Raw genomic sequence first — 72089 nt, 5'->3', positions numbered from 1 at the left:
CTTCTGGACCAAAATGGCTTTCCCATTCTTGAATTTTGAACTGTACCAGCAAGTTATACAGAAAAACATCAGTGTATTTCTCTGTCAGTGAAGCTCAAGAGAAAGTGGATCATGCAGAAAGCCAATAACCCCAAACACCTGTCATTCAACCAAAGAATGATTAAAAACACTAGAAAGTTAATGTTTCAGCCCAGACCTTAACCCTATAGAAATATGGTGGAAGGACCCAAAGCAGGCAGTTATTGTGAGGAAGCTCACCGACAGGGCTAAAAATTCTGATGTGTCGGATTGATCAACAGTTATTGAAAATGTTTTGTGGCAGTTACTGCTACTGAAGGTGGGTACACCTCTTTTGCCACCCACAAATATGTAGCTTTGAATCGTTTTCCTCAATAGATAAATGAACGTGGTTTTTGACTTATTTGTTAAATTGGGTTCTCTTTACCTCATTTGACAAATCGCATTTTAGGTTATATTTAAGCAGAAATGGAACATTCAAAAGGTTTCACAAACTTTTGAGCTCCACAGTAGGTAAGATCCTACACTTATGAGAGAATCAGCTTCTTTTATAAGAATTGGATTATATTTTATCGGCAGACTAGACAGTAGGTACTACTTTATTCCTAAGTAAATGGAGGGTTTTTTTTCCTGCTTCAGCTTCTTTTGTCTGCTTACAACATCATTGAAGGAAAGAAGTCTAGAAAATAATGAGCAAATGTGGAGAAATTTGCTGCTTCTTTAATGTTATGATCAAAGCTATGAGGGGGGAGGCAGAGTAACCATCCTTTCTTCAATTGTTTCAAAGAGCTTATGATTGGGAAGCAAATACACAGATCTCAGTTGAGAGATTAAGGGGTGAAATCAGTGTGTTGGTGGAAAGAAGAGATTATTGTACTTATTTATTTGCAATATTTGTATATGTCCCCAGGCATCAGTTTCTGGACAATGTAGCAAGTGTGTTAGATTTATTTCCCCTGGAAAATGTGATTATCTGGAACTTCTGATTACAGAACTAGAGTTATCCCAGTTTCTTAACAGAAGTTGTAAAATTACAGTACTTCAGGCTGACACATATACTGTATAATACCCATTAACATTCATTTGGCCTGTGTATCAGTGAGGATAATGACTCACATAGCAATAGTGGTCAAGCTACAATCAAATGCATCTCTTCTGGATGTTGCCAATTATTGACAAAAGACACTTCCAAAATCATAACCTTCAGAGTCTTGGTCTTCACATTATTGATACCATTATGTTGTGAATCGATAAAGGAAGCATACTTACTTTAGCGATAATTCTCAGTACTATTTGTTACACAGCTGCAATGGGGGATATCCTTTTTTTGCATTGTATAGCTGGTTATCAGTTGTTTCAATAACAGCTCATTATTGAGAAGAAAATGCACAGCTTCCAATCCAGCTTGGATATCTGTTGTGTCAGTGAAATCAATATGGTCATGGGAGGGAGGGGGTAATTTTATTTCATTTGCGTGAGTGTTGGATTGTTTGGTTTGCTCCACAATTGCACTAGCTTGTGCTGTACAGTATGTTTATCTTTACCTATGTAGGTTTTTTCACTCAGTAATTTTTGAACACCCAGTTTAAAAAGGGTGGTGTATTCTCCGTGCCACCATCTGATCCAAATATAGCTTTTGTCAGTGCTTGGCATACAGTACATCAGGATGGGTTTCGTATATACACGAAGAGGCAACCAGAGACATTGGTTGAGTTACTGCCAATGTCTGTTATGCCTTTTACCTAAAGCTGGGGTGTTGAATCTCTTGTGTCAGATTTGCTCTCAGTCTTTTGCACTGCTAAGCAATATCCCGAATCACTGCAGCCTTAAGAATATTTCTTTATTTTTTATCCCTTTTCCATCCGCCTTCAACAATGAGGGAATAGCTTAGCAAAGTGTTTACAGGCATTTCTTCTCTGCTGCACAAAAAACATGAAGATAGTTATTTTTCATGAATGAAGGAGAATATACGTGTCCCAGGACAACGTTTCAGGATCCAATCTGGCCTTGGAAGACAAAATCTCTGGTCCTGGTGACCGGCCGAAATTGTATCCTGCATAGTTATTTTTCTTCAGTTGCTGTGCAGAACAACAGGACATAAAAAAGATATCCACACATTTAAGTATCTTTGAAAGAAAGAGACTGGATTTCGGGATGTTAAGTGGAACATATTTTTGCTACTATTGTAGTTGGCTTCTTCACCAGTATTTTTGGTGCATTGAAGCTTCACATGCACAGCAGACAGGATGAATAATTTTCTCCTGATATCCAAATATCTGAGTCTTCTTTGAGAATGGAAACTCTGACATATGTCCTTTGCATACATTTGACCACTTTTTATTTTGATACACATTTTAATCTATTATACACCGACAGACAGGGCTTTTTTTCTCATAGAACGCCCAGAATGGAGTTCCGGCACCTTTTTTGGATGGAACCTTGTAGGGTAGGCAAGGCGGGTTGTATGACGTGTGTGAGTTCCGGCACCTTTTTTTTTTTTTTAAGAAAAAAAGCATTGCCGACAGAGATGCACAAACACACAGAGTAAAATAAGCCACTTCTTTATGGGAGTACTCCCATCCCTCAATCCTGGGTTTCTTTGTGCTGATTGTGTTATCCCCATTCCTTATGTTCTTGTGCTGAATTTTCTAATGCAGCTAAAGATTCAGAGCCCTGGTGTTAAGTCCGGAGAATAATGGCGAAGGAGGCAACTCAAGTTACTGAACAGATCTTTATTCTCACTCTGTGACAACTACCAACCAACAAGAGCAGAGGCACGCAGGCCTCCTTTTATACCCCCAGATCCCTGGGCAATCTCAACCAATAGCAGGCAGTCTTTTCCCGCCTCGCGCATGCGCGCAAGGCCGGCGCCACTCAGTCTGGTCCCGGGCAGCTTTTGCAATGCCCGGGACTCTTGCATCGTCCCGAGCCTGCTTCTGCAGGCTCTGGACACAACACCTGGGATGTCAGCCCTCTGAGACAGGCCAGGCCTTGGAGTAAAGTAGAATAACAGAATCCTGAAAATGTGTCTCAAGTTTCTTTCTGACCCAACATCAATGAGGGGTTCATTTGAATTTTTTTTCCTCACACTTCTCTCATTCTCATGACTGCCTAATTTTTTTCTGATAATGACTCTTAACAGTACACTCAGTCCTTCTCTGTTTTCAAAGTCAATTCTACACTCCATCATATAGAATGTTATGATAAAAAAACTGAAATAAACTTTAACAAATGAATATCAATTTTCCTTTGGTTCAGGTTTTATTAGTAGGGAGGCATTTTTGAAATAGATAGTGCTCTGCGGTCCTAAACATGGTGGATCAAACAGATCTTACAGATGGTTTGACTCCCTCCAATGTTCTGTGGAAAATCTTGCTTGCCTTTGAACACCACAAGTTTGCTGCAATGGCTGATATCACGAACTAAGTGAAAATATAGGCGGTCCTTGATTTATGATGGTGTAACTATTGTAAATATGAGCCAGTTGCCAAGCACCTGAATTGCGATTGTGTGACCACGGGGGTGGTATAATAGTTGTAACTTTGAGGATGTGTCATAAGCTCCTTTTGGCTACTATTTAATTAATGTATTTGATTTTAAAGTGTTGAAACCTTTCCCTGAGTTCTTGTTTGCTCTCTTGAAAATGTCAGGAGAAAGGGAAGTGATAAACATCATTTTAAATAAATAAATGAGAATGTAATGGACTTTGGACTCCATTCAGCAAAACCCAAAGGGATGGTTTTCCCCCCCCTTTTGCTGATAAGGTATTTTTGATTTTAAATATTTAGCTTAACTGGCAATGCATCACACTCCAGCCAAATAATTGTATTTCATAATATTGTCAATACGATATCGATTCACACCTTAACTATTATTGAGTGTCTTCGGATTTTAAATTAGTGGGCTTCTGGAGGAGGGAGTTGGCAACCCCCCTATGTCCAATCCAATCACTTCCATGATCCTGGGGTTTTTGGAACTGGATTTGGGCATAAAACCCAAGGCCCTGATTACTGGAATAAGCAAGACAGCTCCCTCGTGGTTCACCATGTTTTGAATTGTGAGGTAGTGTCAACAGCTAAAGCAGCATGGAAAGTGTTTGGACCTCCAAATGTTGCTGAACTACAACTTCCAGCTGCCTCAGCCCTAATGCCAAATAATGATATAATGGGATAATAGTTCATGTCCACTTTTGAACTAAGCAGAGAAGAAGGTTCAGAAAATGCCAAGGATGATACTGGATTCATCTAAAACTTTTATCCAGTAATAACCTTTCCTCATTCCTGGGATTTTATTCAGAGGGGAAAGAGTCCAATTTTCCTTATTTCCCATTTTAAAATATTCACATACAGTATTTTCCTATTCATCTTGTTTCTTAGTTTTGAGAAAATAGTAGCTATATGTTCATACAATATGGATGGAAAATGAATGTATTTGCTAACTAACCTTTATTAATTTTAACATTGTTTGGTGTGGGGTTGTTGTTACTGCTTTGATAGTTTAGCATGTTTGATGAACCTGGGCCATTTGCTTAGCATCCATTTTGCTCTGTTCCTCAGGATGGTGAAGCAGTATTGCATCATATATTCTGGTGGCACAGTGGTTAGAATACTGTATTGCAGGCTAATTCTGCCGACTGCCAGCAGTTCGATTCTCACTGGCTCAAGGTTGACTCAGTCTTCCATTCTTCCGAGATTGGTATAATGAGGACCCAGATTGTTGGGGGCAATATGATGACTCTGTAAAATGCTTAGAGAGGGCTGTAAAAGCACTGTGAAGCAGTATAAAAGTCTAAGTGCTATTGCTATAAACTGCATCCACTTGGAGGCATGTGTGTAACATCACAGTACATAGAAAAAGAGGAAAGTTGCATCATATCCCACAGTGCTGCTTTCATCAGTTAGACTTCGGACATTTGCAAGCAAACAACCAAGCTCAAAGCACACCAAGGACTTCAGAATTTTCTACTTAAGTCCACAAACCATGAATCACATCTGAAGTATGTGATTGCAGCCATCCTTGTATATAGTTATAGTATTCTGTTGTGGAAGGACAAAATCCAAATATTTCAAACAATAGTAACATGATATTTGAAATTTAGTTAAGCCTAAACAACCTGAGCTGAATAACCACTAGGTAACTGCCATCACTTTCTGCCACTTGTCTGGACTTTAGCAGCCCATATGGTAATCCTTATTTAGATTAGATTAGATTAGATAACCTTTATTGTCATTTTTTCCTGTGGGCACAACGGCACACATTAAAAATGAAATTTAGTTGCTTGCTCTCAAAGTGTACACATACATAACACACATTTAAAACATATTATATACAACATATGTATAGACCTACACCCTTACATATTAATCACATATAAATATTAATCACATTTAGCACAGTTTCCTGCTTCCATGCTCCTCAGTCTCCTAAGCATTAGTGCAATGCTTCAAATTAGACTTGGTCCCATCCACCCAGCTCCTGGGCTGTTTTCCCTTTGCATTTTGGAGCAAGTTGAAAATGATGTCATCTGAATTCCTCTTGGCCTCCACAGCCCATGGGAGGTTGCGGTCCAAACTGTGTATACAGTTGATGTGCAATATTCCAACATCTGCCAAACATCATCCACTATGTGAAAAGTGTCCTTCAATTGGCATGCACAATGCCATATCTTTTTTCCCATTATTCTTTCCCTTTCTATTGGCAATTTGAGTTTTTATTCCTTATAACTGTAGGTTAGCTATTTAATACTTCAACCACTAAGTGGAGCAAAGATTTAGGGCTTTTGAAAAAAAATCTCTTGACTGTCATCTAGTGATGGTCTGGATGTATGCAATGATGGTGCAGTTGCTGGTTAAGAATTTTTGAGAAAGAAAGGTCAGCTGTGGGGGATTGGGGAACTACCCTAAGAATATAATGTGAAGAGAAACAAGGGATTCTTCAAGAACCCCTTGTGGCAATTGTGAAGGGAATTCTGCACTAGGCAGGCTTTATAACAGGGGTCTTCAAACTTGGCAACTTTAAGACTTGTGGACTTCAACTCCCAGAATTCCTCAGCCAGCCTTGGCTGGCTGAGGAATTCTGGGAATTAAAGTCCACAAGTCTTAAAGTTGCCAAGTTTGAAGGCCCCTGCTTTAGAAATTCAAGAGCTGAGTTCTTTGAATTGCATTTTCAGTTATATGCCTTAAACCAGAAATTATTTTGGTCACTTTGTGACTACTATTTGACCTTTCAACCATTAGATGGTAATTTTTAATTGACTACTCGCTCAACCACCGATTAAGTTAAACAGTTGAGCACATGAAGAAATATTAAGTAGATTATATTAACATAATCATGATAGAATGCCCAAAATCTTCACTGCCCTTTTTTAAAGTCAAGATAGCGCTGTTCTGAGCCTCTTTCTTATGCTTTATATTTTCCTAGAGCAGAGTATTTGTTTCATCTCTCCCACTTCCTTTTCAAGACCAGATACAAATTCCATACACCTTCCCTAACCTGCTGTTGTCCAAATTAGTTGGATTTCCCTCCCATAATCTGGGCAGAGAATTGGACTACATCTCCAAGGTCCTTCCAATACCACGATTCTATGGTTTTTACTCAATGTGGCAATTGCTATGGAGTCCTGGATGTGAATTAGTAAGCTACATTTAAGTCTCATGTTCCTGCTAGGCAATAAGTTTCTATAGTTAAATTATTCTTCTCTTTTTAAAGAAATCTCTAGAAAAAAAAATAGCACTAGCAATAGCACTTAGAGCAGTGATGGCGAACCTTTTAGAGACCGAGTGCCCAAACTGCAACCCAAAACCCACTTATGCATCGTCGAGTGCCGGGTGGGTGTGGCCCATTGGCTTGGTGTGGCCCATTGGGTGGGCATAGCCTATTGGGTGGGCATGGCTGCGGTGGTAACGGCAGACTGGGTGGGACTAAAAAGTTCAATCAATCAATTCCAACTTTGCAAGATCTTTTTTTTCCCACAAGAAGTTGAAATTGACTGATTGATTGAACCTTTTTTTTTTGCACATGGAGGCGGAGGCCTAAAGCGAAAAGGTTTTATAAAACCCAGCTGAAGGCCTAGCACTGGGGCGACGGTGCGCGTTGCCACAGAGAGGGCTCTGAGTGCCGCCTCTGGCACCCGTGCCATAGGTTCGCCACCACTGACTTAGAGCTATATACTGCTTCAAAGTGTTTTACAACTCTCTCTAAGCGGTTTACAGAGTCAGCATATGGCCCCCCAACAATCTGGGTCCTCATTTTACCAACCTCAGAAGGATGCAAGGCTGAGTCCATCTTGAGCCAGTGAGAATTGAACTGCTGGCAGTCGGCAGAATTAACTTGCAATACTGCATTCTAACCATTGCACCACCATGGCTCTCTGTAGCTGTATATTTTCCTATGTTCAAGATGTAAGCCTAGATTCTGAATCAGAGTCATCTGAAAGAATAAAGACTTCCAAATAGGTGAGGTGTTGTCATGTTCCAAAACCAAGGAAGACATGTTAGGACTTTTTTGAGTCTTACCTTTATTGTTTCTCACCTATAAACCGAATTAAACTTGTACCATAAACATGTACAGCTAGGAAGGAGCCACTTTCACCCTTTTTCTCCCACACAATCTAACCTGTGTTGTCTTTTGCTATTCTGGAATGCACTCCTTCCCTCCTAATCCCAATAACATTCTATCACAGGTGCCTTGTTGCTTTTACTTTCTTGTAAGATTGCAGGTAAATAACTCATTTTTCATAGCTGAAGTGGAGGCATCAAGGTTGAATGAGGCAGGAGGGGAAACTAAAAATTCATTGCACTGGTTGCCTCTGTTTGGTTTTATTGTGGCTTTTAGAATTTAATTAATTAAAGATTTTATTACCTGTCTTGTTTTATGGGCCATAACTACACTGCACAGTCTGTAGTTTAGCAAAATCACGCAAAAACATTTTAAAGTGTGTGTGTGTGGCTTGTTGCAGGCTAGCAGTTAGTTCACTTGTCAGTGCTGAGACTGAAAATGCATAGGATTTTGTAGGTACTGCCAAATACTATATACTGTATTTACTAGATTCCACATTGCTTTGCCACATCAGTTCCACATTACATCCACACCTATACTAAGGCATGGGGTCTCAAGCTATGAATCCGGAGCCCCTAAGGGTTTTCATCTTGCCTCCAAAAACCTTGCCCCATCAGTTATTTATTTATTTATTTATTTATTAAACTTATGTAGGAAAAGTGTCACAGATTGTTTTAGAACATCTGAGGCTTGTACAGACAAAGTGAAAGGGTTTGAAACTCATTTGGCACTTTGATTCTCATTTCGCCTGTGTAAGCGCAGAGTGGGAGAATGGCTGTGCTGCAAAGGACAGGTAGTCCTCGACTTACCACAGTTCGTTTAGTGACCATTCAAAGTTACAACGGCACTGAAAAAAAGCGACGTATGACCGTTTTTCACAGTTACAATTTTTGCAGCATCCCCGTGATCGCGTGATCAAAATTCAAGTGCTTGGCAACTGGTTCATATTTATGAGGGTGGCAATGTCCCTGGGGTCATGGGACCTTCTGACCAGCAAAGTCAATGGGGAAGCCAGATTCACTTAACAACCGGGTTACTAATGTAACAACTGATTCATTTAACAACCGGTTTACTAACTTATCAATTGCAGTGATTTACTTAACAGCTGTGGCAAGAAAAGACATACAATTGGGCAAACCTCACTTAACAAATGTCTCGCTTAACAACAGAAATTTTGGGCTCAATTGTGGTTGTAAGTTGAGGACTACCTGTATAAAAAAAATCCTGGGATATATCCATTTTATTGTATACATTAAAATGGTATATTTACTTCTTGCCCAACCCTAACATCAATAAAATTAGTTTCATAGGGGCAGGGTCACAAATTCATTTATCATTTTAAGGGGTTAGTGTAAAGCAGGATTTCCCAAACTGGGAGATGTACCTCCTTTGAGGAGATGGAAACAGAGTGCAGAGTTGGGCGTGCAGAACCTTTTAGTACTACATTCCTTACACTAAATCCACTTTTCCCAAAGAGTCATTGTATTGTTTTCATTCTTCATTTGTGTTCATTCCGGTGCTTAGATTTTTAGGGGAGGTGTACACATTATGATTACATGGAGTAAAAAAAAAGGTTTAGGAACCCCTGCTGTAAAGGAATGTGGAGCTGACAGGGAAGGAGTGCACGAAGCATTCAGGGGGAGCTTTGCTCCCCCAAAAGGCTACAGATTCCGGGGGGGGGGGAGAGAATAAGCATGAGAAAGAAACTCAAAATCACCCCACCTCGATTTCGTCAAGTAGAAGATGAGGCAAAGAGGAATTCTTTATTCTGTCTTACTACATTCAAAGGCATTCCTGAAATGCCTGCTGTGCCGGTTTCTAGACCTGGCCTGCCTCAAAGGAATGGACAACAAGCAATCTGGTCTATAATTTCTAGTCACTTGATTCCTTTTTTTAAAAAAATGTAATAGTATCTGCTGTGCTTCTTCCTGGTAGATACAGAACAGTTTAGGAGCACGTGGTTGCCCAGGTTTCTTAGGTATGCATTTAGTAGCATCTATAATAACCTGAACCATTATACACACACACACACACACACACACACATGCACGTACACACGCACGCATGCATGCATACATGAAGCTAAGGGCTCTTCTACTGAATAAATGGAACAGGTATATGAAACCCTGGTTTTAAGTATCCAAAATCATGACTATTTTTGGAATGCTATACATTTGTGCTCATCAACTTTAGACATGCTGCTTACCTCCCTCTCCCCAATATATGTTTATTTAAAGTACAGGGGTTGATAATTTTCTTCGATCAATCCTTTGTTTTTTAGATTAAAAGCATAGGAATGTCTGTCGGCAGAAAACGACTAAAACAGAATGTACCGTTCAGGCTGTCTCTATTTTAAGTCATAGCACTCACCACTATAGATTTGCCTCCAACATAATACAGGTAGCCCTTGACTTACAACCACAACTGACCCCAAAATTTATGTTGATAAGTGAGACGTTTATTAAGTGAGTTTTGCTTCATTTTACAACTTTCCTTGTCCCAGTTGTTACGTGAATTGCTACAGCTGTTAAGTTAGTCACATGATTATTAAGTGAATCTGGCTTCCCCCGTTGACTTTGCTTGTCAGAAGGTCGTAAAAGGTGATTACATGACCCTCCAGGACACTGTATCCGTCATAGATATGAACCAGTTGCCCCAAGCATCCAAATTTTGTTTATGTGAGCGTGGAGATGCTGCAACGGTCGTAAGTGTGAAAAACTATTAAGTCACTTTTTTCAGTGCTGATATAACTTCCAATGGTCACTAAATGAACGGACTACCTGTATGTGATAAAATCTGACAGATCTGCTATATCTTAGATAAAATATAAAAAAAACACTGCTGGTCCAGTTGAGGCCAATTTAATCCTGGTTCAGTCATAAGTTGTGGATGAGATGAAGCCAGCATGATGATGATAGGGCAGATAATAAGATGTGACCAAGACATATTTATGCTGTGTTTTGTGCAAGTGGAGAAAGGGTGTTGTATGGGTTTTACCTTTCAGAAAGTAGTATTAGGTGGCTTAGGTCAAGTCCAAGCCTAAAAATTCAGAGGAAACTATCTGTGTTTTAATTAGCACAGGGTCCTGAATTTTTCAAAAGCACAGCATGTACAGCATTTCAAATTTTCCCTCTGGCAATCCAAGATATGAACACACAAACCAGACATAGTTCAGGTTGTCTCTGATGGGTTCTGATTATAGCTGTGTTCCTCTATTTCTTTGAAATAATGTGCTACTTAACCTAAAAACCCTGCCTTGACTTCAATTTTACACAAAGCTGGCAGTCTTTGCTTCAGAACCATTGCATAAGCTTGAAAATGCAGAATCAAACCATCAGACACAGCACTCTTTTCTTGCTGCTTAATATGCACTAGGCATACTATATGAAGAACAAAGACACTTTAATAGTCAGATATCTGGGTATTGTCGATTCTGATTAAGCAGTGTTATAGAAAACATACCAATAACATTGTGCACTTGAATATAAAAAAGGAATTTTTGTGTATTTTTAAAGCACACTTTCTTACAATGGCCTGTAACAATTATCTTAAAGATAATACAATAGGCTTTGAATGGAACATTTACAAATTATGTTAACAATGCCATTAAGTTTTAAAGGTATTATAATGCATAATTAATAAGACAGCTGCCTATAGAAACTTATGCCTTGATAAAGCGTTGTTCTTTGAAATATCACAGTGCTGTGTTGAGTGCCATCACAGAAAATGAAAATAAAAGTTCTCAAGTTGCTGCAATTTTTTAAACCTCAAAAGGGTTACTTTTGCTTTCACATCAAGCAAGTATCCCGAGATCCACATGCCATCACTGTGTGTAATCCTAAAATCAAGGTAGTCACTTTGAAATCCAGAACTTAAAAATATTCATCCTAATGTCAGTTCTAATTAAACTTGCTCTTGTCATAGACGTAGAGGAATAAAATAATATTGAGTATTATACAGAATGGTTTATTTTTACTTATTTGTTTCCTCATTTTTAAGTCACCCTGAGAACTTTCCTGCTGAGAATTATAGTGTATATATAGCAAATCTACTAGTTTTCCTTACAGATTTCATATCCTTTGGCCGTTTGCATAGTTTGTTTCAAACCCTGCCAAATATATGGCTGATAAATTATTGATAAAGTGCCCAAGATATAGATTCTAGGCTTCAGAAAACCTAAGAGAAATGGGCTAGTGCAGATAAACACACAAATAAAGAAGAAAAAAATAGAGTGCTGGACATATTCTATTATTCTGCAATAGTGAAAACAAAGTATGACAAGTACATTAGGGGACACCCATGGAAACCAGGGATAGTTGTTTGAATTTCTTCTGTGAATTCAACGCACACAAGCAATGTGTTCCCCTGGTTACAGCAAGCTAAAGTAAACACATCATCAAAGGTAAGCCCAGTTCTAATTCTTTCTTCACGTAGATCTGTTCTCCAGTTGGGTTCAGTTTTCTCTGGACACTGAAGCAAGTTTGAGTAGATAAAATTTCCAGCTTTGCTGTAAGGATTTAAACCAGGACTCTGCCCTTGCCTTTGATAAAATATGATAGTCATTCCTTCTCTTCATGAAACTTAGAAAAGACAGACTATGTATATGTGCAAATGTCTCCTAGAATGGGAGTTGTAAGAATGGCTTATAGAAAAGCCTAAATATAGCATGTAACAGTAACTCTAATATCAATGTGCAGCATAGATAACTCATCAAAAGGCTTCCAAAAATTATTTAAATTTATAATATTGCTGGTGGAATTTTTAAAAAGAGCAGTTGCCAAACCTGAGGAGGATAAGTGGATCAACTGGTTCAACCTTCATGAAGCAACCATGAGGTCAAGAAAAATGCTGTAATTTAGTATGCCGTATAATATATAGTTCTGAAAAGGAATATTGAAAAGCTGAAAAAGTGCAAAAAGGAAGAACAATCAATATATTGGGGAGGAACTGAACCACTCCTGGGGAAAAGGCTGTACACTTATGTTTGCATGTTTCTGACTGTGGCATAATTAACCCTCTTTTTTTTTTTAATAGCACATATTCATCTCCTTTCCAGTTCACGAGAAAGTCAGCTTAAAGTAATTCTTAGTGGTTTTTAGATTTAAACATTTTCCCTCTTCATCCTCCAAATAGTTTGTGTTGGGCCTTGCGACAGAACAAATGGTGGACTGACGATAGCTCTGCAGAAAGTGGGTCCAAGTGGGTCCAGCGATCGCAGCAGAATGAAAAGCCAGCAAGAAGATTGGCTGTTTGTAATTCCTCTCCAGAAAAGGAAAGGACCTGAGATTGCCCACAAGTGCTCCAGTCAGCAACTCCTCAAAAGGAGGCTTCAAGACAATGGTCTCCTGTAGGTTTAGAGTGCTGGGAGAGGAGGGACTAGCCATTGTGTTCAAACTGCAGTGTCTTCTGGTAACCCTTAATGGACTTTTGCTGGCACCAGGACTGAAATGACAATGCTTTGTGGATTTGTTTAATGATAAAAGATGGGCTTTGGGAAGAAAAGATCATTTGTTGTATTTTAACAGAAGCTATACTTGTAATGAAAGTGGGAAGTCACTTCTTTATATCTTTTTCTTTTTCTTTACTATATTTTTACTTTTCTATTTCTCTTATTTTTTAAAAAAAATTCTTGTGCACTTATTTCTTTTTATTTTTTTAGCTCGTATTAGTTTTTATACTAATACTCAAGGCTTATATCTTAAACAAAAGTCTAACAATTTCTTGAGTGATGTGACAGACTGAATAAGAGTGAGAGAGTGAGAAATAGACAGAATGAGACAATGAAGGAGTGAAAGAGACAGATAAAATCCCTTGCCTTTTACTTGGCATATGCTATTATAGGTATGGGAGTGGAGTTCAGATTCAAGCAGGAGCAAACACCTCCAATGTAGTGGGCATGTTCCCTTCTCCTATATCCTTTTCCTGTCCTCTGTAGCGATCCATTTAGCCACACATTTAGTGCCCTATTAAAAGGCAGCTAAACTCATATCCAGAGGAATTAGGAGTCAGGTACGGAGCCTGCAATCTATCAAGTGTGCAGTATGAAACGAAACCTTCCCTCACAAATTTTTGCCTACTCTTGAACATTTCCATCCCACCACATACTGAATAAAGGGGGAGGATTGATGGTGACTTTTTTTCTGCCAGTAGTGACCCTCAGGGTGAGAGAAAACAAAAACAATAAAATTCCCCAACTGTTTAATTTTTTTAAATAGATTTTTTATTCTGCCATTTAGTATTTTGTAAGTAACTCAAGGGGGTGAATATATCCAATTGTGAACTGTATTAAAAAAATCTTTTATTAATCCTTAATTTCCCTGTCTTTAGTTTTAATAGCAAATTCCTTCCTCTTACTATTTTCTCTCAACCAAAACAAGCTGATTAGATGGGTTGGGCTGAAAGAGGGTGACTGGCCCAAAATTACCCAGATAACTTTCGGGCCTAAAGTGGGACTAGAACTTCCAGTCTCCTGGTTTATAGTTTTGGGCCTTGACCACTGTACCAAACTGATTTCTCAGTTTATTTACATATTCAGCTAGATTCTTAGGAAACATAGGTTTCTAATTTTATTTTTGGTGATTTAATCTTCAAGAAATAGAACCTTGAAAGTGCCTTGACTTTTTTTGTTTTTGTTTTTTACAGCAATCATCTGAAACAGTCTTTCTTTCTTTCTTTCTTTCTTTCTTTCTTTCTTTCTTTCTTTCTTTCTTTCCTGAAAAATAAATTAATACAGCTTAATGAACATACTATCAAACATAAACAGATGTTACAAGCACCTGAACAGAACCCAGTTTTTATCATGTACAATACAATACACTGTAGTTATTTATTTTTTGAATGTGTGAGGAGACTAGCGTTGCCTATGGCTAAACATTTTGTAATCATTGATATCTGAATATATTTATAAGCCTTTAGAATTTGTATATGTATGCATGTGAATAAGGTGTGGCTAATTTCACCTCTCTCTCAAGCCTTTGCTGCCATCTGCTGGTGAATTCAGGTTTGGGGAAGGAAAGAGAAGGGACAAATAAATGAAAATAATAATGGATGATGATAATAAAAAACAGCATCTGAAATGTAAAAGCTTAAGATTTATTGGCTAACATAAGGAACAATTACATATATAATCACATGATGGTTTGTTGATCCTAAGGTTGCTAGTTTCAAGCAGTAGCTCAACATCTATAGCTATATGCTACAAGAAGAAATTGATGTGATACTAAAGGAAGAGATCAACACAATCATGAAAGCAGTACAACGATTGAAGCTGCATTATTAAAACATAATCCAGAATGTTGCATATTATTTTGTTAGTAGTACATAATTTTGTCAGTGTGCCAAGTTCTAATTTCTTAATTGATTTGATGCTTTCCTAATGATCATAGCTAGTCTTAGCCACTGGTGTCCGACAGTATTAGTTTTTATTGGATTTAGTGTTGCCTAGGCCCTTTAAAGTGATTGTGAACCAGCTTGAATAGTTGCTGACCTGCAGGAAAGAGAACAGAAAAAAAATAGGAGGAGGGAAGAAAATAGAACAGAAAGGAATCTGGTCATAGGAGGAAGAAAAAGAGCAGACAGGAATTAGGTTTAAATGTATTAAAATATATGGTCATAGCAAAGAACATATGGGTGGAAAGAAAAAAGAAAACTTGCAGGAGAGTTTAATCTAGAGAGAAAAGGAAAATGGCCTGCTGGGAATTCACTTTGCTTTCCATGAAATTGATGTTCTTGTAAAAGAAGGAAATAAATGGTTGACATGAGATTTGAGGACTTGGGACTGCCTTCTACTTAGTTTATTGGGCAAGATGTTCATTTTGTAATCTTAACAGTTTATCTTTCTTTGATGGAGGCTTTATGCTTGATAATGCTTCTACTTTGACAGCTGTGTTGAGACCAAGTGTCTATTCTTTCCTTTGGTGACCACAATCTAAAGTTTGGCCCAAGTTCGAAATACAGTATTCCTGTGGGTCCCAAATGTTACAAATTTTCTCCATTTAACCTGTTAACATAACATTCGTTTGTATCATTTGTTAATTTTTGTGAGCAATTAAAAATGACTTAGGTTTAACCTTTAGATCCTTGCCCCATGGATTTTTCACCCCTTTTCTTTAGCCTCTCAATATACATTTTAAAATAGTGTGGCAATTTCAAATACATGAATATGGTACAAGTAAAGATCACTGCCTTCAGCAAATCTTCCTCTAACTAGTGTTTCTCAAAATTGTCAATCTTGGGATATATGAGAACTGAAGTTTACACATCTTAAAGTTATCAAAATATTGTTAGGATCAACTCCCATAATGTGAATAATTTAAAAAATCTTGTTTCTCTATCTAAAATGGACTGAGTTCCCCTTTACCATTGCCACCCTAGTTTTGTAAAACAGCAAATGATAGTCTGTTCCAGATACCAAACTGGGTCAAACTGCTAATTTCCTTTTGTGTTATCGCAAAGGCATGCTCCCCAATTGCTTCAGCATTCTTCCTTCCCGCACCTCATTATTCCTTGTTGTAAATATAGCACTAAAAATGCATTGCCATTAATTTATTACTGGTATTAGAATGCAACTTGATCCTCAGTGAGAGGCACTCTGGGTCTGTAAAATATAGATCTTTCTCACCTGTATTAAATATGTGGAGCCGAGAGCATGGAAGGATGCTATAGATCAGGGGTCCCCAACCTGCGGTCTATTGACCGGCACCGGGCCGCAACATGCCAGAAACTGGTCTGCGCAAACAAGCAAAGCCCCATCCGCCGGATGCAGGCAGTACATGAAACCACGCCCCCTCCGGTCCACAGAAAAACCTCTCTCCGTGGAACCGGTCCCTGGGGACCTCTGCTATAGGTAGATTTCCAGGTTCCTTTGCTTCACCTTTCCAGGACTGTTTCATAGCAACCTGGCTGACCTCATTGTCTGGGAACCTAAGCAAGTGAGTTTAACTTGGAAAATGGCTTTATTTTTTTTTTCTTGAAAGAAGAAAAAAATTGCTTGAATCTCTTCTCATCATCACCACCCCCCATCCCATTTTATTTTAGCCTCTTTTCCCCAGACATACATAGTATCAATAGAATGACCAGGAAGGGTTCCTAATTTTACTCAGATGACCTTATGCCAGGCCATGGTTTAAATCTTTTTATCCTGCTGCTCTGAGTATGTCAAAGCATCTCCTCCTTTCTACCTACTTTTTATATTTTCTCCCATACCCAGTCCATGAAAAATTTACCCTGGGGAAGATGCCCTTAGCCAAAATCCCTTGATGTTACTGAAACAAATGCTGGAAAGAAACTGGTTTGATGTTTGTTTCTCAGTTCTTTTGAATGGGTATTTTGAGTTCTGTGTTATTTGACCTTCACATATGTAAAAACTTGTTTAAAAAATGTTGGAATCAAATTCAGTCAGCCAAAAGCAGTCTCTTTCCCTCCCCCCTCCCTCTCTCACACACACATTTGGGAAATACGAGTTTCCGGATCATGGTTAAGATGTTGTTCTCTAAGCAGGGAATTACACTATCAGCAATTTTTAGAACTTCAAGAAATCAATTAACATACAACTAATTATATGGCTTGCACATTGGTAAAATGAGATTTTATATTTCATATAATTACAAGCCATTCTGATTGCCGACAGACACAAAATGTCTGTCTCTAGTTACTAAGTTTGAGTTTCTCTTTCTACCATATTGAGGAATTGTTTCATTTTTTGGAATCTTGTAAAACATTTGTCATCAATGGGTGTAACAAAACAACAGATGACTTTCTTCTCCAGTGAGATAGTGTAGGAGAGCCAAGCTAGTCTATGGTATCAAAAAATCAGAATGAGTCTGGAGCACCTTTTCCGGCTTACATATTTTTTATTAAAAGGCCAAATTAATTGTATCTGGCAAAGTTATACGCAACTCACAAAAACGTATGCTTTTAAATAAACATTGCTAATCGGAAAAGGTACGACCAACACCCTTCTGAGATTTTTCTCCCCTGAGAGAAATTGTTTTCTTTTCTCAGCAGATATTAACAATGCTAATAAATGTGTTTGGTAACAAGTGAAATGGAAATCTTTATTATTTACTTATTTTATTCATTTCCTGGATTTACAAGGCTACCCAACTCAAACAATGTGCCTCCGGGCAGTGTACCACTGAAAACTAAAACAGAAAACATATACTGTACAATATATAATATAATACTGTATATAGAATATAAAATGGCAACAATAATAAAAACAACCAAAAGGGGACTCTGCTCAACTCAACCCACATGCCTGGGGGGAAAGCCATGTCTTTGCAAGTCAAGTTTCCATCTCCCCATGCAGCAACAACTTCCTGGCACAATGTTGCACAAATGTGGCTCTTGAGAGCACATTGGAGCTTTCAGAAATCTTAAGACTGGTTTTCTTTTAAATATTCAAGGACAACCTGAAAGGAAGGAAAATACCAGCGATTTCTCTTCAAAATAGCAAAATTCAGTAAATCAGCTCAAGCCTCCAAAGGGGGGGGGGAAAACATATTTACAATGTTTTCCAGGAACTCACCGTGACAAATTCTCTCTGTATTCCATCTGAAAAACCCATTGTGGACAATGGATTCTCTTAACAACTGCCACAAAAAAGGTCATAAAATTGGGCATGCTTATGTGGTAACCTGCTTAACAATCAGCATGATTTATTACCATAATTCCAGGCTCGATTACAGTCATAAGTTGAGGACTACTTGTAATGCAATCTAGTCTGGTGATTGGACAACAGGAGAAACTGAATCGGATGTTTTTCATTCCATCCATACTTTTTAAGTATAATATAAAAATAGTTTGACCAAAATATTACAAGTGCATCATGATCTATTTCAGTGCTTCTCAACCTTTTCTTTACCACAGACCCCCCTTTTAAATACTTTTTGTGGCCAAGGACCATGGCCACAGACCCCCAAGACTTAAGATTTAAATCATAACATTTTTTCAAGTCTTTGCAGCCCCCCTGTGATGACATCGTGCCCCCCCCCCGGGGTCTGCAGACCACAGGTTGAGAACCACTGATCTATTTGATCAGCATATTTAAAGTATGGCATGATAATCCATGATGAAGAAATAATCAGAATTCATTTTGGGGCAATATCTTTATTAGGACCAAGAAATAATATACAAGCTTTCTAAAATGTTTAGGTGATGCAGCAGAAAAAGCAGTGGATGAGAGAAGAAACTAAAGCATTCCCAAATTAGGCCAGAAATTGTCAAATATTTGAGGATGGAGATTGGTATGAAAACATGCTTTGCAAATGAAAAACTAAATCTATTTTTTTTTAAACTGTTCAGATTGGACAAATTCTGCTTCTATGGCCTGGGAAAAAAAGTGAAGTGGAGGGATAAAACAGGGATATTTTCAGGCAGGATAAATATTTTCACATTCCTGATACAGTATAAATGAAAATGCCAGGTGTTTGTTTTTCCTCTCTCAACAGTTTATTTAGTGAGAGAAGCTCCCTCTGTTTACCAATGGATACAAAGCATGTTCCACATTTCAGTAGTTTTGCACCAGACCTTTTATGACCATCAAAAGGCAAACTGGTATATTACCCATTATAGGAGGAGAACCGGGTTAGTCTATGATGACAAAAAAATCTGCTAGTGCGTAGAGAAACAAATTTATACTCAGCTCATAAGCTTACCTGGGCTGTGAAGCTCATTATTGTCAGATAATGCATTTATCTATGCATTTGAGGAAGTAAGCTGCTGCTCACAAAAACGTATCCCTTTTATTATTAGTTGGAAAAGGCACTGGCAGATTCCTTCTGATATTTTTCTACATTACATAAAATTCTGGTACTTAATACACTCCTTACAGGTTTGAGAGGTATTCATACTTTTTCCAAATTCCAAATACAAACTCTCTTGGGATTGGAAGTGTATACAGCAGAGATGTCCAACTTTGGCAGCTTTAAGACTGTGGACTTCAATTCCCAGAATTCTGGGAGTTGAAATCTGCAAGTCTTAAAGTTGTCGAGGTTGCACGTTCTTGTTATATACTATATAGAGTAACACGAGTGATGAGTGAGTGAAATAACAAGCAAAAATTTTTCCCCATTTAGTGCCTTTTAACATTGCAGTTTCTTAAGTACTTTGTTGCTTTTGACTTGGTTAGTAGGGACGGCTTATATGAAATTCTCCTCAAGATTGGATGTCCACCTCAGCTCCTCAACATCATCAGGATTCCGAAAGATCTCCTGAATGGAGAACTAGTGCAGGGAAAGCGCCCCAGAGGGAGACCTGAGCTGCGATATAAGGATATCTGCAAGAGGGACCTAAAGGCCTTGGGAATGGACATTAACAGCTGGGAATCCTTAACCTCTGATCGTTCAGCCTGGAGGCTAAAGACGCAGCATGGCCTTCTCCAATTCGAAGAGACACTTGTGTGGCAGGCTGAGGCAAAGAGGCAATCCCGGAACCAGCGAAATCTAGGGGCTGGACAGGGGACAGATTGTATCTGCCCCCAGGGACTGCCATTCTCGAATTGGCCTTTTTAGCCACACCTGATGCTGCCTTAGGACCTCTTTCCAGAGCACGATACCATAGTCTCTCGAGACTGAAGGATGCCAATGGATTCTTAAGTACTTTGTTGAATACAAAATTCATTTGAGAACGGATTTAAAACCACGTGTGCTAACACTGAGACCTCAACATATAATTTTGTTATGCAAACTAGAAGAATAATCAAAACTACTGGATTCCAACACAAGATATATTTCTCATATGTTCTTTATACAGACAGACTTTCTGAAACATTTGGTTACAGTCACACCAACAGATACTCACAGGGTAGTATAAAATGTGTGCTGTCAGCAGTCTCAAAATATCACTATTTGCTATTAAAGGACAACTGCAGCTTTTAAAATACCTTTGGTTCCAAGCAGCTGACCTTCTAACCAGGTCGGTGGAACTGAACTGAATGCAAAATCAACTTCTCCTGTGTCTCTTGTGTCATAACTTACCTCCTTCCACATTCAGTCCAAAGAGCTGCTGTTGTTCATTTTCAGTGACCTTAGCTCATAGTGAACAAATATTAAGATTTGAATTATTAGCCATAGATTTGAAAGCATGCTACTGGAGAATGGGTGAAAAAGAGAAATATTTTGAGCATTATGGGTCGGAACTGGATTTAATCAGGTGTATTGAAATCAGACACATTTTTCTTAATCATGACCACAGATCTGCTTTAAATGTTGTTAAATTTAGATGCAGCCATTACTACGTATGATTATTTGTGACATGGCTAAAAACAAAACTTTTATCTTCAGAAATAATCTACTAAATCATGATGGATAACTACAGGGATTTCTGATTTCTGCTAAAACTCTAGGAAAGAGTCTGCAAGACACTTTATCAAATACAGCTCCGTCACTCTTCAGATGCAAGTTTATTTATTTTAGCTTCTTCTATAGAAGAGAAACACATTCCAATAGCTTGGAAAACAGATGTTGTAAAAGGCCCTGAATGAACCAGAGATGTGACTTTAGTCCAAGTGAATGGAAAAAAAAAAAAGCAAGGCTGCAAAAAAAAAAAAAAAAGGGGAGGGGGAGGGGGAGAGACCACACTGCTGAAAATAGCAGAAAAACTTGAGCTTCTAAGTCAGAGCTATCAAACTGCCAGCCTGCAGGCTGGACACGTCATCCAGAAGCCATGCCCACCCCATTGCCGGCAATGGCAAAACCATCTTGATACGTTGCGCGACGTCACGTGACATCGCGAGTTTGACATGTCTGTTCTAAGTGACTCACTATTCAATGAATATTCAATATTATTAGCTTTAGCTACATTCTTTCTTTCCTACATTTATCTGCTATATAGGTTGTTCTCAACTTACAACCATTCATTTAGTGACATTTTAAAGTTACAACAGCACTGAAAAAAGTGACTTATGACTGTTTTCACACTTATTACCATTTCAGCATCCTCATGGTCATGTGGTCAAAATTCAGATGTTTGGCAACTAGTTCATATTTATGATGATTGCAGTGTCCAAATGTCATGTGATCATCTTTTGTGACCTTCTGACAAGCAGTCAATGGGGAGGCCAGATTCACTTAACAACCATGTTACTAACTTAACATCTCTAGCAAGAAAGGTCGTTAATTTGGGTAAGACTCACATAAAAACTATCTTGCTTAACAACAAAAATGTTGGGCTCAATTGTGGTCGTAAGTCAAGGACTACCTGTACTTATTTCTCCCATCATTTGTCTGAAGAATCAGTGTGGTGAACAAAGGCTAGGGAATGTATGCAAGTAACTCTGAAACTTTTGACAGTAAAACTCTTCGTCCAAATATTTATTTTATTTTATTTATTCAATTTGTATAGCCACCCAACTCAAAACAGTGACTCTGGGTGGCAAGCAATAATAAAAACAATAAAAACAGTTAAAACACAATAAAAAAATAAAATTAAATACAATTAGCAGCTAAGAGATATTACAATCCGCTGATGTCAATAACCAAGAAACAGGGCAGTTCATATATTCATAGCTCCAGGTCCAGGCACATAGCCAGGTCTTCAAGGCCTTCCGAAAGGCCAGCAGGATTGGGGTCATCCTAATCTCAGGAGCAAATATGCTCCAGAGGGCAGGCATTATAATAGAAGAGGCACGCCTCCTGGGCCCAGGCATTCCTTGACTGGCAGGGCCGGCAACATGTCCATCCTGCTGGATGTGTAGAAACAATTGGAAGAAGATGATCCTTCAAGTAACTCAGTCCCAAGCTATGGAGGAGGGCTTTAAAGGTAACAACCAGCACCTTGAATTGTACACTTGGCAACCAATACAGCCCCCAAAGAAATAGTGTTCCATGTGTCAAATAAATGACACCATTTACAACCAATGTAGCTGCATTCTGTACCCAGCTGAAGCTTCTGAATGCTCCTCAAAGGCAACCCCATGTAGACCCAAAGGGGATGCCATGAGGGAATGAGTGACAGTGAGCAGAGCCTCTCCATCCAGGAATGGATGCAACTGGCACACAACTTGAAGCTGTATGAAGGCCCTCTTAGCAATGGTTACCACTTGGTCTTCCAGCAGGAAATATGAGTCTAACCCAGATTTCACAGTGATTCTGTCCAAGGCAGTGTCACCCCATCCAGGACCAGAGGTGGAAAAACCTTTGTACCAGAAGGCTCAAAAACCCAAAGCCACTCCCTCGTGCTTGGGTTGAGTTGAAGGCCATTGTGCCCCAAACAGATCCTTACAGCCTCCAGGCACTGAGACAGGACATCTGCAGCATCACTCAGGCAGCTTAGGGTGGAAATACCTTCCTTAATCAGTGATTTACAAAGTATCCTTGTGTATACAAGAATCCGTCCACGCAGCACAAATGCTATTGAGATCTTCACCCATGTGCTTCTACACAGCTACCAATATAGTTAGAAACGTTCGTCCTTCCTTTATTTTTTTCCCTTGTTTTCTCCCCTCAGATAAGGAACCATTTGTTATATACAACACCACTGGATTTTTCTTGGCAGCAAATTTAAATGTGTGAACACATAATTTTAGCTACTCGGCATGGGTAAACTGAGAACCCCTCCTTTATTTTTTATCTTTGCCAGTTTTTACACCTTTTTGGGACCTTTGTCCCCCAAGCACACTTTAGTTCATAGTCTTAATATTTAAAATTAAGTTTAATTTTAAATATTACGATCTTTCTATAAATTAAAATTACAGAAAGATCGTAGTTTTAATATTAAAACAATGTGTTAGCAGTGTTAGCTTATGTCTTATAAGTTTCAGTGTTATTAGTGAAACACATATAATTTTTCCCTATCACATTTTATGCTAGTCTATGATCAAAATAAAGTTCATGGCCATTTTCAGCTATGGAAGCTCACTGGATGATCTGGACCCCATTAGCTACATTAGACCAACTGATATCTTAAGGCAGATGGGAGGAAAAAAAACGGAGAAGGAATTGAAAAATAGATATTCTGCCACTAGGAATACACTAGAATACAAGAGCTTCGGGGGGGGGGGGAGAGGGTGGAATGGGGAGGGGAGTCAAAATAGTGTGTAGAACTGTGCAGTTCAGTCCTGAGCTCTTTCAAAGAATATTATCCCCATGCTACAGTATTTATGCAGGTGAGCTACACCATTTAAATCTGTGTAGAAAGATTGCTTTAGGAGAGTATTATTGGAACTCCGGCCTAATTATGAACCTGCCTGTGTTAAGGAAAAACCACAATAGCCTCAAGTGGAAAGGATTGTCATGCTAGGTTAAGAAGGGGTAAAGGTTATTATTGCCATGGCCCACCCACTCATATTTTAAATGGTGCTTATTTTGTCTATGCAACCAGTGCTGAGAAGAAAAGAGAAGGGGAAGGAGGGCGGCCAATAATGAGATAAAGGAAATCATAGAAAAGAGAAGGGGGGGGGGAGAGAGAGCGAAGGAAATGGAAATGAAAAGAAAGTCACTAGGTTTCTAAGGAACAAGCGAAAAAGAGGGAGGGGACAAAAGGATTCAGTGATGGAAGCTACAGCAGCCAAGGAGAAATTGAGTTGGAATATGGGGGCCTTTCGGAATGGGAGCTACGGAATGGGAGCAGGCCAAAATGTTGCATTGCCTAGGCCAGGGGTAGGCAACCTTGGCTCTTTTATGACCCGTGGACTTCAACTCCTAGAATTCCTGCTGGCTCAGGAATTCTGGGAGTTGAAGTCCACGAGTCATAAAATTCCTGCTGGCTCAGGAATTCTGGGAGTCCACGAGTCATAAAAGAGCCAAGGTTGCCTACCCCTGGCCTAGGCCCTAGTCAGTGCTAGGCATTTCTGAACATCAGCCAATGGAAATGCAGGCCCGTAACTGGGAAAGCACAGAGCAAAGGCAAAGAAAATATTTTGTTGCAATTTTACAGACAGAGAAGTAAAATTAAGTCCCTTTGGAGCTTGAGTTAACAGCAACTTATTCAAATACACAAGTCCAAAAGTAAAGCCAGATGGTTGTACGGAAGTACAATCCACCTGTGTCTGAGTTGGCAGAGAAATAGGTGTACGTCTCTGCCAAATATCATCCTTACATTTTTAATGCAGGACAAATGAAAGAATATCATTAAAGGCTTTGTTTCCCCTCTCACCCAGTGTCACTGCTGCTGGTGAAAACAGCCACCAGTTGTTTTCCTTATTGTGTCACATTGTGAGACTAGCTAAGTGTAGTTTGGTGCTTCCGTAGTAGATTTTAGTCATTACTATGCTTTCTGATTAACAAGTTGTAGATACAGAGAGGATCTGTCAGTCAGGCTATTTCAGAACACAGGTCTACTCTCTGTTGAAAGAGCATTTAGCTCATGCTTAAAAATAGCCCTATCACAGTTGCAGGAGGAAAGCAAGGGGGTAGAGCATGAGGGAGCTCTTGGGCTCACAGCCATGGAGGAGGGGCACAGACTGAAGTGGAAAGGAGTGATAAGTAGTGAGCATCTGGAAGTAGCCAGCGGGGTGGGGGAAATGGCGCTGCTTCCCAAAGTAATAAAAAAGGAAAAGTACAACCAATGTAGCACTGCAGTTTAAAAAGCAAATGTAACTCTTTCACAAAAGAGCACATTCTGAAATTTGAGTATATTATATGGGTTCCTCTGGCATAAGAAGTGATCAGAAGCACCTTGGAAAAATGTTGGCCAGTCTTTATGCAAGAAGGTATCTCTGTAGAAGCCACAGGTCTGGGAACATGGAAACATCGAAGCAACTGGAGTACCCCGTGGGAGATAGGCAGATCCTTGCCACCGACCCCATCGTCTAACCCTTTCTTGACAAAGAAAGATCATGTGCAGGGCAAATATTGTGTCTGGAGAAGAGGAAAGATGCTCCTTTAAAACAGAAACAATTAAAGGTAACTTAAACTTTATTTCACTTGTGGATATGAGGTGAGATGATGGTGGGATCATTATGTCATGACATATAGAAATAATTATAGAGTAGGGGTGTCAAACTGCTGGCCTGCGGGCCGGATGCATCATAGAGAAACTGTGCCCACCCCATTGCTGGCAAGGGCAAAAAAGTCGAGATACGTTGTGACACGTCACGTGATGTTGCGAGTCTGACACCCCTGTTATAGAGTATACTTAGAGCAGTGTTTCTCGAGTTTTATACCCATGCCAAAGTTTCTGCTGCTAAAGTTAGCTGATTGCTGGAATCCAAACTGTTGCTTGCATGCAATCAGAAATACTAGAAGCATCTGAAGCCCTTTTTGACTGGGGTGCATTTAGAACCCAGACTGGCAGCTAACACCGGCTAACAGGCAGTGAGAATGTGAACAACATGAAGGGATATTTTCATGTTTGGTGGGTGCATAATAAAGTTAAAAACACTCAGATACAAATATTTTCACTAATTCAGAAGATTTTAAAGATAAATGCACAATTGAAACCAGAGGCTTTTCTTCTGGAGCTAATGGACAAACAGACAGAAAAAGTTATGAAACTTTGTTTTAATATATGACTATGCAGTGAGTTTATATGTTCAAAAGTAGAAAGGTTTGGCATTACTCACAATAGACGAGTGGTTGGTAAAGATGATTGAACCTGCAAAAATGGCTAAACTTAGGGAAAAGACAACATTTACATTTATGGTCGATTGGAAACCCCTTATAGAGTTTTTGCATGAAAAAAACCCCCCAATGATTTGCAGTTTTGCTGATTAAGAAAAAAAAAGATAATAGAAAAAGGGAGCTTTTTTGTATTTTTTTTTAAATCATACTTTTCTTTTTGCACTTTTGTCTTGCTTTTCTCTCTCTCTCTTTCTTCTCTCTGTTAGTTTTTATTTAAAAAAAATTTCAATAACATTTATACTAAAAAAGCAATAGGATCTTTTGGTGGTGATCAGTGGGGATGGGATTTAATACTTCCAGCATCAGTGAAGTTGGAAGACTTCTGATTTGTTGGCTCTTTTCTGAGGACTGAATAATAAGCATCGTTTGTCAATGACTCAAAGAAAGCTTGAGATATATAGCATTATAAGTTTTTGAAAATCTGGTATATATAGCCTTGCTCCCCCAAACAGTGTCAAAATGCAGACTCAACCAAGATAGTTAAAGTACTGCCCATTTTATATGTGTGCAATGCATGTGACACATATTAAAAAGGGCAAAACCAACTTCCTGTTTGCCGCCGCGGCCACCGTGGCCACTGGAAGGCAAGCTCTGTCTTCCATGTCCAATTTTACATCGCTGAGGAACCCTGGAAAGGGTCGAAAGTCACCTTGTAGGGGTGACAAGCAAGGAGGGGATCCCCACTTGATTGCAGGAGGGCAGTAGCCCTTCCGCTCGATCTGGGGCAGCCCTCCAAACCGGCAGACGAAAGACCGGCCATAGAAATATGGCCTGTCACTAGGCTGCAGACAGCTGAAGTCAAATTTACCACCAGGCACCTATAAAGCAGCGCGGATGAGACTGGGTGAGATCTGAACCTCTCTTCAATCCTAATTATTCTTTTCACCTGTATAAGCTGCCCAAAGTATTTTCCCCCCTGTGGAGAGAGGGAAGGGAAATTCTATCCCATCCTCTAAAAACAGCAGTGACTGACTATCCAAGGGAGTTTAAAATGCTGAAAAAAATAACTTGATTTTAACTGGATTTTTATCTTTCTAAAATTTGAGGACTAAAAGATTTCTTATTCTTATTGAAGATTTGGGTTTTTACTTACAAAAAAGAAGTACAATTGAGAAAGGATTATAAAAATTTTGGACTTAAAAAAACCAAAAATCTTAAACAGTGTGGGCGACATCTTGTGGCTAAACCTGATATTACAACTTGCTATTGTCTAAAACAGGGCTTTTCAACCTTTTCACCCATTGTACAACTTTTAGGATATGGCAACATCCGAGTACCACCAGTCGCCTAGCAAAGTGTCAAAAACTTGATGACCAAAAAAAAAAAAGGAAAAAAGTAATAAAGTACAGGTAGTCCTCGATTTACAACAGTTCACTTAGTGACTGTTCGAAGTTACAATGGCACTGAAAAAAGTGCCCCCCAAGTCACAGCTGAGCAAGACACCTGCCTGCCCACCCGGCGGTGCTCTTCTTCCTGTCCGAGGTTTTCATTGTTGTGAGCATTTCTGTTGAGGATTGGCAGTGGGGGTGGGGTGGGGGGTGTTTGGTTTTTATTCCCCCCATCTGCTGGGTGGTTGCAGCAGGTTTTGGTCACTTCACATGACTCTGGGACACTGTGACCATCATAAAAATGAATCAGTTGCCAAGCATCTGAATGTAAATCACAAGACCCTGGAGATGCTGCAACATTCCAGCTGATTAGTGCTTCTTCAGGGCTCAGCAGAAGCACCAGGATCAGTGCCGAGCTCCAGCTGGAGCCTGGCACTGATCCTGGCGCTTCCACTGAGCCCTGACAGCCCTGAAGAAGCGACGATCAGCTGGAAAGCACCAGTGATCCTGGTGCTTCCACTGAGCCCTGACAGCCCTGCAGCTCCAGCCATCTCTCGCTCAGGCTTGCGCGGTGCTTCCACCGGTTCAGCTCATTCCCCTCCCCTGCTACCACTTTTCTAGGATGGTCGTGTACCATGTGTCAGGTGCCAATGTACCACAGGTGGTACCCGTACCACTGGTTGAAAAGCCCTGGTCTAAAAGAGACTTGGCTTGAAGCCCAGACTATAGATAAGACTTTTGCAACCTTGGCAGATATCAGCTGTGAGAAGCCCAGCTGTGTTCTATACTCAGTGACAAAATTATTTTCATTCTCTGATTGTAAAGCTTTTAATTTAACACACCACTAAGAGAACTTGGATGAAGATCAGGAACAGATTCTTTATGTTGAAAGCAATTTATGAAACTATTCTTACAGCTACTGATGAAATAAGAAGCTGCAGAAAAGAACAAGATGTCAGCCTAGATATACGAACCCAAACTTTGATTACAACTAAAGAACCAACCACACAGAATATAATAGAAGAAATGGAACAATTAAATACTATAATAGAAGATTCAACTGATCAACAAACACAGTTAATTGAAAACCCAGAAAAGAGACTGACAATATTGAAAATGGAAAAGACTTTCTATATAAACCAGAAGAAACCTAAGGATCAAGAAGAACAGACCGAAGGGAAGATAAACATTTCAGGACAACTAAGTCGAGATGGAAAAACAGAGAGACGATTTATTAGCCCTTCCCAAAAAATGGCGACTGGATGGCCTCTTTTATTTCAAACAACATATATAATAACAGAGGGAGAACTATTTGATGAGGACATGGAAGGCGAGTTGGCAAAGAAAGAAAGCTAGAATAAAGCTGAAGAAAATAGGGTTTTTGACTTATTAGTGAGGATTAAAATAGAATATACTTAAATAGACAAGATGTGTACTTCGAATACTAGATGTTGTTATGAACTGAGATAAAGAAAACTTTGGTTATTTAAAACTTGGAAGTATAAATATCAAAAGTTAATTTGAATATTGATTTGTTTATAAAGGTTGAATGTAAAAGTAATTAAGATATATACTGTATAAGCTAAAAATCTACTGATAAATATAATAAACATGTTTTTACTTAGCTGATATAATAAGAACTGTACTAGCTTAAATATGAGATAGTAGACATTAAGAGAAAAAGATAGGAAATATTTGATGTTGAAACAAGAGAAATTTTGGTTACTAAATTTAAGACATTTGGAAATTAATAGAAAATAAGAATGTTACACTGTATTATTAATTAGATGACGTAGGTGAGAAATAGAATATATCTAAATAGATAAGACGTGTATCCTGAATATTAGACTTTGTGATGAATTGTGATAAAGGGAACTTTGGTCACTTAAAACTTGGAAATTATAAACATTAAATGTTAAATTTAAATATTAATGGGAAACTAAAAATTGGGAAAAACTAATTAGGACATTGATTGTCTATAAAGACTGAACGTTAATATAACTAGGATATGTATAAGCTAAAATTATTGATAAATGTAAGAATGTTATTTTTATTTAATTGATATAATAAGAATTGTATTAGTTTAAACATGAGACAGTAAATACTAAGGGGAAAAGAGAGGAAATATTTAATGTGGTAGTTTGAGATTTATACTAAAGATGTTTGTATGTCATTGAATTTTCGATTAACTCAGCTGCCATGTTGCTTTTTAAATACTTAAATGTAAAATTAAAAAATCAATAAAACATTAAAAAAAATAATAAAAAGGGCAAAACCTCGAACACTTACTTGCACCTGTCAAAGGTGTACAAATAAACATTTTGATGTTGATGGCCTGTGATGTCCTCCTCTCCTCCTGCCGAAAAGTTGCTTAGCTTTATAATTGATATTGATTTGGAGAATTATGTCTATGTTCTTTTATTTGAAGACATTTCTAAGCCTAGAAATGTTCATTCGGTGTGCCAGTTATCTCCACTCAGAAAGTAGGTTAGAATCTTTTCATGATAAGAAATGGCATGGCATTATATCAAGGATAAGCTACAGAAACTGGAGTAATCTAAGGGGGGGGGGGAAACTCTTGGAAAAAGCTTAGTACCGCGTTTCCCCAAAAGTAAGACCTACCCTGAATATAAACCTGTGTTTCTGACTTGCTACATTTGAAGATAGCAAGTTAGAAACACACACACACACACACACACACACACACACAAACATTCTCTCTTTCAGTAACCTGAGAAGAAGGCGAAAGACTTTCAAAAAAAGTTTTGGCTCCCAACTGACAGACAGGCACTATTCTAAGTAACTGTTTCCACACATTTTCTTATTCAATTCACGATCAGTGGGTTGTTTATAAATGGTTTTCAATTACATTGCACCAAAATCCTTAAAAAGGATGGCAGATGAGGTAAAGAAGTACAAAAAATACAAGGACCAAAAAAACAACAACAACATCCCATAAAGAACCAGCATTGACCACAGTGGATTTTCAGTTGCTGCGGAGGTGGATCAGCTATATGGTAATATTATTTGAAGCTGCCACAGAACACAACAAATTATTTAGGCCAGTTTAAGTTTTGTTCTTGACAGTTGGTGTCAGAAAAGTGACAGAAGCTAAGAGACTATGAACATCTGCCAAACATTTGCTGCTCCTTGCCTGGCTTAGAACTCTTTTTTTTAACCTTATTATATTCTCAGCATTGATAAAGGAGCACAGAGGAAAAAGGAAGCAAAGCTTTATCTCAGTGATGGCGAACCTTTTAGAGAACCGAGTGCCCAAACTGCAACCCCAAACCCACTTATGCATCGTCGGGTGCCGGGTGGGTGTGGCCCATTAGGTGGGTGTGGCCCATTGGGTGGGCGTGGCTGCGGTGGTAACAGCAGACTGGGTGGGACTAAAAAGTTCAATCAATCAATTCCAACTTTGCAAGATCTTTTTTTTTCCCACGAGAAGTTGAAATTGACTGATTGATTGAACCTTTTTTTTTGTACACGGCGGCGGAGGCCTAAAGCAAAAAGGTTTTATAAAACCCAGCTGAAGGCCTAGGACTGGGGCGACGGAGCGCGTGCCCACAGAGAGGGCTCCGAGTGCTGCCTCTGGCACCCGTGCCATAGGTTCTCCACCACTGCTTTATCTGATTTGTAATTTCTGAAGCCGATTCCTACATGACGCCTCCTCCAGCTGGGTTCCCTTCCAGAAAGGAAATAACAGCTTGCGCCTTGGTTTTTCTGCTTACTTTGCACACTGTTATGGATACTTTTCTGAAAGGCAGCCCTTTGCCAGTTTAAGCTGAGGAGTAATTCCTTGTTTAAAAATGTGTAACTTTACCAAATACTTCCATAAGTCTTCTTGAATTATTAGAGTTTGCAGCTTTTTCAGTATTGCCTGTAACACAATCTTTTCCAGTCTAGTGTTCTTCAAGTGTAATGAACTTCTAAAATTAGGGAATCTGGAAGTTGAAGTCTAAAATATCTGGAGAGTATCAAGTTGAAGAAGGTCACTGGACTACCTGTACTTCCAAGTTTGCTCTTCTTTAAACACACACACACACACACACACACACACACAGGGGGGCAGAGAAATATATTACTATATACTAAAATTATACTTTTATAATTTGAACTTCTTCCTCTAAAACAGCCGTTTGCCTGCCTGACACAGTCAAACACATTGTTTGTGCAACAGTGCAAATTCCAACTTTAGTTTCCCACTTCAGCTGCCAAAATTGGCTTAGTTGCACTAGGATTCTAGAAAAGAAAGCACCCCTTCCCAAAATTTGGCTACATTTCTTAATTTTACTAAGGGACGTACACTGACTAGCCAAATTATTCAATGCTTTTAACACCATCATCAGTGGCTTAAATAACGAGGGTTTGTTGAAAAATCTCAAGTGACTGGGTTGATGCAACATACTAAATTAGCCTTCCCTACTAGTTTTGGCACTCTGCAAATGAATGGAATCATCTCTCTGAATTCTTAGCAATAGCCATGACAGCTGTTGGAAGTCACCCAAATTGAGGAAAACCTGCTGAGTCATAAATTGTGGTGTAACATCTATGTCTAAGTTCATGCAATAAAGTAAGTCAAATGGAAGTAAACTACAAAATAGATCATGGCTTGGTCTACAGATTTAGCTTGATCCAGAGACCAGGCCATTCTTCTGAAGATGAAGAAATTATTGTAGAGAAAGAAAAGCAGTTTAATCTCCATTATGTTGCCATTTTAGTGAAAATACAATACAGAAAGTGACATATCCGCAACAACAACAAATGCAAGGCTGTTGTATCTAGAGGTAAAGATCTATACTGCCTATCACTTTGGAATACTATTAAAATGGCATTGTGCTAATAAGCCCCCCCTTTTTAACAACTAACTATGTGAGGGTCTGCTTATTGGAAGCCTGGACAGAAACTGCTGTCAAAAATAGGAGTTGTTGAGGTGAAAAGTATATGGCCAAAAGGGGAAACAAAAGGCTAGTGTAGAGGCAAATCCCAGAAAAGAAATAGTTACAATAAAGGTTGGTTAATGATCAAAATGTGCCTGAATCTCATAAAGCTCCTAAAACATATTTCCAGTCATGCTCACAACAGGTCATGTGGCCTTACCTTCAAACTACTGACAAAGCAGTACAGATTTTAGAAACATTAAACCTGGGATGGGATCATGTTGGCTTAAGGAAGAAATACTATTTTCATATAGGTACTTTTAGCTATGACTTAACAGTTTCCCTCATGGGCCAGAAATGAGATGTGGATATTTATGCAGGCAAAGGGGAAGACTGGGGTTGTCAGAGATTGCTCTGGGATAAAGTTTAAGGCAGGGGTGTCAAACTGCTGGCCTATGGGCCGGATGTGTTATGGCGAAACCACACCCACCCCATTGCCGGCAATGGGAAAAAAAATCATGATATGTCGTGACACATCACGTGACATTGCAAGTTTGACAGCCCTGCTTTAAGGGCTGGCAAGACCCACCATTTCCACTATATTGATCCAAAGATCTTTTAATAGAGCTGATTCTCACGGTCTGCTAATCAAGGCATTAAGATGAACAGGTTGTTTTCTTTTGATTTCATTTTTTCTCCAATTTACTATGGAGGCAGCCTATGTTAACCTTTTGGTATCTGGTATTCAAGCAGTGTTTTGTCTGTTCCTCCATTACACATGTAATGTTCCTCAGTACACCACTGAGAATACAGTACAACATATCACTGAGAATACAGTTGGTGACTTGGTCAGGAACTAAGATCTGTCAGTATCTTTAGTATTTTCCTTTAGCTGGTGACTAAAGGTGATTTTGCTTTGGCAACAGAGAGTCCAGTTCTTTCAAACTGGGTTCTTCCCTGTATCAAAGAACCATTTGTCCAGCTACCCCTACCAAACTGACAACACATCCCCAAGCTTCTAGGACTTGAAGGGTGGGAAATGGGGAAGGCTGACTTATTTTACCACCAGATGACTGATCACAAGGAGCTGATCCTGATCCTGAACTCCTGTAGTGGGAGGGATTGTCCTTCAAACAGATGTGAGAGAGACAGTTGTGAGATGAAGGGGAAGAACTTCTTCCTTCAGCTCTTGAAAGGCTACTTTTAAACATAACTTTAGTGCTGCTCCATAGGATATTTCAGAATAGTTTTATTCCATATGAAACCCAACAGTGAACTAACTCTAGCTAATAAGAGCAAGATGGCTAAACCTGCTGGGCTAGTCCTCTGTCAGAATTTACCTTTTCCCCAGTCTGTCCATAGTAAGGACAGCAAGTGGTGAATATTTTTTCCCACTGGCTAATGGGATTTGGCTTTTAAAACTGGTTCTGTGTGAATTTTGTAAGGACAGTGCCATGTCTTGCTCTTGTTACTGAGGCAGAATTAAACTCTACAGTGAAGGCAGTCCCATTGATGCCAGTATAGTGTTCTAGAAGGGAATGGATAAATATTAATATTGCCACAAGAAAGAGTCCATAAGGAAACTTTATGCCAATGAATGTTTTTGACATTATATTGTTGGATCTCGGAAAACAAATGTGTCCACAGCTCATTGCTCACTAAGCAATTGGCCCTTGAACCAAAATATTATCAGATCTAAATCAGAGAGAAAATAGCACTCCAAGGAAATCTAATTCTACTGTCACACTGATAAAATGTTGAGTGACCTTAAAGAAATACAATATTTATCGCTTTTAAAAATAATTCAGACTACAGACTTCACACTATGGGCTTCAAGACTATTAGGTGACTCTAATATGGATGATCTAAAAGCCACATTTTGGGCTTTTTGAGGAATTTTCTATTCCTCAAAGCACCTCCATATTCTGCTGCTGAAACATGGCTCCCAAACAATTGTTTGGTAGTGTTATTATTTGAGTCCTGCTAATTTGAAGTTGCAAATTAGCTACATCAAGCCATCACTCATCTATTTCCATCTGAAGCCCATCCACAGTCATCCATACATCTCCCCCAAAGCTAAAAAAAATTATTGTCCCTTATTATAAGAATGTAGCCTACCAAGACGGATGTTGTGTTCCTCCCTCACAGGCACCAAGGCCTTCCTTGTGTGAAAGGAAATGCAGAGAAGGAGGAGATGATTAGGCATGGGATGAAGTCCCCATTTTTCTACTCCCCGTTGGCTGGCTTGTCAGCCTGTCCATGCCCCTTCTTCATTCACCTAATCCCAGAAAGGACGCAGTAATAGAGACACTGACATAGCAGCACAAAACTGCAGCATGGGGGATTGAGAAGTGAGTCCAGTGGATCTACCCTGGGTTAGCAAGAAGACTAGAAACTTTAGCCACTCACTCAGACTACCCTCCTGTCTCACTGTCCCAACCCACGGATGCCCTGCTGACACTTTTAAGTACATATCCTCATGACACAGTACTGTATTCTCTTCAGCCCTGTTTGTCTTTAGCTTTTTTGGTTTGAACGTCGTTATTTTTCCTCTTCTCCCAACATAAGCCTTGCCAGACAAATATCCAGTGATGCCTCTCTAACAATATTGACACATTCAGGGGTAGAAACTGCCCAGCTCCCATTGGCCACTGTTATGTTTGTATGGGTATGCCCTATTCCTCCCCACTGGTCATTTGGCACTCCCTCCCTGCCACTTTGGCTTAGCCTGGGCACCTGAATCTCACAGAAGCATTTGCTCATGTAATGCTCGGTTGCTGCTTCACAGAGCACCATTCATGCATTACACAAGGGCATAAGTCTAGTATTCTTTTGGAAGACAGTTAGGCCTGTTTTTAATTCTGTTTCATGGTCTTTTGAAAGAGCAGCAGAACCTGTTAACAAACAAGACTATGCTCTCTGTGCAGAAGGTCAACTGACATTGAGAAAGATATAGTCTTCCAGCTATGTGTTGTTGATTCTGACCCAAATGAGGGCATTGTAAGAAGGTGTGAAACCTTCTTCTGACATATAGCCATGCTGTCTACTATTTATATTGTACATTGCCCAGAGACCTTCTGTGAGGGAGATTGGGGGGTTCTTAAGTATGATTGATAAATATTATAGTGGGTTTCCCTTTGCATATTCCCATATTGAATACAAATGCCATCGTGTGTATTCCTCACACCACGAGAGGCTCTTTTGAAGACATTTACTGTCAAAAGCTCAGCTATCAGACAGTATATCCAGGAAACACCCTCCCCCTTCCCCAGTTCTCAGATTATGAAATTGACTTCAGGAAAGTTTCTATTCTCTCCCAATATGTAGGAAAATTACACCCCGTTATTAAACTTTAGTTTAATGATATTTTATGGATATTAATTTATATGTTACATTTTTAATTACACGTATTGATGTTATGGCTTAGTTTGATAGATCGTATATATAAATCAATCATTTTACAGCTCCACAAACAAACTTTCTGGTCCTCCCGGACGTGTGGACTTCCACTCTCAGAATTCATAGAAATTGCCATGTTGTCTTGGAAATTCTGGGAATGGACTTGAGGGAGGTTGAGGAAAACAGGCTTGACACCAAGGCAATGGCTGGGTTCCCACAACATGCTGCAGCAGGAACAACCCCAACCCCACTTTAGTCCTCCTTGCTGAGTTTTGTGAATTCAAGCCTCAGATATTATGGAGCCAAAATTCAATAATTAATGCTTCTGCTACTGCTACTGCTTCTTCTTCCTCCTGTGAGTTATACCAAGTTTATAGGACAGTATATATTCTCCCCTTATTAGAGAGATTGCCAGGGAGGGCAGACAATTTTTATGTAGACTTTCTCCTCCAGGACTCAAACCCTTCTATCACGCATGCAGTGGCAAAATATTGTGTTGCGGCAATGTCCACAAGAAAAAAATTGGTTACAGACCTATAGTCGTCAATTTGTGCCAATTTTCGGGAGATATCTCTAATAATGTTTGGAACATTATATTTACTCACACATTAATCGGCTATCCACTCACGTAAACTAGGGAGTGACCCTAACATTTTGAGAACATGTATTTTCTTAACAGGGATGTTATTATNCTGGATTTGGCATTTTGTCTACCTATCGAGTCCTTTCCCAGGACCTGGGATAGGCAGATGTGGATGTTTGATGGTATTACAGATATCGTCGCAGGATGGAAGCAGTTCCTAGTAAGGCCGCCTTTTGCAATTGACTAATAGCGAATTTGTCAATGCCAATGGTGTTCAAGTGGTGCTCCAGTTGTTTTGGAATTGCACCCAAGGCGCCTATTACTATTGGTACTACTTTTGCTTGCTTTTGCCACAGTCTTTCTATTTCTATTTGTAGGTCTCTGTATTTTGTTATCTTCTCCAGTTCTTTCTCATCTATTCTGCTGTCTCCAGGCACTGCCATGTCCACTATCCAGACTTTTTTGTCTTTCTTATCGACAATTGTTAAGTCTGGGGTGTTATGTTGCAGGTGCTTGTCTGTTTGAATTCTGAAGTCCCAGAGCAGTTTAATTTTATCATTTTCTATGACTTTTAATTTTATCATTTTCTATGACTACTACTACTATTATTATTATTATTATTATTATTTAATATATTGTAAAAAGTGATGGCTATTGCTGGTCTATGACCGTAATAAAGTTTATTGTATTGTATTCTTCCTCCTCCTCCTCCTCCTCCTCCTCCTGCGTTACATATAAAGTAGTTCCGAAAGAGAACTCATTTTTCCACCAGAAAATTCAGAAACTGCAGCAAGAGCAGGCGCCCCTCAGTCCATAGGGCAGGTTCCTCACCTGCCCTGAAAAGAGATTCCCCGCTCCTTCTCCTAAAGGAGTGTGAGGGGTGTGTGTGTGTGTGTGGGACGACAGCGCGCCTTTGCGCCAGCAAAGCCCCTCGTTCTCCCGTTTCCCGCCGCAGCCCCTCCGCTCCTTCTAACGGGGCGATCCTCGCAGCGCCTGCTTCTGCTGGAAAGGACGGGACTAGCGGGTCGGCGGCGGAGGCTGCGCGGGAAAAGAGCGTCCCCGGGGGCGGACACACCCCCCGCCGCCAGGGGTCGGGATAGCGCGGCCCGCTGGCCCGGCCGAAGGGTCCATTGGACGGGAGGGCGAAGGCGACGCCCCTTCCCGACAGGCGGGCTCCGTGGCGCAGGAGGAGGGAGCTTGCCATGGGACTCTCTCTCTCTCCGGCCCCGCGCACAGCCGCGCGCCCCCAGCCATGGCTCGCAACTTCGAGCACCTTTTCGAGTCCCTCGGGCACTTCGGCAGGTAAAGCAGCCCCCGACGCGGGGACAGGGAGGGAAGACGGTAGGAAGCAGGCGCCGGGCGGAGGGGGAGGAAGGCGCCGCTCTCCCGCTCCTCGTCCTCTGGCGCGCACGGAGAGTAACCCAAGTTGGGCGAAGTAAACTGTCCGCGCGGGACGAGGGCAGCTCGGGATCTTCTTCCTCTTGCTCTCCCCGGAGCTGGGAGCAGCGCGGGGAAGGCAGGGGAGCTGCCTGGGATTGGGCTCCAGGGCGAGACACGTGGCTGCCAGGGAGAAGCCGATTTAGGCACTTCCAGCCGCGAGTCCCTCCCGGCACCCTCGCCCTCCTGTAGTAGGTGAGCCGTGGTTTCCCCCCCAACCCAACCCAACTGCCTGATTCGCAAGATCCGTTGGATTAGACTGGGATTTGGGAATCAATATATCTTATTCGAGCGTAACCCGAGAGAGGTCGCTGTTAACTTGGGGACTAAATGGAGATTTGAGCCCGTGGATCCCCCCCCCCAGTCCTAGCCCAACACGTGCTTGTGTCATGACTGGGGGGGGAGGGGGAGATCTTAACCCCTGAATTTCCAGGCAGAAGAGGGGCGATATTGGCCTCTGCATTAGAAACGGGTACCGGGGGTCTTCGGCGATGGGAAGCCTTGGATTTAAGGCTGGTTTGTAGTTGTGGCTGGTGACGGTGATTAGGCAAATCGGAGGCTGCTTTTATTGCGGAAAATTCCCCCCTTAATCTGGAAGGCGCAGTAGTCATTATTCTGTACGTGCTGTGAGCAGTGGTTTGTGTCCTTAATATATCAAGTTTGGGTAGAACTGAGGTTAGGTGGTAGTGGACACTGTCGTTTGAAGTAGGTGTTGGAGGTTCTGCGAGGTGATGTATTCTAGCCCATTGGGAGTTGGAAATAGCGCTTGAATGGAGGGGCATAGGCGTGTGACTCAGTATGGGACGATCGAATAAATCTCATCTATTTGTGGGATATGCCCTCATCCGCAAGACCCTCCCACATACCTGTGTGTAATAACATGTTTATTTGTAGCCTGAATCCTTAGTAAGATTGAGATCGCAGAAAATTAAAATCCGATGGGCAGCTTTTCTGTGTAGCTGATCAAGCCCGAACTACTGTAAATTGGTCGGCTTAATCAGGATGAATAAATAATAGAGGTGTGATAATAAACTGTTGATGTTTAATGAAGGGACTCTCCATCTGTAGGAGTATAGGTACTACTCAATTTACATCCACAACGGAGATCAGAATTTCCGATACTAAGCAAGGCGGTTGTAAGTGAGTCACGCCCGATTTTTTTTTTGTCATGGTTAAGTAAATCACTGTTAGTTGCTAACTGAATCATGTGGATGTTAAACGAATCTGGCTTCCTTCCTTGATTTTGCTTGCCAGCTGGGAAGTTCATGAATGGCGATCAGGTGACCCTGGGATGCTGCAGCCATCATAAATACTTGCCATTTGCCAAGTTCCTAACTTTTGATCACATGATTGTGGGGAACGCCATGATGGTCATAAGTGCGAGGACCACTTGTAAGTCACTTTTTTCAGGGCCATTGTAACTTTGGATGGTCGCTAAACAAATGATTGTAAGTCGAGGACTACCTGTACAGTTGGAGCAGAGTGCCAACAAGTTTAGTGCATTTGAATTCCTAGAGATGGAAAAGGAGGATAGATATAAGTGAAACTCAAAATCAGGAGGAATCTGTAGCATTTTTTCTGACTAACCATTTTGACTAACTGGATTCCTTCTGATTGTGGGCTACCCTAGACTTAGCGGGGCCTTCCTTCTACAATATCTAAAGCAAGGTGGTTTATTGGGGAAAAAAGCCAATCACACTTCTGAAAATGCTTGTTTTTTTTAAAGAGCCTACATACTTTAAGAAAAGGCAGGCACAACAAAAAAATAAACAGTGCAACTATTTCATGCCTATTTAGCCTCCACACTCTGTCCAGACTAACAATAGGCTAAGAGATTTAAAACTAGTGTGTGGAGAGTTAGGAGGGTGGTTTGCAAGCACTGCTAACCAGGAGCTGTTGCATTGGTTTTATCATTCACAGGTTAAATGCATGTTTTATGCATTTATACAAGCCAGAAATGATATTTTACATGAAGAAACATAGATGTGAGAAATAGATAACCTCTGAACTCAGCAGTCTTCAAGTATTGAACTGTACTTGGTTTTGTATTAAGAACCAGGTCAGCCAGGAGGAGGTCAATGTCCAGTAGTCACTGAGATGAGTGGTTAGATACAAAAAGTTACCTGTTGCATCGGTGCACACATACATACAGTCTGTACCCCTAGTACAAATCTGTGCCACAGTTCCTACTTATTTATTGGTGCGCAACATTCAGTTTAATACTTTTCATTTGCATTCGAGGAACACTAAAAGAAAATGCAAGACCGCTATAAGTAAATACAAAATAGATTACTTGCCAAATTAGCCATGATTTACTTCTGTTTTCTGGCTTTGCCCAATACTAGATTGTAAACTAACTGTGCACAGCTTGGATTTACACAAAATGCTAAACTAAAATATGGTGGTCTGGTTTATGGTTTTGTGTACTAGGAAAACATAGCTTGTTTTTTAAACTTGCAGTATTAAACTGTTGAGAATCAGGAGTCATCTAGAGATTGCTTAGTTTTTGCCTTCCTGTGCACTACAGAGCTGCATGCATTTTTTTCCCCTCCCCTCCCTAACCAAATAGGGTGCAGGAGATACATTTTCCAATTCTAAAAGTAAATACTGGAACATGGCTTGCACACAGGCAAATAATAGTGCACATTTTGTTTTCCAGTTGAATAAACATCATTATCTGGGATTGATCAATTAGGTTTCAAAACCTACTGGTAAGATCAGCATTCTTAAGAGTCGCTGCTGAAAAATAGTTTACTTCCTTTTGTTTTATATGTATAAGTATAAGTATGTGTGTGTATGTGTATATATATGTGTGTGTGTATGTATACATATATGTGTGTTCAGTTATTTTTGTACAGTTACTGTGATATATTTGATTTTTGATGACAAGATGGTGAAGCCAGGCTGAATATAGAAGGAACCTGTTTAGGTAAGAAAGTTTCAGTTTGGCAGTTTCTAAGAGAATTTATTCAAAATAAATGATGTTTAATGATTTTAATGTTTGATTTTAGTTTATTTATGTTTTAATGTATATGTATAGACATATTTTAATGACTGTAAGCCACTCAGAGTTACCCTACGGTAAGATGGCCATCCAATAAATTTTATAAATAAATAATGGGATGTGTACAATTTTTCATTGCAGAAAACATACTGAGAACAGAACAAGATACTTGACTGATAGATTATATAGTTTTATCTACATTTCATGACACAACTGAAGATAACTGAAATTTCAATACAGTATGTAAATAAATCAGAATATTTATTTTGATAGGTGGTTGAATCCAGAAATCCAGAGTAATCAAGACATCATACTGATTTTAGCTGATCTATTCTTAAGGATGATTAAATATGAATCCATCCATATTTGCACCATGTAATAATATAAATCCAAGAAAACTTGATTAAACAAGTGAAAACAGAAGGGAAGTGTCTGCATGTCCCTCTTTATTGGTAGTCTGCATAATAGTTATGCGGAGGTTTTCCCAACTTTCTGTTTCTAAGTGGTGCTCGGTCACAGGTTCTGTCATTCCCAGATAACAGCCAATGTTTAAACAAGATGGACACAATAGACATATTTGTATACAGTGTGACAAAAAAGTTGTTTTTCTGATTCTGCGGCCACTTTTCTGCTTACTTTTCCTGTGGCGGGCACTCTCTGGAAGCACATGCCAACCCAAGTGTGCCATAAAGCAGTGTACACACACATACCACATTGAATTTCAAACAATTTTTTAGACATAACTCTTCTTGTCTTCTTTCTCACATACATTCTCTAAGGCTGAAAAGCAGAAAACAAGATCCTTGATTATGATGGCCAGTTGAAGCCACGAGATTAGTAAGGCCACACCTGGAATACTGCATCCAGTTTTGGTCACCACATTACAAAAAAGATGTTGAGACTTGGGAAAAAGTGCAAAGAAGAGCAACTAAGACGATTAAAGGCCTGGAGACTAAAACATATGACGAACAGTTGCAGGATTTAGGAATGGCCAGTCTAGAGAAAAGAAGGACTGGGGGGGGGGGACATGATAGCCGTATTCCAGTATTTGAGAAGCTGCCACAAGGAGGAAGGGGTCAATTTATTTTCCAAAGCACCTGAAGGCAGGACAAGAAGCAATGGATGGAAACTAATCAAGGAGAGAAGCAACTTGGAATTAAGGAGAAACTTCCTAACAGTGAAGACAATTAACCAGTGGAACAGCTTGCCTTGAGACATTGTGGGTGCTTCATCACTGGAGGTTTTTAAGAAGAAGTGGACAGCCACTTGTCTAAAATGGTATAGGGCAGGGGTCTTCAAACTTGGCCCTTTTATGACTTGTGGACTTCAACTCCCAGAATTCCTCAGCCAGACAGGCTGGCTGAGAAATTCTGGGAGTTGAAGTCCACAAGTCATAAAAGGACCAAGACTGAAGACCCCTGGTATAGGGTCTCTTGCTTGAGTAGGGTTGGACTAGAAGACCTGGACTAGAAGACCTCCAATGCCCAACTCTTTTCTGATTGATTGATTGATTAGTCCCTTAGATGGTCAGATGAAAGCTACTTGATGGTATTGTTGTTCTTGTCTATAAACATGTTTTCAACCCAACCACCCCATACACCTTTTCCCCATGTTGATTTCCCTCGGAAACTGCTGTATTAGCCTCATCTGCCATGAGGCTTGTAGAGCAGGCAGAAAAAGTTTAGAAAATGACATGAAGGAAGATACAGGGACAATCTTCAGTCCTGTGTCTGCAATCCAAGCATTGCTTCTTAGTTTAAGCAAATTGGAAAGAAGTAGAAATAGTTTTTCACCTGCAAAAATTCTGCTGTTGGTTGTTGTGGGTGGAACTGAGGCCTTCAGGATAGACATGGCTGCCTGGCTTGGTGCCTCTTTCTCAGTGAAGAAGCATTTCAGCCCTTAAGCAAGAGAAGAATGGGAAAGCTTGTACAATTTTGTTGGGGATTCAGAACCTGCACGTTAATGGTGCTCTAAATTTCTCTGGTATTTGGTGACTCGAACAATCTGCGTGTGTGTGTATGGGTGGGGGAGAAAATGGATTGAATTTAGTACTATCATAATTAGTATTTTGGAACAGATAGTTGTTTGCTGATCTTGATACTTGATCCAATAGGTTCTTAACATTTTCAAGTTTCAGTGTAACAGTATAATAAAATGGTGTTGACTTGGACTGAACTTTTCTAGGTCAGTAATATTCATAACTAAGCATAATTCAACACAAAGATACATCTTGGCCTAATCTGTCTGGCAGTATGATCTATAAACATGACACGGTATCAATATTTTGATGGATTATATTTATACTTAAATCACGCAATAAGGAGCTGCCCATAACTACAGAGATGCAGAAAAATGGATAAACATGAAATTGCGGTAAATTAAATGGACAAGCTCCTTGTGTTTTCCCTTTGGGGAAAGAGAAAAAAATAAGTGACTCTTATAAAGAACAGCACAGTTACTTTCCATTTCCATGTTGATCCTAATGCTCACATTTCTTTTTGTCCCTGCTGAAGTCTGTTGTGCACATTTCAATGCTCTTGAATTGGCCACAGAAAAGTCCTGATGTGTGCAATAATCTGCAGCTCTTAAAGTGGATGCTGCGTGGTCTGCATCACGCCACAGTTACCAGTCTGTAGATCAGTAAACTGGCTCCATGTGTCTCTGTGGTCCCTTAACCTACTAACCTGGGTACTAAGTTAATTTAAGATCTTGGACCTCTTGTCTTTTTCATTAATGTTCAAGCCATCCTCTTCAATGTTTTCTAGCAATGTCTTCCATATATAGTTCTTCCTTAGCAAAAGTTGGTCTGGAATTTAATATTTGCTTTAAGAAAACTTTCAGGTGACCCCAAATGTCTCTGCTGTGCAATGTAGATAAACAGAATACAGAATATTTTTAGCATATTCCAACTATGCTTTCCTCTCGTTCCAACTGACTACAATTCCCCCAATGTCTGGAGGAGCTACTTCAACAAGAATGTACAAGTTATTTCTTCATTACATACATCATTTGTAAGGCAATTCTAAAACGGGACTACTCATGGAATCATAGTATGTCCTTATTGAATGCGTAAGTGACTGAACACAACTAATATTGTGTTTTAGATTGTTTGGAAACTGCCTTGATTGGGGTTGTGCACGCATCTTTTTCTAAATAAAATATTTTTCCAATAAAGTGTTTTTGGCTTTGTGATGCATTAATTCCGACAGTTTTTGAATTCTTACATTGAACTTTTTTTTGAAGATTATTAACTCTTGTAACATATGGATTACTTGTGCGGCACGTAGTGGAGTGTACAAATCTATTCTGCAAAAGATTACTCTGCTTCAGCTTGTTAATCTTCAAACCAGCTATGCTAGCTCAGAATTCCAAGTGTTGTGGTCTCTGCACCCCTGGATTGCAGATATCCAGCTGGGGAAGGCTGCCATGTCAACATTCCCAGCTCAGTTAGCTGAAGGTATTTTTTTATAGATTTCACAAATCTGTACTTTTGCAGATTTCTTACCGTAAGAAGTGACTAAAGTTGTCCTCCCGTGACATCTAGCAGCATATAAAGAAACATCTATGGTGAAGAGCTTGGACTCAAACTGTGTGCATATTGAGTTCCTTTTCACACAGTTTTGCAATTCATGAAGAGAAACATTAGTCAACAGTAAGGCACAAATTTAGTAAAAGTATATTAGCGGTCATTAAAAAAAACAGTACTGTACTGAATGAAGTCTTCCCCCCCATTATCTCTCAGTGGAAAGGTCATGTACAAGAAAATGTAGGTTAGGATATCCTAGGCTGGAGAAGTGATCATTCAGACCATACAGGGAACATATATGAAAACAAAGTGCCTATGTTTGTGCTTAATCATATAAAGCAAAAACTTAGGTTATTTAATAACGAGAGCAGTGTGCTACGCATGTTTATAGCTACTCTAACTTTCCCAATATTGGCTCAAACAGAATAAATCCTACCACCATTGCTGAATAATCTTTTCTCTTTATCTGTTGGATTTCTCTCCTCATTGGGTTGGGAACTGTTACTCTGCAGCAGTAGTTATTTTTGATGACCTGTTATTAGAGAAGTTCTCTCCTGAAAACACTTGTGTTAAATGTGTCCTGCCCAACAATAACCTTTCTGTCTACAGCAACAGATAAAAAGGTTTGGAAAGACCAAAAGAGGGGGAAAAAATAATAATTGCGAGGCTCACAGATTTCACAGGATGGTATGGAATTCCCTGTTTAAAGGAAAAAAGAAAACCTTAATTTAAAGTTATACTTCATCTCAGTTTCACATAGTTTAGTTTTCGTAAAAATCGCATAAAAGATTTTATATGTTTGTTCTGAGTTATTTTGCAAGGAGTTAAATAATGGATTTTTTTTTTTAGCCTGCCCCTGTGTAATAAAGGCAAATTTGCTCTTTAATTTTCAAAGACAGCAAGGACTGCAAGCAAAGTTGAAGTCTGGGACAGGAATGTTTTCCACTTTTCTTCCCACTTACGTCCATTACAAGCTTTTCTGAGGCTGCTGGGTTGGTGAAGAAGGCAATGATTCATCTCAATTCAACAGCATCCTATGTTCCATCCTATATTGATCCTAAATACTCTGATTTTAGAAGATTTTAGGGAGCACAGTTGGCCACGTATCTTAAATTTATGTACAGGTAGTACTCAGTCGGGACTAGAACTTCCATTGCTAAATAATGTGGTTGTTAAGTGAGTTACATCTCATTTTACAACCTTTTTTGCTGTGTTCATTAAGTGAATCACCATGATTGTTAAGCGAATTCAGCTTCGCCGTTTGACTTTGCTTGTCAGAAGCTCTCTGGGAAGACTGGAAATGGCAATCAGTAGCCTCAGGATGCTATAATTGTAAATATATGCCAGCTGCCAAATACCAGAGTTTGATCACGTGATCGTGAGGATGCTGTGACAGTTGTAAGTGCAAAGACCAAAAAGTAAACCACTTTTTTTCAGTGCCATCAGAATTTCAAGTTAAGCAAATGGTTGTAAGTCAAGGACTACCTGTAGATTTATCACAGCCTATAAAATATATTCTGCCCATTGAACTAAGAGAGATAAAAGATATAATAAATAACTGTTGGCTTAGCATGTCATATGCAAATAAGTTTTTTTAATACATCGTTTTTGAAGACTAAGCATTTACAAAGCTTAATGGTAATGTAGTAGGATAGCAACCTAGTCTGAATCAGCATTTTGGGATAGAAAACTTCATTCATGTTATGTTTTTTATGGTCCTCTGTTGTGCTGCAATTAAGGCTACTCTGATACTTCAGATTAAGACTTCACAACTTGTGCTTTGAAAGCCTTGAAAGCCTTAGAAAAATACTTCAGTGCTACTGTTTATAGGAGGGAAGGAAAGGTTCTTAAATATATGGGGAGTAATCATATTAAGGGAGCTCAATTAACTTGAATTACATTTATTTTGGGTCCCACCCACTTTTTGAAATGCTACTCCTGGCATATCACTCATTATGTATAGGCTTGAACCAAAAGACAATTGTAGATGCATGATACAATTTCTATTCTAAAGTATCTTTTAATGTTAGTTTTAGCTTCTTTTCATCTTGAACCAAAACTCCTATCTGAGACTCAGTAGAAAAATGCAGAAGTCAAATTTGAGGTAATTCTTCCCTGTTGTTTGTAACATTTTAGGGGTTTCGGGGCAAAGGTTCTCCTATTTCCTTCACAGTGTATATTAGCAAGTTAATAAAAACTATGTGATATTATGAGCAAATGTATGACTACTTAGGAATATTAAAGTAAGTTAAGCTTCATGAACAATGTGATGTGTGAGATAATGTAGTAGTTATCAAATATGGCCACTGTTCAAAACAGCTTTTTCCATGCCTGGAAACCATTGTAGTAGCGGCTGAGAACTATGAATCTTGTAGTTCAACACAGGTGGGGAAGATCAGATAAGAGAAAGTTGATTTCAGAATGATTAAACTACACAATATTCAGAGGGATGTCATTTATCAGGTGCATAACTTCCATTACCTCAAGGGATGCATCAGGTTATGTGCAGCAAAATGGACTTTCCACAATTAGGGTTTCAGATAGTTCAGATAGAACATAGGCACCTGTGAAGTCATGAAGAGGCTTCTGAGCTGTGAAAGGGATGCCTTGGGCCTCTATATTTTAACCTTTAAATTCCTGCAAATTAAATTCTCCAAAAGCGCCTGAAGGCAGGACAAGAAGCAACGGATGGAAACTAATCAAGGAGAGAAGCAACCTAAAACTAAGAAGAAACTTCCTGACAGAACAATTAACCAGTGGAACAACCTGCCTCCAGAAGCAGTGAATGCTCCAACACTAGAAGTTTTTAAGAAGAGACTGGACAGCCATTTGTCTGAAATGGTATAGGGTTTCCTGCCTGAGCAGGGGGTTGGATTAGATGACCTCCAACGTCCCTTCCAACTTTATTATTATTATTATTATTATTATTATTATTATTATTATTATTATTATTATTATTATTATTATTATTATTATTATTATTATTATTATTATTTAGTTTTAAAACACTGACATTGTTGGCTTTGTCTGGGGGGCGGGAAGGGGGATCTGGAAATTTCAAGCCATACTTCTCACACTCCTCTTTTAAATCTTGGGGTGTATTTTTTGGAAATAATGTTGCAGTAGAAAAGTTTAGACTTGCACTGAAAGCATGTTGCATTCTTTTGTGGGAAGACACTGTAGTGTAAGTGTTTAAGAAACCAATTTCTAAGGGTTGAGACAAAGAATGCAGTAAAATTAGAATAAATAATATTTTATATATATATTTTTTAGAAACTATGAATATGGAATTGGGGAAAACGAACAATATTTTAAAAGGCAGACTGAATGGAATGCTGTTCAAAAAATTTTTTTAAAGCAAATAATCTCTCCCTGGTTTATCTAAACTGCAACATGAGTAATTTCTTGTTTCTCCCAAACAAGTGTATAAATTCGAGGTCTAAAGATTAGATAATAGAGAAAATAGTCATAACAGTAATTGCCTGACTACTCTAAGCAACAACTGAAATACTGTCACTGAAGGGCCCCAAGGAGATAAAATAATCCCGGAAAGAAGTTTATAAAGCAAAAGTTAATGTCTGTTAAAACACACTGTCAATTTTTTTATAAGTAAAATGTTTGGTTGTGTTGGAAAAACAATGATGAACAGAATGACAAGATGGTATTTTGTATAATTTGTGCAGTGCAATTTGTTGGGAGGGCTGGTAATTTAAAAGCAGATTCTTTCTTCCATGAACCTCCACTAAAAAGGGACTGTAATAAGTCGCCTATAGTAAGACTTGTCTCTCCAGTTGCAGCATCTTTGCCCTTCTACCAAGGGCATCTCTCTTCAGCCAAGCTTTGGAAAATAGAAAGGAAGATGCTTCTTGCCAGCAGTGCAAAAATTCATAAATCTTTTGTCAATCCTAGCAAACAAAGGATAGCTGTTTAACAGTGTGTAATCTTGCTATAGAGAAAATCCTCTACAGTATTAAACCAACAAAGCCAAATCTCTAGACCGGTGCAGTATTTCTCAGCCTCAGCCATTTTCAGACGTGTGGACTTCAATTCCCAGAATTCCCCAGCCAGCATTGTTGGGGTTGAGAAACACTGATCTAGACAAAAAAGGGAAATCCAGGACACAGTCACATTCAATACAGTCAGCTAAGCTACACCAATTGACTTGTTATTTCTTTCTTGAACAAGCTCTTGGATTCCAGCACATGTTTGGAGTTCATTGCTAAGAGAATAGTGAGAGCAAAATCAGTTGACTTTCTCCCCTGTTTATAAACCGTAGGGGATATTGGAAAAGATCCCTCTTTGGGAATGCTGAATGGACCAGTCAAGCAAAATTCTCTGATATTTTGGGTCTAACCAGTAACTCAAAAAACTGAACTCATTGGGTAGAATGAAGTCACCCTGTCATGGCCTCCCTAATGCCAACTGAACTCAAATGTATATTTTTCTATGCTGGCACAGCTACCGTGTAAATCCAGGAAAAGGTACAGCTCTTTTAAAGCCTTACTGAATTTGAACTAACTTTGGGTGGGTAAGATCAGAATGCTGCATGCCTCTGATAAAAAGACTCATGGAGAAGAATATATATATGTTATACTTATACACATACATACATTGGAGATACAGATATATCTCCAATGATAGATATTGGAGAGCAATCAACCAATGGAATAGCTTGCCTTCAGAAGTTGTGGGTGCTCCATCATTGGAGGCTTTCAAAAAGAGACTTGAAACCCATTTGTCTGAAATGGTATGGGGTCTCTTGCTCAAGCAGAGTCCCTTCCAATTCTATTATTATATGTTCTCTGTCTGTCTGCTTACCTATCCATTTGTCTGTCCATCAGTCCCTCTCTATCCCTCCCTCCCCAATATAGTCATTTGTTGACCTTTCAGAATGGAGACAATGTCCTTTTCCCCATTTATGCTGAAGCAAGAAAGAAGGAATTTTAAAATGCCAATAAAATTTTATTATCCTCAATGGCTATTGTGCCCAATGTAGCTAACAGTGTTGTGCCCATGTACAAACATATTACCATAAAGTTCATCACTACATGATCGTTTTTCATCCTGTCCTGCTGTGGAAGGCGTGGAGTTGTCTATATTCAGAAACTGGCTGATCCTTGGAAATTCAGCTATGCACGTCTGCTATGAGTTTTCCAATGAATTTTAGTTGTACGTGGGGCAGCTGTTTATACAGGTGCAGCTGTATAAAGACATTAAATGGTAGTCACAGAGTTTCTGATCTTTTAATTCTGTAATACTTCCAACATTTTTAATAACAGCATGATCATTGGAGTCTCAGGAGGTCAAGCATTTCTTGGCGTGGAACTGCAATGACTGGGAGACTTGCTCCAGTTGAATTTTGGCCTGTTGCACAGCAGTGGAAAAGCACAAATCACAGCTGGAAATGTCAGAGTTTATTGAGGACATGGCTGTAGCGTTATCCCCCAGTGGATTGGATCTTAAATATTGATGCTTTCTCCATCATTTTTTGATGCCTGAGAAAGATCAATATTACAAGTTATGGGATGCTATATCTGATAAATGTTCATATGGAAAAGGAGGAAAGTAATGTTTAAACTGGTGTCTATATAAGGGGATGAGGTTGATTTTAGCCTATCTTTTCATGGTCAAATTTGGTATTTGCTTCAGTTAGACACAGACTTTTCTGTTTGGGTACAGTATGCTAGTTGTTTTAATTTACCTTCTATACTTTTATCCATTTGATTTAAACAGGGTGTTCTGAATGCTTGTGCAAATTTTCCCCTTTATTAAACCTTACTCTTTTTTTGCGGAAGCAAACATTTGGACAAAATTTTAAAATATATTTCAAGAATAAAAACTTATTGGGAATTTTAAAAAAGGCTACAGCAAAAGCATTTTGCTAAACTCTCATGTAAATATTATGAAAATATTCCCTGCTGCCTTTGTGCTTGCATTTTAGGTTGGAACCTGGATCCATGAAAACAAATGCTAAATTCTTTTAGAATCACTTTCCTGGCAATGGTTTTCAAAATGGCAATATAATTTTACTACGTGCTCTCATGATGTACTAGTTATATCGATCCCTTTTAACCACTAATCCAGTGCTTAAAAACGTGCACTAAAATATATTAGTAGCAAAATAAATAGGACTGTTTCTAAACTAATTAAGTTATAGATGATAAATATTGTGAATTATCTTTCTTTCTTTACAGGTACCAGGCATTGGTTTATTTTACCTCTGTGTTTCAGTCTATTTCTTGCGGCATCCATTACTTGGCTTCTGTCTTCTTGGCTGTTACACCAAAGTTTGTATGTAGCGTTCCTGGAAATGTCAGCCGTGTCCTCATGTACAATTCATCTCATTCAAACATAGAGGATGCCTGGAGTCTGTGGACATCAACGCAAAGCTACATCTTGGTCCAGCTGGCAAATGGAGACATTTGGGAGCTTAATCAATGCAGCAGGTCTAAACGAGAAAATGCCTCAAGATTTACTTACGAATATAGTGGCAACAAGACTGATTTTCTGTGTACTGACGGCTATATCTACGACCACACCAATTGGCAGAGCACCATTGTAACCGAGTGGGATTTGGTCTGTCAGCAGGAATGGCTTGCAAAATTAACCCAGCCAACATTTATGCTGGGAGTCCTTATTGGAGCTGTAATCTTTGGAGACCTTGCAGACAGGTACAGTATGGAGTTTGCAAAAAAATTGCTGGAGGACTTGAGGTTTAATATCTCCTGGCTCTTGAGCTCATTTACCTTGGGAAGATGTACTCTTTTGTACCTCCCAGAGCATAGTGGAGTGATAGTTGAATTAATATAATGCAAATCACAGTACAGGAGCTTCCTAATGCAGCATTTTTTTTCTGTTGCTGACATATTTTGTCTTCACTGACTTTTGGCCTTCAGCTTCTAAGAAAATTTGCTCCTCATCTTTACATTCCATGTTTGAGTTAGTCTAAAGTCTGATATCTAGCAAGTAAAGAAAACTTTCACCTCTAAAGCTCCAGTACCTAGGGTTTTATTTAAACCATTTAGCATCCATTGTGCAATAACAGCATTATTTCCCATTGGGCTAATAGATTCCTAATGTGCTATGATTGCAAATGTAAATAATGGGATCTGGTTTAAGTCAGATGGAAATTCTGTACAAAGCTGCATGTATTCTTTTGACCAGTCAGGTCTAACTCAGCTGTGCCTTACTTCCAACATATCTGTCTCTGCTATCAGTTGGATTTCTTCCCTGCTGATACATACCGAGGCAAAAAGCACGGAGCAGCACAACTTGGAAAAATAAATACAAATTCAATTTCTGACCCTTCATAGAAAAAGTAAACACTTTTCTGTATGTTGATTCTGCTTTACTTTACTTGCATCTGGCGCGAAGCCTGGAGCTCCAGTGTTCTTAGGAACCATTTCCCCTCATTTCTTTGTAAACCACACCAACTTTTGAGATATTCCAAGTTGAGTGCTACAAAGGTTTCAACAGGAGAGAGGAAATCACGGCTGGCTACTCAGATGGCTGGGATGCCATCGAAGATGGCTGCTAGCAAGATAATGTGATCTAATGTCCCTGTCAACTTGACCTGGGACAGTCCAAATTATATTTGTCCTGCCATGCAGGTATGACCAGGGCTCTGCTGCAGCTACCAGTATCTTGTCTTAAGGTTGCCCAACACAGCAGTGGATACTGATAATTTTTTTTAATGAAAAATATTTAATAGATAGTTCAAAATGTTAATTGTCTCTTCTTTGTCAGCTCATAGCCTACGAATTCTTGATTTTGATTCTATTGGGTGAAAGTTCATAAACCTTCCTGGCACAAAACCAAAAGAAATTACAACACTATTATGGTCTGATGTAGCTGTTTTCCCACTATATACATATTTGCTGCCAGGACAGCACATGCCTCTACAAGGATGGTGCCTGCTGTAAGTTTTAAACAAAGATATCAGGGGAAAAACAAAGTAGAAAAGTCTTTCAGGTATGCAAGGACAAGAGGAAAATGTGTGTGCAGAATCATGAGCATGTGGGCTATGGTGCTCTGTTGAGTGTAACATCCTGCAAAAACAATATTTTGACAGCACATCAAAATGAGGTTCATCATTCTATTGGGTTCTTGGTGCTCTCTGACAGTGGCTTTTTTTCATGTAGCTGTTTCATTGTCAGACTAGGTACCACTATCAGTTCTCTGACATGAGGAAGGGACTCTTCATGGGAAGTTTAGAATAATATTGAGGGGTGGGAACTGGGAAGGGAGTCTTTGTGATTTCAGTCCAGATTCAAACCATTCAAACTGCTCCAAATGTGAGACTGACACTCATGGAGTATAAGTGTCAAATATGTTCAGGGTAGAAATATAGACTTACACATTTTACAGAGTCTCTAGAATGGACTAGGCAACTTGTGGTTCTCCAAGTGCAGTTGAAGCACCATTCTCGGCACCCCTGGAAAGCATGGACAATAGTGAGGCCAGATATCTGGAATGCCACACGTTGTCTACTGCAGATGTAGAAGTATGCACAATTTGTGCTTATTATTGTATATAAAGGATTCTACAAGTAAAAGCTGTTGCTGGATTGGAATAACAGTTTCAGTTGTGAAGAAAAAGTGTAAGCTTTGTAGAGAAATCTTAAAAATGAACATGGATCTTCTGAATATATTTATGTTAATTCTGATGCTACTTGTAAAAGAGCATTTTTATTATGGAATGATTTCATGCTTGTAAGTATCTTCCGGTGTTTACTAGTACAAAACCAGACGACACATTGGTTGTTTATTTTAATTTGTTATTTTTATATTGCATCTTCTCTCCAGTAGCCCAAGGCACTCTTTCCTCCAGTATTTTTCCACAACAAACCAGTGGGAGAAGTTGAGCTGAGGGAGGGACTGGTCTCCAGTCTGCGGTGGAGATAAACCTGAACTTAATTATCCTGGCTGTTGGCCAACATTGTAACCAAAGAATGGCATCCTCATTCCTTGATGAAATAGGTGTACATTTAGCATATATTTGATATTCTACTTGGATAGAAATTGCAGTAATAGGACATCCATTAAGATCAACTAGTAAAATATCAATTGGATTTTGCACTAAAATTTGTAAATATTACAACCCATAGTTTAGCACAGTACAACATAGCATAGCATAGTTTTTATCATTCTGTACTAATAATGTACTCTGCTGTAGTATTAATCAAGCAGGATTTGTCATAAATAAGGGCGATCATTTAAGCCTATTAATAATATAAATACCTTTATATGACACTAGGGAGGATCTTGCCAAAATCTTTTCATTAGATGTTGAAAAAATTCTATTGGCAATAGTGTAGTTACCTCTAAATCACGGGTGTTAAATACGTGATGTGTTGTGACGTGTCATGACTTTTTTTGCATTGCCGGAGCTGCGGTGGGTGCGGGCTCCATATGATGCAACCGCCCCCCCCCCCCGCAGTTTGACACCCCTGCTAAATGGAAGGGATGCTGTTACATTCCTGAAAAGAACAGAAAATGGTGTTGAAAACAAAGGAATGGGTTGAGGTGCAAATTATTGGGGGATTAGATAGCCTAGCAATTAGGAGCTGCATGCCTAATGAATTTTAACCCTTTCTGAATCTGCAGACAGGGTTTCTCTTGCTCTGATACCCTTCCCTGCCTAAGTCCTTTCCCAGTTTTATTTCAGTTCTTTTACCTTCTATCACAACTACCCCCTTCCTCTTTCTCTGTTTTTATTTCCATTCTTGCTGCTCTGCCCCCCTGCCCCCCCCCCCGTTTTCCCCACAACTACAATTCTGTGAGCTGGATTGGGCTGAGAGTGGCTTTGTGTGAATACGTGTGTGTGTGTGTGTGTGTGTGTGTGTAGGTTTATAGGCTTTAAGTGAATACAGGTAGTCCTTCATTTATCACCACAACTGAGTCCAAAATTTCTGTTGCTAAATGAGACATTTGTTAAGTGAGTTTTGCCCCATTTCACGACCTTTCTTGCAACAGTTGTTAAGTGAAACACTGCAGTTGTTAATAACATAATTGCAAAGTGAATCTGCTTCCCTTGTTGACTTTGCATGTCAGAAGGTTGCAAAAGTTGATCGCATGATCCCAGAACACTGCAACCCTTATAAATATGAGTCAGTTGCCAAGCATCTGAATTTTGATCACATGACCACAGGGATGCTGCAAATGTCATAAGTGTGAAATCACTTTTTTCAGGGCCATTGTAACTTTGATCGGTCACTAAATGAATTGTTGTAAGTTGAAGACTACCTGAATGTATGTTTTTATTAGTTTATAATATAAAATACAAAAATACAAAAGCAAAATATAGGTAAAATAGACTACTGTATGTATGTTTCTGTTTGCCAAAGCAGTTTCTGCATGAGTGAATCCCTGAATTTGTAGGGATCTATTAATTTTATAACTGTACTTTTATTTTATAGGCAGTTAATTTTAATAAGTAGTTATTCTGTTCTGTTCTATTTTTGTCATGGCTTTACCTGTTTTTTGGGTGTGGCCTCTAGAAGATGTATCTATGCCTACATGTACATACCTACACACCAATGTAAAACATGCACACATTTCGGATGGACAACAGGAATAACTTCCTAATGGTGCGAATGGAACACCTTGGGAAATGAGGTGTTCTCCTTTGCCAAAGATATTTAAATGGGCTGAATGGCTATCTGTCAGGTAAGCTGTAGGAATGGATTCCTGCGCTGGGCAGAGATTGGGGGCAGATGATCTCCATGATTCCTCACAACCCTTTACATTCAATGGGAAATGTCAAGAACATGTAATAGCTTTGTTCCCTATGCCATCCGTCTGGTAAACTCGCAAGATTCGTTTTCCTTGCCATGGACATATATACATAATCCGAACTAGACTGTTGTTTCTCTATGTCAGGGGTAGGCAACCTCGGCTCTTTTATGACTCATGGCTGACTCAGGAATTCTGGGAGTTGAAGTCCATGAGTCATAAAAGAGCCGAGGTTGCCTACCCCTGCTCTATGTCATATAATATATGGGGGTATATGCATAATTATGTATGTATGTATGTATGTATGTATGTATGTATGTCATATTTATGTAGTGTATATTGGAGGCGACCCTTTGAGAGCTGTATGCAATGAAATTTCATTTTAATGTATGCCGATTAGTATACAATCAAAGTGACAATAAAGTTATTATTCTATTCTATAACAGGTTTCAGCTTATGCTGGTCATCCTGGGTGGGAAAGAAAAAGCTGAATAGTGTGCTGGGTATATCCACAGAGGCACAGATTTTGCCTGTGCTGAGATAACTAGCTAGCTAGCTAGCAAGCTAAATACTGTAGATGATAGGTACTGTAGGTAGGTAGGTAGGTAGGTAGGTAGGTAGGTAGGTAAGTTAGGTAGGTAGATAGATAGACAGACAGACAGACAGACAGACAGACAGACAGACAGACAGACAGACAGACAGACAGACAGATAGATAGATAGATAGATAAGTAGGCAGGCAGGCAGGCAAGCAGAGTGACTGACTGACAGACAGAGGCATAGCTTGTTTTATTGTGCTTCACTTTATTGCACTTTGCAGATATTGAGTTTTTTACAAGATCTTCTACCAGCAAGATTATGACTCATTAAAGACAGATGGTGATTAGCATTGGTTTAGCAATTAACTATTTTTAAATTAAGGTATGTACATATTTTAGACATAAAGCTATTGCACAGTTAATAGTCTACAGTATAATGTAAAAATATTTTATATGAACTGGGGGAAAATGTGTGATTTCCTTTATTGCAATATTTACTTTATTGTAGTGGTCTGGAACTGAACCCACAATATTTGTGAGATATGGATGTAGATAGATGATAGATAGATAGATAGATAGACAGACAGACAGACAGACAGACAGACAGACAGACAGACAGACAGACAGACAGACAGACAGACAGATAGATAGATAGATAGATAGATAGATAGATACAGGTTTTTTTTTACATATTCTTTGTTTTGGGGGGATTGTCTTTAATTCATTTTTGGTTAAATATGATTCCTATTTTTTGTTCTTTCAAGTTTTTTTTAAATTTTTCATTAAGGCAAGCTAAATAGATTTATGCTTGTTAACTTAAGGAATATTTAGAAAAAAAATCCTGAATTTTCCATTCCAAAATTAATATGATTTTATTAATGGTTTGGAGTTCTTTATGCTTATAATATAATTTGAACTAACACCTCTGGGAGTTACTAAACTGTTCAGATTTTTTTTTAATCTGGATAATTATAATTTTTTCATCAAATTCCCAATGAGAAAACTATTAATTGAAACTAGTAATTGATGTATTTAATTGTTTCTCTGTTAAGCTGACTTTGTAACTGACCCCAAATATGTGCAACTAGTTTCCATTATTACAGCAATTTAATGAGATATTTTAGGTTGCTGTGGATTATTCTGCTTTTTTTTTCCTTGCCTCCTTTCTTTTCTATATATTTTCAAAGTTTGTTGATCTATATACCTTGAAATAAATACAGTTATTGTGCATCTCTTTTATTTTTAAAACTCTTTTATTTTTAAAAAAATATATAATGAAAGACTAGTTTATTTGCATTGTTGCAGCTATACATTGTTGGGGGCAATATGCTGACTCTGTAAACTGTTTAGAGAGGGCCGTAAAACACTGTGAAACGGTATGTAAGTCTAAGTGCTATTGCTGTTGCTCCCATACTGTTGTAATTTGTTGGAAGCCAACATAACACTTCTGAAGATTGTAGAGAGATTTGATAGTGAATACAGGATTGGTGGGACATCCTTGTTTCTTATTAGTTCAGATGCATGTTTGTCCAACGTCATGTCTGCAATATTTATTATTACAGTTGTTATTTACAGACTGGGGAGACGGTACATCCTGTGGCTCACCAGCACTGGACAGTTTATATTTGGCATCGCTGTGGCGTTCACATTTAACTACACCAGTTTTGTGATTGTCCGTTTCCTTCTTGCAATGGTAAGAGTACAAGCTTACCTTTTTTCAAACAAAATTATTTGCATTACTTTTTTTTTTTACTGACGTTTCAAAAAGTACAAATTGCTGCATCTTCCAATCAAGTTAAAAGAGTGTTTAGAGTTTTTAAAAAACCTGGTTTATTATGGATCTAATCCTATTAAGATAAAATGCAATAAATGAACTAAAAATCACATTTCCTTCAAAAAAAAATTGACAGCGTAGCTTAAGTGCTGATAATATGGACCATAGTCTCAATCCAGCCAGAAGTAAGGGCAGAGTGGTTAATTTTTTTTAGTTCCCTGCTCCTAAATAATGAGTCTTAGATAGCAATTCCCCCACCCTATTTTGTATATACTTATATTATGCAAGAATCCAGGGACGTGAATGTGGGCTGTTCTATGTTTTAAATCATTTTGCCCAACTTCTTTTCTATGGGGGAAAGCTGTGTGCCGAGAAACTGATTGGCCAAAGGTCACCTGATGAATTTCATGACCATCAGATCTGAATCTGGACCACAGTTCCATGCCCCAGGTCCATGCTGTTATATCTTGCCACCTGGGCATCCTTTGGCTGGATTTTGCCCACATTAGTTTCCAGTATTTATTCAATTTAGATACTATCTATCTGATTTCTCAGTATTGTGCACTCTCACTATTATTGCTCCATTCATTACTGAAGCACCACTTTCCCTTTTTAAAAGGGGCCTGACTGTTCTGAGCATCCATGACCATCATTTTTTAATTACAAAAAAATCTTAGTGGGAGACTATACTGGAGCCATTTTCTTTTATCTGTCTTTTTTCCCCTCCTAGGTTTCAAGTGGCTACTTGGTGGTGGTGTTTGTTTATGTGACTGAATACACGGGCATCAAAGCCCGCACCTGGGCATCCATGCACATCCATGCTTTCTTTGCTGTGGGAATCATGGTGGTGGCCCTTGTGGGCTACTTGGTACGGACCTGGTGGGTCTATCAGATCTGCCTTTCTGTAGCCACTCTCCCATTTGTCTTGTGCTGCTGGATGCTCCCAGAGACACTGTTCTGGCTGCTCACAGAGGAAAGATATAAAGAAGCACAAAAATTAATTAATGTAATGGCAAGATGGAACAAAGTAAGCACTCCTTGTAAAATTGCTGAACTGTGCCCGATGCAAGATGATCTTGTCAGTAGCAGAATGGGGGATCATGACAGTTCTCCCATGAAGAAGCACAACATCTTAGATCTGTTCCATAACTGGCACATTGCAAGAAGGACCATTACAGTCTGGCTGATTTGGTTCACTGGGAGTTTAGGATATTATGTATTCTCCCTCAGTTCTGTGAACTTTGGAGGCAATGAATTTTTAAATCTGTTTCTCATAGGTAAATATTGCTTGATATAACTTACTGCACTCGGATCAGAAATACAACAGTACATGTCCAGGGATTATTACTGTTGCTGGTTACTTCCAAGCCCAGATCCATGCTAGGATGGTAGCCATTCCATAGACTGTAACTTTGTATAAATGGGTTAGCCAGGTAATTGTGTAACCATGTTGTTCATGGAATACAAATAATTGTAATAAAGTTTCAAGCAGGGCTGGGGTCGCTGGAAGGAGGTTGGAAGGGATAGCCTGGTCATCTTAAGAACTTAAGAATTCCTCTTAAAGATTTGGTTTTCATTAAGACTTTATCCCTTTTACATTTGGCAATGCAGGGAGAAGTAAAGTAAGCAAGGAATTGTCTCCATTGTTACTGAAAAGTAATGCAACTAACTATCTCTGAACATATAGGCCAGTCTTGTCCATTAATAAAATTAATAGTAATTTTATTAAAAATTACAATTACAACAGTAAAAATTAATACAAAGTTAAAAAAAGAAAAAACAGAAGTGCAGCAAAGAAGGAAAAATAAAATAGAAAGGGAAAAAAGACTATAGTAAAGAAAAATAAAAAAATAAAAAGTGGCTTCCCCCCGCCATCACAAGTATAAACAATTTTAGTAATTTAACACCTTCTCCTAAAATTGACCAAACAATCTCCTCTTTCCATAACCTACCTCTTGCTTACGAGCCACCCTTTCCCAATCCTTTCAGCCTGGAGGAACCCTTGAAATATTTTTCAGGCTTTGGGGATCTCCTGTCCATTCAGCCCAGAGGTTAAAAAATTATTATATTTGTTTCATGTGTTGGCTTGCATATATGTATTAACAGTGTTCTTAAACTAAAAATAATGAAACTTGTTCCTTCCCCTGCTTCCCCCCTCTCCCATTTTTTGTGGGTGATTCCTGCTGCTGCTGGGTCAGCCCAGCCCAAGATATTCTGTGCTTGCCATGTGATGGACACCACCCATCACATGGGTGTTGCACACCTGCAGAAAGGCAGGCACACACCTGCAAGGAGGGGCACAGCCAAGAAGTCCCAGTGGCATCTCTTACACATGTGCTTTCTCATCATCTGCTTCTTCTCCTCCCTCCCTCCCTTCCTCCTCACTTGCTCACTTTTCTGCTTGCACCTTCATGCACAATCCCTATCCCTGCCTAGGATCCACATAAGCTCTGATGGGCCAGTCCACTGTTGGAAGTTGGAGGGTTTGTTTATTTTGTTCTGTCTTTGCTGTTTTTAAAATGAGTCATAATCTCCCAGGCTGGGTCTGGAAGGGGAATGTGACTCTTTTTGAGATATGCCCAGCTGGGTTTCAGGTGTGGCAGCTGTCTCACCTCAATTACATCTGCCCATCCCATCAGATCTGACAGGAGAGGCACACTATGGATACTGTCAGTTAGGGAGCAGCATTTGGCAGGTGGGCCTTCTCTGCCCTGGCAGTTTATGGAACATCTTCCCCTTGAAGCAAGACTGGCTCCATCCCTGCTGATTTTCTTAAAATCCTTGAAACGTGGCAATGCCATCAGGTGGCTCCATTGCTATTAACATCTGCTGTTCTTTCTTAGCTTTGTGTTTTTAAAAGTTTTTAAAATAATAATAATTGCTTTTTATTGACATTTAATCTTGTTGTATGCCAACCAGAATCACTTTTTTGTGAGATGGGAGGTCACATAAATTTGAAAATAAAAACCAATTTTATATTCCTTCCTTTTATTTCTATCTATTTAATCTTGGTCTTTAGTCCCTTCAAATAATGTCATAGAACTTGATTCCCTTTCATATTTTCTTTGTCCTGTCTCACAAAATTCTTCAAAACTTTAACAAGCCTCTTTTGTAAATTCAATATAGGAAAATTATCCAGGTCATTCTCTTGGTTTGTTATTTGTATATTCCTTTTCATTATTAAGAAATGCATGTCCAGTGTAACATTATTTTCTGTATCATTCTTGTAGTCTGTCATTTTAAAATCTATTTTCAACTCAGTCTTGATCTTGTCAGGTAAAACTGTTCCTCATCCATAAGACCTTTTAAACTCAGTCTACTTATAGAATGCAGATACTCTTAAAATTAACTTATGGGTCCATTGTTCAAAAACATCCTTCAATATATTCTATGTCAAAATATTTTGCTTTGTTCTATAATTGTGAGTTGAGTTTGAACTTTCTTCTCGTTTAATTATAATCTTCAGTTCCTTTTAGTGTCCAATTTTTAAAATCTTACTTTTTAAAAAAATCAAAGCAAAGCTATTGTCCCATGGGAAGGGGACAATATTATTAATTCCAAAATCTTGTTTCAAATTTATCTTGAACCTTAGTCTATTTGTAACTTTCTAAAATCAAAGTTTTAATCACCCTTTTGCTGTTTATTCCATTTTCTTTTTATAAATTCTTAAACTTGTAGTTAAATCTTTTTTCGCTAAGGGTTTAATTGAAAGTCACCTAGTGCTGTAAAACCTGTAGATCCAAAAGTTCCTAATAGCTGAAAAGCAACAAAAAATATCTGAATATGATTAGAAAAGTAAGTATTGAACTTATTGTCCTTTCAAAGGTACCAATTGTGGCTTAAGCAATTATTCCCTCATCTTCCAGAGCTCTCTCTTGCAAATACTAACTGTACTTGTATATTTATGTTCTGACTGTCCAGTGTTGTTTTCCAAATCTTGTTTCCCCGCTCAAAATATCTGGCTATTGCTGGCTAATTTTAATTGACTGATATTGCCCATATGAATTTGTTTTCACATAAGTGAATTAATCATAATTCAGAATTTCTAACATGCAACCTTCATTTCTCAGTTTCTGTACACATGATCAATTGGATGGTGGAGATGTTTATATAGCCTTTTGCATGAATGCTCAGTTTCTTACATTCTTTCTCTGACATTAAGATGAGAAAAATCAACTATACAAAAACATATTATGTGCTACATTTTGAATTGTATGCATAAATAGGCATGCATCTGCTAACATGGTTTGCTTAAATAAGTAAATTAAAAAGCAAACAATAAGCCGGTGGCTCTCAATCTTTTCTTCACCACGGACCTCCTTTATATACCTTTTGTGGCCATGCACCACCAAGACTTAAGATTTAAATAACATTTCTTCAAGCCTTCAAAAACCTCCTGTGACGATATCGCTAACCCCCCCCCCCCCGGCAGACTGAAAATTGAAAACCACTGCAATAAGCCAGATATATAATATGTCTGAAAGGAAAGTTTAATTCCATATGTAGTAAAATTTACACACACCTCTACCAACTACTACAAAGGGCAGGGGAAATAAGGGCTATTTTCCCCTTTGTTGTGTAGGAGTGTAGAGTTTTCAAGAATTCTTTGAAAAAAGAATTCAATAACATTCTGTAAACACTAGTTTAGGCCTGGAAGGGAGGAAGTCGTGAGAAAGAAATTCAAGTGTACCCCACCTGATTCTTTTTGATATAAGAGGAAAGAAAGAATTTCTATCAGGGTTTCAAGATTTTTAAACTACTTTCCAATAGCACTGATAGTGTCTGTTTCCTGGCCAGACCTATCTCAAATGTTGACATCTGTGTCCAGTGAAATTCTGCCTAATTACTTTAGAATAAAGAAAGATAGGTTTGTGGTACATGCTTAACCATTTCCCCACCCCAATTTAACAAGATGCAGAGGAAATCATATTAACCTAGTGATTATGATTCAGACAAGTACTTTATGTCCTCCTGGGGAATGTTCAGTGTATGCTTAGATTCCTTCCATTGAAATTAGTGGGCCTCAAAATAGTTCAGTTTATATAGATCGTTCCTGTTATTTGGGATCGTTCAGGATCAGTATATGCATATCAATTAATTGCCATACTTAAAAAGTGTTTTCCCTTCCACACTAAGTATACATTACAAGATGAGTCACCATTACAAAGTTATGTCCAAAGAAGTGGTTGAGTCTTGAAGAGTTCTTTTCTTTAAAAAGACATATTGTAGAGGTAAGTAGGATAGCCAATTTCCATTTCTCTGGAGCATCTTTTTTCAATGGCAAGTGCATTTCTGTTAATTACATTCAATATTTGCACCAACTTTATGAGCTGGATCAAATCTTATTACTCCCATTTTGGGAATAAAGAGTAAGACATACAAGGTTATTCGCCTATGTTAGCTTTCCCCAACCCAATGTTGTTCAGATTTAATTCCAACTTCCATAATCCCCAGTCAGCATTCTTATGGGGTAGGAATTATGGGAGTTGAACCAATATGCCTAGAAGAAACATTAAAAAAGTAGGCTGAAAAATTCAGCTTATATTTGTTGAGCATATGAAACCCTTTGTGTAAATGCAAGGACTTAAGTATACCACCAGGTCAATTGAATGAAAAAAAAAGAGCTATTTCTCTAGGAAACAGAAAAACTGCTGGGAAGTATTAATGCTGCTGTGTCTTTATGTAGTTAAGAACTTTCTAAAAAAACACTCATCTTCTAATGGCAGGTGCTGTGGAGCTTCCAGCATATGCCATTGCCTGCCTGGGAATGGACAGAGTAGGGCGAAGGAATACCCTGATCCCATTCCTCATCATGAGTGCAGTGATCTGTGGGATAGTGATGCTCATACCTCAGGTGAGTGACTCAACACCTAGAACTTATTGGATCCTGTAGGAACACATTTGATCTATTTGGTTTCCCACATTGAGCCAAAATAGCCTCTTTACATTCTGTGATTTGAAGTGTGAATTAACATTCCTTTGTGAATGTAACATTCTTATGAACATATTTATAGGGACCTTAAAAAATGAAATTGCAAAATCTTGCAAGAGCAGTTAAGTTGATAAACTTGTTACAAATAGTTCTAATGGCTGATGGCTTATGACAGTGGTGGCCAACCTATGGCATGGGTGTCAGAGGTGGCACTCGGAGCCCTCTCTGTGGGCACACGTGCCGTTGTCCCAGCCTTGCCTCCCCCTGCGACCCTCTCCTCACCAGCAGCCCCCTTGGAGGAGAGTCGCCCCCGAGCGTGGCCCATGCGGAGCAGCGCAGCCAAGGACATGGCAGTCAGGCAGCATAGACAAGACTCTACCCTCACACCCCATCACACACAGTTGATGCTGCGGGGCGCGGGCAGAGGGCGTGGCCACCATGGCGCTGCTGGGCTGCCTGGGCGATCTGCGGCGGGCCCTGGAGGTGGTGAGTGGCCTTGTGGGCAGGCGGGACGGGGCAGGGGGTGGAGTTGGGGGCGGGGTCAGTTTTTGGGCACTCGGTCTCTAAAAGGTTCGCCATCACTGGCTTATGATGATGGTGTCAACTTTGAAAATGAGCGTGGCTGCAGCCAGTTTCCCTACTCCTTTTCAGTTGACACATAGCACAGAGGGAGAGGGGTTTACCAGGTGCTTCGCTAGACTAAACAGATTTTCTCCCTTGGGAACCAAGGTCATTGGCTGCTCCCGGGACTGCAGGCTGGGCGTTTCGTGAAAAGCCCGCCAAGGAGATATATTGGGGAACGTAGTAGCTTGCGTAGCTTTAGGGGTGGGATTTCTTAACTTTGTATTGGGGATTGTTACGTGTCTATTGAGACTTAGTTTCACTTTTGACGTGCCGATACTTTGTATCAATAAACATGTTCTTTGAGGAACTTGCAAGCCTTATTTGTCCCTGTCTGTCGGAACCATGACAGATGACTTTTATTATTGCACAGTTTTTCTAGCTCACATAGCTCAAAAGTCTTTGGGTGGGTTACATTTCAAAACTGTATACACTATAATAAAACAAAACACAACTACGTAAAAAAAGAAAAAAATTAATTCAGCATTCTCCTGGGATAGACACTAATACATCTTACTTAGGATTGAGAATTTGATCAAATAAAACTGTCTTTAAGGATTTCTTCTAAAAACAATGGGAGGGGGGGACTTCATGGACCTCTGGAGATAATGAGTTCCAAAATATGGGGTCTACATACAACAAATTGGAATTAACTATTAAATAAAGGAAGCCTGACTCTTTGTCTGTTGTGAACTGGATGAACAAAATGGATTCTTCATGTTTAGAAGTTTTACATGAGTTCTGATTACACAAGGATAAAATTAAAGGTGAGTTCTCTCTCCACATGCTTTACAAATTGTGTTTCTTCTTAATAGGATTTCAATACTCTGAGTATAGTAGCAAACATGGCTGGAAAATTTGCAATAGGAATTGCATTTGGCCTTATCTACTTGTATACGGCAGAACTCTATCCAACAGTTGTACGGTGAGTTTTCCCCCCCTTCTTTACAGCTAGCATTAATGGTACTTTATGGAAAATATTTTCTGCTGCAACAGTAGCCACTTAATTTGGACAATTCAAGCGAATAATACCATTTTTGGTATTGCAGGTCCCTTGCTGTTGGAAGTGGGAGTATGATGTGCCGAGTTGGGAGTGTGGTTGCACCTTTTTGCGTCTATCTATCAAGTGTTTGGATCTTCTTCCCACAGGTAGATGCCATATCTAAGACTAACATCCAACTAAAATGAACAAAAAATAATTTAGATGTCTGGGTCTGAGAACTATCAGCTGCTAAATTGATTTATCCTTCACTTGAAGCCTGTGCTAATATGTACTTTTTTCTTTCAGTGTTTTCTCTGCCCTAATCTTTATTTAGAGGGATAATTCTAGCCAGGACATAGTACAGTGCTTAGAGATGTGATTCTACTGTAGAAGTGATTTGAAGATTTAGTGTTTGGGAATATTTAGTGTACTTTCAAACTTGGCAACTTTAATCTGTGTGGACTTCAAGTCTCCAGGCTGGCTGGAGAATTCTGGGAGTTGAAGTCCATGCATCTTAGAGTGGACAAGTTTGAAAAACATTGCCCATCATATCTTTGCACTGAGGGGAGAATGCATTACTGATCATAACATGGCTCACTGATGTGCTTTCAGCCATTGTACAGAGGTAACAGTGCCCAATTGTAGAATTAACTTTAATAGAGATTAGGCAAGCCACCCCCATGATGAGTTTTTGCTGGAAATTTAACCCTTTATTTACCTTCCCTTGATTTTATTAGCTGCCCCACCTATTGGTAATTTATCTTAACATGGCTAGCTTAATCAGCTTTTGCTGATCTTACTTATGATTGAATTTGTTATAATTATTGCTATTTAATTGAAACACAATATGAAGAGTTTGAAAAGTTACATTATAGCCATATTTTTAAACAACTGTTTCTGGGGCCATAAAAAGCCCAAATAAATCAATCAATGTAAGAACAACATTAAAAATCTTACAACGGAAAAGTGTGTTTTAGGCATTGCTATTGGAGCTGAGGCTGATGACTCTTTGTGGCGCTTTAAGAGTAGATTACTTCCGTTTAGCTAAAAATTCTAGAATTTTAAAAAAATGTTTTAAAAAAGTTTCTTCAGCTGGGTTTTTAAGAGGTTATGTTGGACATAAACAGGCAGTCCTAGACTTAAAACCATTTGTTGAGCCATTTGTTGAGTTAATGGGCCTCACACTTACTACCGTTGTAGGATTTCCATGATCACATGATCAAAATTTGGGCACTTGGCAACTGGTATGTATTTATGGCATTTGCAGTATTGTGGGATCATGTGATCTCCACTGTGATCTTCCCAGCCAGTTTTGACATGCAAAGTCAATAGGGGCAGCTGGATTCAACAAAGGCAGTGATTCGCTTAACAATAGTGGCAAAAAAGATTGTAAAATCAGACAAGATTGACTTAACTTGCCTTGCTTAGCAATGGAAATGAAAAGCCGCCTGTTAATGAGATTCTAGACATCAGTGTTTCCAATATACAGTGGCAACAATGAGTGCATTTCAGTTGTATAGTATCCTTTTGCATCGTCTCTCTCTTGAGCTCATTTGAATGACATTTGCTTTGTTTTAGTTGATTGTTGGAATCGTGGCCTTCTTGAGTGGTGTGCTAACACTGCTGCTGCCAGAAACACTTGGAAGACCGTTGACAAATACGTGGGCAGAAGCTGCAGAGCTAGATGACCGGGTCACCAAAAAAAGCCCTTCAGAAAAATCTCTTCCAGCACAGAATGATGCAACACTGGAGAAAATGGAAATGCTAAACCAAGGAGCACGTGGCACTGACTGATAAAATTATCCCTTTGGTTTTTAGCCAGCTTGTGTGATTTTATCTGCAATATCCTAACAGACAATCCATGTGCCATGTAACTGGAACATTTTCTTGCTTTCTCAAGAAGAGAAACATATGACCTAGTTCCTTGTTCAGGGTGCTTTTCTGAATCATCTAGCTAGCAGATGGAGTAACGTGAATTATTTTTCTGAGACACACAGAGAGAAAATGTTCTCTTTCTGCTCATTTTGAAAATTCTCTCAGGATTCCTTATATCAGCAACAGCCAACACCAGAAGAAAGTAGAAACTCATGATTTCAGGAAGAAGTATGGCAGTGTAGGAACACTCACTTTGTGTTGCAGTGATTTATCTGTATATTGCCTAGCATCAGTTAAGGAAAAGAAACAGGCATTCTTTAACTTTCATGGACCCTGTTCTAGATATCCGCATTATGCAGATAGAAGAAAATACTGTTTCTTGATGTAGTTTTAGTATGTTTGGGAGAACACAACTGAAACCAGATGGTGTTAAAAGTAACACTCTTGAAAATGTCTAATAACTTGCAGAGTCTAGAAAAATGTATATATACTTCAATTCTTATTACAAAATTGAACTCCTCGGCAAATTTGGGAGAAAGGGGCCTGGGAACATTTTGAAGAAAATGTGCAGGGATTGTCAAGAAAACCAAGAACAAATAAAAATAGAATATAATAAATCAGAGAAGTGGAAACGGTGTATACAGAAAGAAAAAAACAAAACAAGAAAGTCCAGTTGCCTTTTTAACAGCACCTTTAGGAAATCCACGACCTGGATGCCTGGGAATCTCCATAGATATACATACAGAAATGAAGGGGGAAAAAAACTTTGTGAAGTTAGGCTCCAGGTACTCCATCAGGACCCTTGTACTTTGTTCCATGACTGATGTTGCATGACAATGGTTGGTGCATCATATTAATTCTGAGCAAACCCCTTTGAAGATTCCTCAGTGCTTTGCTAATTTAGTTCATTATCTTATTTCTTCTGGAAGGTCAATAGAGACTAATGGGTAAAACCAGCCCTTAAAACAGCATTTTCTTTCCTGCTATCCATCCTCCATCAGCTTCTCCAGAATAAGTCAATGCTTTTTATCCCTACCCCAACCCTCCTGGTTTTTGTGTTTGGTGCTCTTTCCATGTTTGGTGCTCTTGAAACTGAGATAGGTATGTATGGGGTTTCATGCCTCTAAAAGCAAATCTACTTCCGATGTGGAACCCAAGGCTCCCATTACAAGCGCATGGAGGCAACATGAAAAGATCGAATGAAACCAATACATGAAAGAACTCAAATAATAAAAAGTATGTGCATTATGTTGAGAATCTACTCCAGTTTTTAATAATGTATTGTATGCTGGCAATAGTATACAGCTAGTCCTTGACTTGCAATCATTTGTCTTGTGATCGTTTGAAGTTACAAGGCAAAGTGGAGGTAGATCTAATAGTTGGATTAATATTTCCAAAAGTGATAGATATGGGCTGTAGAATGCCAGAAGTTAAAAAAATGAATGGCAAGGTTGTGGTTCAGTGAAAGGTGTGATATAAATCAATGAAAGACATAAAAGTTTCGTGTAAACCCAGAACAATTGCAACTGTTTCCATCAAATGAATCTGAAAATTAGCTTAAGGACTGGACTCTATCATGTTAAACCATGGTTTAATTCATCTTGATTTAACTAATGAACTATATTTGGCTAAGTTCACATGATTGTAGACTAACAGGGCAGGAAGGAGCCTTAGAAGTCCTCTATTCCATGAGTCCCCAACCTGGGGGACATGCATGTGTGTGTGTGTGAGAGAGAGAGAGAGAGGGAGAGGGAGAGAGAGCGAGCACAGCCTCATTTGTGCAAGCTTCACTGACTGTCGTGGGCATTTGCGGCCCCACTTGCGTGAGCTTTGCCATGAGCATTACGAGTGTTCGTGGCTCCACTCATGCGAGTGTCATCACAGGCATTTGTGGTTCCACTCACGAGAGCATCATCACAGGCATTCACGGCTCCACTCGCATGAGCATTGCCGTGTTGTGGGCACTCAAGCCCCCATTCGCGTGAGCAATGGTGTTCGTCCATGCACGCATGCATGCACGCACATGCATTCACCTCCCCCCCACAAAACCATCTCTTCTTTCCCCCCTCTCCTCCCTCCATGCTGCCAACCCCAAAAGGTTGGGGAACTCTACTCCAAACCCCTCTCTAGGACAGGAATCCTTGGGCCATCCCATGCTCTCCAACCTTTGTTTGAAAATCCCCAGTGATGGAGCACCCATGAAACAAGGCAGGCTACACCACTGTTTAAGAGCTATTATGATCAGCAAACTACTCATTTTGAGATTAGACCTCTCTCTATAAAGCATTGGTTGTTACTCTACCCTCAGGCATTACAGAGAATAAATGCATGACTTCTTGAGATGGCTCTTCAAGTACTAAAATACTGTTATCATGTCTCCCCTTTGTCTTCTCTTCTTCAAGCTTAAACATTCTTTTAACATTCTTTCATAGAATTTAATCTCAAGGATTTTACTATCTTTGTTGCTCTTCTTTGCACGCTCTCCAGTTTCTCAGCAGTCTTCTTGTTTGGGAAAATCAAAATCCAGTCTAGTATGCCAACTGCTGTCTGACCAATGCTGCGTAGAGCAGAACTATCACTTCCATGGTCTTGACGTTATACTGTACCTTTGTACCAGCATCTACTGATGTAGCCCAAAACTGTATTGGCTCTTTTGGCAGCTGCAGCACAACAGTGCTGCCTTATGCTTAATTTGTGGTCTTCCAGAACAGATCCTTCTCACAACTACTGCCAAGCCAAGGTACCGACTTGAGCATCTCACAATTCTCATCACTAAATAGAATTTTGCTAAAAAGAACTGCCATGTCTTGGAACCTTCAGCCTGTTTTGTGGGTTTTAGCAATCCCCCCCCCCTTTGTGGCATCCGCAAATTTGCCCAATCTCCCTTTTATCCCCTCATCTATGTCGTTTGTAAATATGCTGAAGAGTACTGGATGCAGGGCAGATATCTCACCGCATAACTATCTTTCATGCAACGTGCTAATCCATAACTAAATCCCTCTGAAGCTTCACATGTTACCTGAATGTTTTTTTACTACTATTGTGCCTGTACAATTTAGCCGCTCTGATTAAAAATACTATAGCAAAGCAGCAGCTGGGCTACCAGTAGTAGTAACAGTTCCCAGATTTGCCGCCTCAAAATGAAACCTCTCCGAAAGCCGCACCTTTCACAAACCCTTTTCAGCGGGCGGGCGCGCGCACGCGCGAGAGGCGAAAAGGGCCGAGTACTTTTTTTTCGCCCATTCCGTCCAATCAGAATCTAGTAGAGTTGGCTAATCATGATAACTCCGCCCACTGGGTTCACCTTTTCCGGCGTAAGCTTGGCCCTCCTGCTTTCTCTGATACGCAACTCTTCTGTGCGAAAGCATCTGGTTTCCTCTATGGAGAAAGGTATTTCTACCCCCTCCCCTTCCCCACGTAATACGTGGTATTTACTCAGTTCTTAAGTAAATACATGAAACGTACGTTGTTGTACTTTACAGCAACATAAGGTGTGGGGTTTGTTTGTTTTTTGCAGCTATGGAGAAATTGCTCTTCCCTGATATTGGTCAAACCACCAACAGGTCTTTTTTCTATTTGTCGTTCTCTTAAGTATCCTTTGAAGAACGATCTTTTGGAACACACACACACACACACACACACACACACACAATGGCTTGAGATATTCTTGAAAAGTGATGTCATTAACATTCATGAAAGAAGCTTAGTGGATAGTATTTATACACTCCTACTCCTGATAGTATTAAAGTGCTTTGGGAAAAAGGTATTCTAATATTCGTTACAACTGCTATTTTCTTATTTTATTGGAGCAATGCAGGCTCCAGAGTTACTGACCTTTTGCACTAACAATAAGCAAAATGTCTGGTGACTCCTTAATGATTAACTTTGATGAATCTCTAAGAAAGCTTTATCTGTTATAAACGCTCAGCAAGAAATGATACGCAGTTATTTAGGAACAGGAGCAACTCCTTGGAAAAGGGGCTTTTGAATCTTTTGAGTAAGCAAAAGATTCAAAATCCATATGAAGGCAATGCCATTATTAGCCTAACTAAACTTTTATTCATAAGATCCAGTAATCACAAGCCTCTGACTTCAAGTAAGATGGTGAGGAAGCCAGGAGGAGCAGAAAAAGAGAGATATCTTGTGTTGTTCAGTATTGATCTGATAGGTTCTTTTTTAAAAAAGAAATATCCAAATGGAGCTGTGGCCTTGTTTGAGGGTCCATGTACTGCTTCCCTGTTTTTTCCATGTGGCTTTTTTACATTGAGCAGCTGATTTGATGCGTTTCTGGCTTGACAAATCTACTGTTTAATTTATGGGACACTCAGATTTGGGAATGGTCAGTTTCTCATTGGCAAGAATTTTCATTCACTTTTCATTGGAGATAGATTGCCTTGTAGTCTTATTGTCTTTTGTATCCTTGCAAGAAAAAAAGTTTTGTTAAGACCACCAAAGGAAGCACTTTGCCAAGGGAAATGGGGGGGGGCTGACTGGAATGCTGCTTTTTGTACCCCCATATTGGTCAGCTGTTTGTGGTCAAAGATAGTGAGGACACCTGCAGGTCCATTCCAACTTACTTCACAAGGTTTGGGTCTGTGTAAAAATAGTGTAAATGTGGTAGCATGCTTAACCACATTCTTAGACAAAGAATATTAAAAACCGATAGAGTAAAATTGAGTCAATGTATTGGTACAGCAGCTTTGGATGGGAAGCCACCATAGATCTTTTGAAGCTCTGCAGTACTGTAGGTCAGTCCATTCTGGTTTCAGCCTACCTCAAATCCCCATAGGTGAAATTTCTATTTTCCCATAGTATTTAACGTTTGGGTTTTAAAGTGGTTGACCATCAATGTAGCAGTGGATCAACTATCAATTGAGAATGGAAATAATAGAAAATTAGAAGTACTCCAAATCTTCAACATGTTTGAGCCTATCCCAGAGCTCTTTGAACTGTTATTTTGAGCAACAACTTATACCAGGGATAGGCAACCTTGCCTCTTTTATGACTCGTGGACTTCAACTCTCAGAATTCCTGAGCCAGCCATGCTGGCTCAGGAATTCTGGGAGTTGAAGTCCACGAGTCATAAAAGAGCCAAGGTTGCCTACCCCTGACTATACAGTCCTTTACTACTAGTTGGTGTAAAAGGGAATCTAGGCTAATATAACTATCCTAAACTAGCAAATGGGAACAAATTTAAACTTAATGACATTTAGGTAGTCTATAATCACAGTATCTCTTTAAAAAAAAGTTAAATTCAGCTAGAAGAAGGACAGACTTTTCAGGCAGAAATTGTTTCTTCCTTTTTCTATTTGCCAGGAGAGGAAATAGCAATTGAAGAG

At 39.2% G+C, this 72089-nt stretch overlaps 2 protein-coding genes across 2 annotated transcripts in view; both read left to right on the top strand.

Annotated features, from left to right (window-relative positions):
• Window positions 1-37519: 37519 nt before the first annotated feature.
• Window positions 37520-67443, top strand: SLC22A16 (solute carrier family 22 member 16). Its single transcript, XM_015818995.1, has 8 exons — window positions 37520-37630; window positions 50490-50966; window positions 57142-57259; window positions 58071-58617; window positions 63067-63194; window positions 64709-64818; window positions 64943-65042; window positions 66454-67443. The coding sequence occupies exons 1-8, from the start codon at window positions 37581-37583 to the stop codon at window positions 66667-66669; spliced, it is 1746 nt and encodes a 581-aa protein (XP_015674481.1). The 5' UTR covers window positions 37520-37580; the 3' UTR covers window positions 66670-67443.
• Window positions 67444-70092: 2649 nt separating this feature from the next.
• The window catches only part of DDO (D-aspartate oxidase), an 18368-nt gene continuing 16371 nt past the window's right edge, over window positions 70093-72089 (top strand). Inside the window, exon 1 of the mRNA XM_015818994.1 lies at window positions 70093-70140. The gene's annotated coding sequence lies outside the window, so the exon portion shown is untranslated. The remainder of the gene's footprint in view (window positions 70141-72089) is intronic.

Source organism: Protobothrops mucrosquamatus, unplaced genomic scaffold, assembly GCF_001527695.2.
Source record: "Protobothrops mucrosquamatus isolate PMUCROS unplaced genomic scaffold, P.Mucros_1.0 scaffold838, whole genome shotgun sequence".
NCBI lineage: Eukaryota > Metazoa > Chordata > Lepidosauria > Squamata > Viperidae > Protobothrops > Protobothrops mucrosquamatus.
The sequence above is the reverse complement of the archived record's forward strand: the minus strand, read 5'-3'. Positions and strand labels throughout refer to the sequence as shown.

Coding starts and splice junctions, on each gene's coding strand:
- SLC22A16 (XM_015818995.1), top strand. CDS start 37,581: ATGGCTCGCAACTTCGAGCACCTTTTCGAGTCCCTCGGGCACTTCGGC. Junction 57,260..58,070: donor TCCGTTTCCTTCTTGCAATG/GTAAGAGTACAA, acceptor TTCCCCTCCTAG/GTTTCAAGTGGCTACTTGGT. Junction 63,195..64,708: donor TAGTGATGCTCATACCTCAG/GTGAGTGACTCA, acceptor TCTTCTTAATAG/GATTTCAATACTCTGAGTAT.